The following is a 72,089-nucleotide window of genomic DNA, read 5'->3' on the forward strand; positions in this document are numbered from 1 at the left end:
AAGACTTTGCTTTTCTCCAAAACCATTTTTACTATGATTTGCTTGGTCTATTGCATACAAATTCCACACCACTTTGTCCGGATATGACTGCATGAAACCGGAAATATCCGGTTTTCTTTTGGCTAACTCAATCCCAGATTGCCACAGCCTCTGTGTTTGTGTTTTCTGGATATTACCAATGGTCATTATTGTTTTGAATGTTTTTTTTTTAATCAGTGAGCATTTAATTTTGCACAGGGAAAGAATCACTGGTTCCACATGCAGAAACCAGTTCTTCCTATTCGTGTATTCTAGGGAGAAAACTAGAGGAACTGCGGCAAACAAACATGATATCTCTGTTTGTATACATGACATTTATGCACTTGCCTAAAGAAAGGTGTTTGCTTTTCTCCAAAACCATTTTTACTATGATTTGCTTGGTCTATTGCATACAAATTCCACACCACTTTGTCCGGATATGACTGCATGAAACTGGAATAATCCGGTTTTGTTTTGGCTAACTCAATCGCAGATTGCCACAGCCTCTGTGTTTGTGTTTTCTGGATATTATCAATGGTCATTATTGTTTTGAATTTTTTTTAATCAGGGAGCATTTAATTTTGTACAGGGAAACAATCACTGGTTCCACATGCAGAAACCAGTTCTTCCTATTCGTGTATTCTAGGGAGAAAACTAGAGGAACTGCGGCAAACAAACATGATATCTCTGTTTGTATACACGAATTTTTATGCACTTGCCTAAAGAAAGGACTTTGCTTTTCTCCAAAACCATTTTACTATGATTTGCTTGGTCTATTGCATACAAATTCCACACAAATTTGTCCGGATATGACTGGATGAAAGGGGAAATATCCGCTTTTGTTTTGGCTAACTCAATCACAGATATTGCGACAGCCTCTGTGTTTTTGTTTTCTGGATATTATCAAAGGGCTTTATTGTTTTGAATGTTTTTTATCAGGGAACATTTAATTTTGTACTGGGAAACTCTAATTGGTTCCACATGGAGACACCAACTCTACACATTCGTATTTTCTAGGAGAAAGCTAGAAGAACTGCGGCAAACAAACATGATATTTCTGTTTGTATACATGACATTTTATGCACTTGTCTAACGAAAAGTCTTTGCTTTTCTCCAAAACCATTTTTACTCTGATTTGCTTGGTCTATTGCATACAAATTCCACACCACTTTGTCCGGATATGACTGCATGAAACCGGAAATATCCGGTTTTGTTTTGGCTAACTCAATCCCAGCTCTTGCCACAGCCCCTGTGTTTGTGTTTTCTGGATATTATCAAAGGACTTTATTGTTTTGAAACATTTTTTTATCAGGGAACATTTAATTTTGTACTGGGAAACACTCAGTGGTTCCACTTGGAGAAACCAGCTCTGAACATTTGTAAATTATACGGAGAATGCTAGAGGAACTGCAGCAAACAAACATGATAAATCTGTTTGTATACATGGCATTTTATGCACCTGCCTAATGAAATGACTTTGCTTTTCTCCAAAACCATTTTTACTATGATTTGCTTGGCCTATTGCATACAAATTCCACACCACTTTGTCCGGATATGACTGGATGAAAGGGGAAATATCCGCTTTTGTTTTGGCTAACTCAATCCCAGATATTGCGACAGCCTCTGTGTTTGTGTTTTCTGGATATTATCAAAGGACTTTATTGTTTTGAATGTTTTTTATCAGGGAACATTTAATTTTGTACTGGGAAACACTCAGTAGTTCCACATGGAGACACCAGCTCTACACATTCGTATTTTCTAGGAGAAAGCTAGAAGAACTGCGGCAAAAAAACATGATATTTCTGTTTGTATACATGACATTTTATGCATTTGTCCAACGAAAAGACTTTGCTTTTCTCCAAAACCATTTTTACTATGATTTGCTTGGTCTATTGCATACAAATTCCACACCACTTTGTCCGGATATGACTGCATGAAACCGGAAATATCCGGTTTTCTTTTGGCTAACTCAATCCCAGATTGCCACAGCCTCTGTGTTTGTGTTTTCTGGATATTACCAATGGTCATTATTGTTTTGAATGTTTTTTTTTTAATCAGTGAGCATTTAATTTTGCACAGGGAAAGAATCACTGGTTCCACATGCAGAAACCAGTTCTTCCTATTCGTGTATTCTAGGGAAAAAACTAGAGGAACTGCGGCAAACAAACATGATATTTCTGTTTGTATACATGACATTTTATGCACTTGCCTAAAGAAAGGTGTTTGCTTTTCTCCAAAACCATTTTTACTATGATTTGCTTGGTCTATTGCATACAAATTCCACACCACTTTGTCCGGATATGACTGCATGAAACTGGAATAATCCGGTTTTGTTTTGGCTAACTCAATCCCAGATTGCCACAGCCTCTGTGTTTGTGTTTTCTGGATATTATCAATGGTCATTATTGTTTTGAATTTTTTTTAATCAGGGAGCATTTAATTTTGTACAGGGAAACAATCACTGGTTCCACATGCAGAAACCAGTTCTTCCTATTCGTGTATTCTAGGGAGAAAACTAGAGGAACTGCGGCAAACAAACATGATAAATCTGTTTGTATACATGACATTTTATGCACTTGCCAAAGAAAGGACTTTGCTTTTCTCCAAAACCATTTTACTATGATTTGCTTGGTCTATTGCATACAAATTCCACACCACTTTGTCCGGATATGACTAGATGAAAGGGGAAATATCCGCTTTTGTTTTGGCTAACTCAATCCCAGATTGCCACAGCCTCTGTGTTTGTGTTTTCTGGATATTATCAAAGCACTTTATTGTTTTCAAACATTTTTTAATCAGGGAACATTTAATTTTGTACTGGGAAACTCTAATTGGTTCCACATGGAGACACCAGCTCTACACATTCGTATTTTCTAGGAGAAAGCTAGAAGAACTGCGGCAAACAAACATGATATTTCTGTATGTATACATGACATTTTATGCACTTGCCTAAAGAAAGGAGTTTGCTTTTCTCCAAAACCATTTTTACTATGATTTGCTTGGTCTATTGCATAGAAATTCCACACCACTTTGTCCGGATATGACTGCATGAAACCGGAAATATGCGGTTTTGTTTTGGTTAACTCAATCCCAGATATTGCCACAGCCTCTGTGTTTGTGTTTTCTGGATAATACCAATGGTCATTACTGTTTTGAACGTTTTTTTTTTTAATCAGGGAGCATTTAATTTTGTACAGGGAAACAATCACTGGTTCCACATGCAGAAACCAGTTCATCCTATTCGTGTATTCTAGGAAGAAAACTAGAGGAACTGCGGCAAGCAAACATGATATTTCTGTTTGTATACATGACATTTTATGCACTTGCCTAAAGAAAGGAGTTTGCTTTTCTCCAAAACCATTTTTACTATGATTTGCTTGGTCTATTGCATACAAATTCCACACCACTTTGTCCGGATATGACTGCATGAAACCGGAAATATCCGGTTTTCTTTTGGCTAACTCAATCCCAGATATTGCCACAGCCCTGTGTTTGTGTTTTCTGGATATTATCAATGGTCATTATTGTTTGGAACGTTTTTTTTAATCAGGGAGCATTTAATTTTATACAGGGAAACAATCACTGGTTCCACATGCAGAAACCAGTTCTTCCTATTCGTGTATTCTTGGGAGAAAACTAGAGGAACTGCGGCAAGCAAACATGATATTTCTGTTTGTATACATGAGATTTTATGCACTTGCCTAAAGAAAGGACTTTGCTTTTCTCCAAAACCATTTTTACTATGATTTGCTTGGTCTATTGCATACAAATTCCAGACCACTTTGTCCAGATATGACTGCATGAAACCGGAAATATCCGGTTTTGTTTTGGCTAACTCAATCCCAGCTCTTGCCACAGCCCCTGTGTTTGTGTTTTCTGGATATTATCAAAGGACTTTATTGTTTTCAAACATTTTTTTATCAGGGAACATTTAATTTTGTACTGGGAAACACTCAGTGGTTCCACATGGAGAAACCAGCTCTGAACATTTGTAAATTATACGGAGAATGCTAGAGGAACTGCAGCAAACAAACATGATAAATCTGTTTGTATACATGACATTTTATGCACCTGCCTAATGAAATGACTTTGCTTTTCTCCAAAACCATTTTTACTATGATTTGCTTGGCCTATTGCATACAAATTCCACACCACTTTGTCCGGATATGACTGGATGAAAGGGGAAATATCCGCTTTTGTTTTGGCTAACTCAATCCCAGATATTGCGACAGCCTCTGTGTTTGTGTTTTCTGGATATTATCAAAGGACTTTATTGTTTTGAATGTTTTTTATCAGGGAACATTTAATTTTGTACTGGGAAACACTCAGTGGTTCCACATGGAGACACCAGCTCTACACATTCGTATTTTCTAGGAGAAAGCTAGAAGAACTGCGGCAAAAAAACATGATATTTCTGTTTGTATACATGACATTTTATGCATTTGTCCAACGAAAAGACTTTGCTTTTCTCCAAAACCATTTTTACTATGATTTGCTTGGTCTATTGCATACAAATTCCACACCACTTTGTCCGGATATGACTGCATGAAACCGGAAATATCCGGTTTTCTTTTGGCTAACTCAATCCCAGATTGCCACAGCCTCTGTGTTTGTGTTTTCTGGATATTACCAATGGTCATTATTGTTTTGAATGTTTTTTTTTTAATCAGTGAGCATTTAATTTTGCACAGGGAAAGAATCACTGGTTCCACATGCAGAAACCAGTTCTTCCTATTCGTGTATTCTAGGGAGAAAACTAGAGGAACTGCGGCAAACAAACATGATATCTCTGTTTGTATACATGACATTTATGCACTTGCCTAAAGAAAGGTGTTTGCTTTTCTCCAAAACCATTTTTACTATGATTTGCTTGGTCTATTGCATACAAATTCCACACCACTTTGTCCGGATATGACTGCATGAAACTGGAATAATCCGGTTTTGTTTTGGCTAACTCAATCGCAGATTGCCACAGCCTCTGTGTTTGTGTTTTCTGGATATTATCAATGGTCATTATTGTTTTGAATTTTTTTTAATCAGGGAGCATTTAATTTTGTACAGGGAAACAATCACTGGTTCCACATGCAGAAACCAGTTCTTCCTATTCGTGTATTCTAGGGAGAAAACTAGAGGAACTGCGGCAAACAAACATGATATCTCTGTTTGTATACACGAATTTTTATGCACTTGCCTAAAGAAAGGACTTTGCTTTTCTCCAAAACCATTTTACTATGATTTGCTTGGTCTATTGCATACAAATTCCACACAAATTTGTCCGGATATGACTGGATGAAAGGGGAAATATCCGCTTTTGTTTTGGCTAACTCAATCACAGATATTGCGACAGCCTCTGTGTTTTTGTTTTCTGGATATTATCAAAGGGCTTTATTGTTTTGAATGTTTTTTATCAGGGAACATTTAATTTTGTACTGGGAAACTCTAATTGGTTCCACATGGAGACACCAACTCTACACATTCGTATTTTCTAGGAGAAAGCTAGAAGAACTGCGGCAAACAAACATGATATTTCTGTTTGTATACATGACATTTTATGCACTTGTCTAACGAAAAGTCTTTGCTTTTCTCCAAAACCATTTTTACTCTGATTTGCTTGGTCTATTGCATACAAATTCCACACCACTTTGTCCGGATATGACTGCATGAAACCGGAAATATCCGGTTTTGTTTTGGCTAACTCAATCCCAGCTCTTGCCACAGCCCCTGTGTTTGTGTTTTCTGGATATTATCAAAGGACTTTATTGTTTTGAAACATTTTTTTATCAGGGAACATTTAATTTTGTACTGGGAAACACTCAGTGGTTCCACTTGGAGAAACCAGCTCTGAACATTTGTAAATTATACGGAGAATGCTAGAGGAACTGCAGCAAACAAACATGATAAATCTGTTTGTATACATGGCATTTTATGCACCTGCCTAATGAAATGACTTTGCTTTTCTCCAAAACCATTTTTACTATGATTTGCTTGGCCTATTGCATACAAATTCCACACCACTTTGTCCGGATATGACTGGATGAAAGGGGAAATATCCGCTTTTGTTTTGGCTAACTCAATCCCAGATATTGCGACAGCCTCTGTGTTTGTGTTTTCTGGATATTATCAAAGGACTTTATTGTTTTGAATGTTTTTTATCAGGGAACATTTAATTTTGTACTGGGAAACACTCAGTAGTTCCACATGGAGACACCAGCTCTACACATTCGTATTTTCTAGGAGAAAGCTAGAAGAACTGCGGCAAAAAAACATGATATTTCTGTTTGTATACATGACATTTTATGCATTTGTCCAACGAAAAGACTTTGCTTTTCTCCAAAACCATTTTTACTATGATTTGCTTGGTCTATTGCATACAAATTCCACACCACTTTGTCCGGATATGACTGCATGAAACCGGAAATATCCGGTTTTCTTTTGGCTAACTCAATCCCAGATTGCCACAGCCTCTGTGTTTGTGTTTTCTGGATATTACCAATGGTCATTATTGTTTTGAATGTTTTTTTTTTAATCAGTGAGCATTTAATTTTGCACAGGGAAAGAATCACTGGTTCCACATGCAGAAACCAGTTCTTCCTATTCGTGTATTCTAGGGAAAAAACTAGAGGAACTGCGGCAAACAAACATGATATTTCTGTTTGTATACATGACATTTTATGCACTTGCCTAAAGAAAGGTGTTTGCTTTTCTCCAAAACCATTTTTACTATGATTTGCTTGGTCTATTGCATACAAATTCCACACCACTTTGTCCGGATATGACTGCATGAAACTGGAATAATCCGGTTTTGTTTTGGCTAACTCAATCCCAGATTGCCACAGCCTCTGTGTTTGTGTTTTCTGGATATTATCAATGGTCATTATTGTTTTGAATTTTTTTTAATCAGGGAGCATTTAATTTTGTACAGGGAAACAATCACTGGTTCCACATGCAGAAACCAGTTCTTCCTATTCGTGTATTCTAGGGAGAAAACTAGAGGAACTGCGGCAAACAAACATGATAAATCTGTTTGTATACATGACATTTTATGCACTTGCCAAAGAAAGGACTTTGCTTTTCTCCAAAACCATTTTACTATGATTTGCTTGGTCTATTGCATACAAATTCCACACCACTTTGTCCGGATATGACTAGATGAAAGGGGAAATATCCGCTTTTGTTTTGGCTAACTCAATCCCAGATTGCCACAGCCTCTGTGTTTGTGTTTTCTGGATATTATCAAAGCACTTTATTGTTTTCAAACATTTTTTAATCAGGGAACATTTAATTTTGTACTGGGAAACTCTAATTGGTTCCACATGGAGACACCAGCTCTACACATTCGTATTTTCTAGGAGAAAGCTAGAAGAACTGCGGCAAACAAACATGATATTTCTGTATGTATACATGACATTTTATGCACTTGCCTAAAGAAAGGAGTTTGCTTTTCTCCAAAACCATTTTTACTATGATTTGCTTGGTCTATTGCATAGAAATTCCACACCACTTTGTCCGGATATGACTGCATGAAACCGGAAATATGCGGTTTTGTTTTGGTTAACTCAATCCCAGATATTGCCACAGCCTCTGTGTTTGTGTTTTCTGGATAATACCAATGGTCATTACTGTTTTGAACGTTTTTTTTTTTAATCAGGGAGCATTTAATTTTGTACAGGGAAACAATCACTGGTTCCACATGCAGAAACCAGTTCATCCTATTCGTGTATTCTAGGAAGAAAACTAGAGGAACTGCGGCAAGCAAACATGATATTTCTGTTTGTATACATGACATTTTATGCACTTGCCTAAAGAAAGGAGTTTGCTTTTCTCCAAAACCATTTTTACTATGATTTGCTTGGTCTATTGCATACAAATTCCACACCACTTTGTCCGGATATGACTGCATGAAACCGGAAATATCCGGTTTTCTTTTGGCTAACTCAATCCCAGATATTGCCACAGCCCTGTGTTTGTGTTTTCTGGATATTATCAATGGTCATTATTGTTTGGAACGTTTTTTTTAATCAGGGAGCATTTAATTTTATACAGGGAAACAATCACTGGTTCCACATGCAGAAACCAGTTCTTCCTATTCGTGTATTCTTGGGAGAAAACTAGAGGAACTGCGGCAAGCAAACATGATATTTCTGTTTGTATACATGAGATTTTATGCACTTGCCTAAAGAAAGGACTTTGCTTTTCTCCAAAACCATTTTTACTATGATTTGCTTGGTCTATTGCATACAAATTCCAGACCACTTTGTCCAGATATGACTGCATGAAACCGGAAATATCCGGTTTTGTTTTGGCTAACTCAATCCCAGCTCTTGCCACAGCCCCTGTGTTTGTGTTTTCTGGATATTATCAAAGGACTTTATTGTTTTCAAACATTTTTTTATCAGGGAACATTTAATTTTGTACTGGGAAACACTCAGTGGTTCCACATGGAGAAACCAGCTCTGAACATTTGTAAATTATACGGAGAATGCTAGAGGAACTGCAGCAAACAAACATGATAAATCTGTTTGTATACATGACATTTTATGCACCTGCCTAATGAAATGACTTTGCTTTTCTCCAAAACCATTTTTACTATGATTTGCTTGGCCTATTGCATACAAATTCCACACCACTTTGTCCGGATATGACTGGATGAAAGGGGAAATATCCGCTTTTGTTTTGGCTAACTCAATCACAGATATTGCGACAGCCTCTGTGTTTGTGTTTTCTGGATATTATCAAAGGACTTTATTGTTTTGAATGTTTTTTATCAGGGAACATTTAATTTTGTACTGGGAAACACTCAGTGGTTCCACATGGAGACACCAGCTCTACACATTCGTATTTTCTAGGAGAAAGCTAGAAGAACTGCGGCAAAAAAACATGATATTTCTGTTTGTATACATGACATTTTATGCATTTGTCCAACGAAAAGACTTTGCTTTTCTCCAAAACCATTTTTACTATGATTTGCTTGGTCTATTGCATACAAATTCCACACCACTTTGTCCGGATATGACTGCATGAAACCGGAAATATCCGGTTTTCTTTTGGCTAACTCAATCCCAGATTGCCACAGCCTCTGTGTTTGTGTTTTCTGGATATTACCAATGGTCATTATTGTTTTGAATGTTTTTTTTTAATCAGTGAGCATTTAATTTTGCACAGGGAAAGAATCACTGGTTCCACATGCAGAAACCAGTTCTTCCTATTCGTGTATTCTAGGGAAAAACTAGAGGAACTGCGGCAAACAAACATGATATTTCTGTTTGTATACATGACATTTATGCACTTGCCTAAAGAAAGGTGTTTGCTTTTCTCCAAAACCATTTTTACTATGATTTGCTTGGTCTATTGCATACAAATTCCACACCACTTTGTCCGGATATGACTGCATGAAACTGGAATAATCCGGTTTTGTTTTGGCTAACTCAATCCCAGATTGCCACAGCCTCTGTGTTTGTGTTTTCTGGATATTATCAATGGTCATTATTGTTTTGAATTTTTTTTAATCAGGGAGCATTTAATTTTGTACAGGGAAACAATCACTGGTTCCACATGCAGAAACCAGTTCTTCCTATTCGTGTATTCTAGGGAGAAAACTAGAGGAACTGCGGCAAACAAACATGATATCTCTGTTTGTATACACGAATTTTTATGCACTTGCCTAAAGAAAGGACTTTGCTTTTCTCCAAAACCATTTTACTATGATTTGCTTGGTCTATTGCATACAAATTCCACACCACTTTGTCCGGATATGACTGGATGAAAGGGGAAATATCCGCTTTTGTTTTGGCTAACTCAATCACAGATATTGCGACAGCCTCTGTGTTTTTGTTTTCTGGATATTATCAAAGGGCTTTATTGTTTTGAATGTTTTTTATCAGGGAACATTTAATTTTGTACTGGGAAACTCTAATTGGTTCCACATGGAGACACCAACTCTACACATTCGTATTTTCTAGGAGAAAGCTAGAAGAACTGCGGCAAACAAACATGATATTTCTGTTTGTATACATGACATTTTATGCTCTTGTCTAACGAAAAGTCTTTGCTTTTCTCCAAAACCATTTTTACTCTGATTTGCTTGGTCTATTGCATACAAATTCCACACCACTTTGTCCGGATATGACTGCATGAAACTGGAAATATCCGGTTTTTTTTTGGCTAACTCAATCCCAGATTGCCACAGCCTCTGTGTTTGTGTTTTCTGGATATTACCAATGGTCATTATTGTTTTGAATGTTTTTTTTAATCAGTGACCATTTAATTTTGTGCAGGGAAACAATCACTAGTTCCACATGCAGAAACCAGTTCTTCCTATTCGTGTATTCTAGGGAGAAAACTAGAGGAACTGCGGCAAACAAACATGATTTTTCTGTTTGTATACATGACATTTTATGCACTTGCCTAAAGAAAGGAGTTTGCTTTTCTCCAAAACCATTTTTACTATGATTTGCTTGGTCTATTGCATAAAAATTCCACACCACTTTGCCCGGATATGACTGCATGAAACCAGAAATATCCGGTTTTGTTTTGGCTAACTCAATCACAGATATTGCCACAGCCTCTGTGTTTGTGTTTTCTGGATATTATCAAAGATCATTATTATTTTGAATGTTTTTTTTTTCAGGGAACTTTTAATTTTGTACTGGGAAACACTCAGTGGTTCCACGTGGAGACACCAGCTCTACGCATTCGTATTTTCTAAGCGAGAAACTAGAGGAACTTCGGCAAACAAACATGATATTTCTGTTTGTTTACATGACATTTTATGCACTTGCCTAAAGAAAGGACTTTGCTTTTCTCCAAAACCATTTTTACTATGATTTGCTTGGTCTATTGCATACAAATTCCACACCACTTTGCCCGGATATGACTGCATGAAGCCGGAAATATCCGGTTTTGTTTTGGCTAACTCAATCCCAGATATTGCCATAGCCCCTGTGTTTGTGTTTTCTGGATATTATCAAAGGACTTTATTGTTTTGAAACATTTTTTTTTATCAGGGAACATTTAATTTTGTACTGGGAAACCCTCAGTTGTTCCACATGGAGAAACCAGCTCTAAACATTTGTAAATTATACGGAGAATGCTAGAGGAACTGCAGCACACAAACATGATAATTCTGTTTGTATACATGACATTTTATGCACCTGCCTAATGAAATGACTTTGCTTTTCTCCAAAACCATTTTTACTATGATTTGCTTGGTCTATTGCATACAAATTCCACACCACTTTGTCCGGATATGACTGGATGAAAGGGGAAATATCCGCTTTTGTTTTGGCTAACTCAATCACAGATATTGCGACAGCCTCTGTGTTTGTGTTTTCTGGATATTATCAAAGGACTTTATTGTTTTGAATGTTTTTTATCAGGGAACATTTAATTTTGTACTGGGAAACTAAAATTGGTTCCACATGGAGACACCAGCTCTACACATTCGTATTTTCTAGGAGAAACCTAGAAGAACTGCGGCAAAAAAACATGATATTTCTGTTTGTATACATGACATTTTATGCAATTGTCCAAAGAAAAGACTTTGCTTTTCTCCAAAACCATTTTTACTCTGATTTGCTTGGTCTATTGCATACAAATTCCACACCACTTTGTCCGGATATGACTGCATGAAACTGGAAATATCCGGTTTTTTTTTGGCTAACTCAATCCCAGATTGCCACAGCCTCTGTGTTTGTGTTTTCTGGATATTACCAATGGTCATTATTGTTTTGAATGTTTTTTTTAATCAGTGACCATTTAATTTTGTGCAGGGAAACAATCACTAGTTCCACATGCAGAAACCAGTTCTTCCTATTCGTGTATTCTAGGGAGAAAACTAGAGGAACTGCGGCAAACAAACATGATTTTTCTGTTTGTATACATGACATTTTATGCACTTGCCTAAAGAAAGGAGTTTGCTTTTCTCCAAAACCATTTTTACTATGATTTGCTTGGTCTATTGCATAAAAATTCCACACCACTTTGCCCGGATATGACTGCATGAAACCAGAAATATCCGGTTTTGTTTTGGCTAACTCAATCACAGATATTGCCACAGCCTCTGTGTTTGTGTTTTCTGGATATTATCAAAGATCATTATTATTTTGAATGTTTTTTTTTTCAGGGAACTTTTAATTTTGTACTGGGAAACACTCAGTGGTTCCACGTGGAGACACCAGCTCTACGCATTCGTATTTTCTAAGCGAGAAACTAGAGGAACTTCGGCAAACAAACATGATATTTCTGTTTGTATACATGACATTTTATGCACTTGCCTAAAGAAAGGACTTTGCTTTTCTCCAAAACCATTTTTACTATGATTTGCTTGGTCTATTGCATACAAATTCCACACCACTTTGCCCGGATATGACTGCATGAAGCCGGAAATATCCGGTTTTGTTTTGGCTAACTCAATCCCAGATATTGCCATAGCCCCTGTGTTTGTGTTTTCTGGATATTATCAAAGGACTTTATTGTTTTGAAACATTTTTTTTTTATCAGGGAACATTTAATTTTGTACTGGGAAACCCTCAGTTGTTCCACATGGAGAAACCAGCTCTAAACATTTGTAAATTATACGGAGAATGCTAGAGGAACTGCAGCACACAAACATGATAATTCTGTTTGTATACATGACATTTTATGCACCTGCCTAATGAAATGACTTTGCTTTTCTCCAAAACCATTTTTACTATGATTTGCTTGGTCTATTGCATACAAATTCCACACCACTTTGTCCGGATATGACTGGATGAAAGGGGAAATATCCGCTTTTGTTTGGGCTAACTCAATCCCAGATATTGCGACAGCCTCTGTGTTTGTGTTTTCTGGATATTATCAAAGGACTTTATTGTTTTGAATGTTTTTTATCAGGGAACATTTAATTTTGTACTGGGAAACTAAAATTGGTTCCACATGGAGACACCAGCTCTACACATTCGTATTTTCTAGGAGAAACCTAGAAGAACTGCGGCAAAAAAACATGATATTTCTGTTTGTATACATGACATTTTATGCAATTGTCCAAAGAAAAGACTTTGCTTTTCTCCAAAACCATTTTTACTCTGATTTGCTTGGTCTATTGCATACAAATTCCACACCACTTTGTCCGGATAAGACTGCATGAAACCGGAAATATCCGGTTTTGTTTTGGTTAACTCAATCCCAGATATTGCCACAGCCTCTGTGTTTGTGTTTTCTGGATATTACCAATGGTCATTATTGTTTTGAACGTTTTTTTTTAATCAGGGAGCATTTAATTTTGTACAGGGAAACAATCACTGGTTCCACATGCAGAAACCAGTTCTTCCTATTCGTGTATTCTAGGGAGAAAACTAGAGGAACTGCGGCAAGCAAACATGATATTTCTGTTTGTATACATGACATTTTATGCACTTGCCTAAAGAAAGGACTTTGCTTTTCTCCAAAACCATATTTACTGTGATTTTCTCGGTTCATTGCAGAGGAATTCCAGAACACTTTGTCCGGATATGACTGCATGAAACCGGAAATATCCGGTTTTGTTTTGGCTAACTCAATCCCAGATATTGCCACAGCCCCTGTGTTTGGGTTTTCTGGATATTATCAATGGTCATTATTGTTTTGAACCTTTTTTTTTTATCAGGGAGCATTTAATTTTATACTGGGAAACAATCACTGGTTCCACATGCAGAAACCAGTTCTTCCTATTCGTATTTTCTAGGAGAAAGCTAGAAGAACTGCGGCAAACAAACATGATATTTCTGTTTGTATACATGACATTTTATGCACTTGTCTAACGAAAAGACTTTGCTTTTCTCCAAAACCATTTTTACTATGATTTGCTTGGTCTATTGCATACAAATTCCACACCACTTTGTCCGGATATGACTGCATGAAACTGGAAATATCCGGTTTTTTTTTGGCTAACTCAATCCCAGATTGCCACAGCCTCTGTGTTTGTGTTTTCTGGATATTACCAATGGTCATTATTGTTTTGAATGTTTTTTTTTAATCAGTGAGCATTTAATTTTGTGCAGGGAAACAATCACTAGTTCCACATGCAGAAACCAGTTCTTCCTATTCGTGTATTCTAGGGAGAAAACTAGAGGAACTGCGGCAAACAAACATGATATTTCTGTTTGTATACATGACATTTTATGCACTTGCCTAAAGAAAGGAGTTTGCTTTTCTCCAAAACCATTTTTACTATGATTTGCTTGGTCTATTGCATACAAATTCCACACCACTTTGCCCGGATATGACTGCATGAAACCGGAAATATCCGGTTTTGTTTTGGCTAACTCAATCACAGATATTGTCACAGCCTCTGTGTTTGTGTTTTCTGGATATTATCAAAGGACTTTATTGTTTTGAATGTTTTTTATCAGGGAACATTTAATTTTGTACTGGGAAACTCTAATTGGTTCCACATGGAGACACCAGCTCTACACATTCGTATTTTCTAGGAGAAAGCTAGAAGAACTGCGGCAAACAAACATGATATTTCTGTTTGTATACATGACATTTTATGCACTTGCCTAAAGAAAGGACTTTTCATTTCTCCAAAACCATTTTTACTATGATTTGCTTGGTCTATTGCATACAAATTCCACACCACTTTGTCCGGATATGACTGCATGAAACCAGAAATATCAGGTTTTGTTTTGGCTAACTCAATCCCAGATTGCCACAGCCTCTGTGTTTGTGTTTTCTGGATATTACCAATGGTCATTATTGTTTTGAATGTTTTTTTTAATCAGTGTGCATTTAATTTTGCACAGGGAAAGAATCACTGGTTCCACATGCAGAAACCAGTTCTTTCTATTCGTGTATTCTAGGGAAAAAACTAGAGGAACTGCGGCAAACAAACATGATATTTCTGTTTGTATACATGACATTTTATGCACTTGCCTAAAGAAAGGAGTTTGCTTTTCTCCAAAACCATTTTTACTATGATTTGCTTGGTCTATTGCATACAAATTCCACACCACTTTGTCCGGATATGACTGCATGAAACCGGAAATATCCGGTTTTGTTTTGGCTAACTCAATCCCAGATTGCCACAGCCCCTGTGTTTGTGTTTTCTGGATATTATCAAAGGTCATTATTGTTTTGAATTTTTTTTTAATCAGGGAGCATTTAATTTTGTACTGGGAAATAATCACTGGTTCCACATGCAGAAACCAGTTCTTCCTATTCGTGTATTCTAGGGAGAAAACTAGAGGAACTGCGGCAAACAAACATGATATCTCTGTTTGTATACATGACATTTTATGCACTTGCCTAAAGAAAGGACTTTGCTTTTCTCCAAAACCATTTTACTATGATTTGCTTGGTCTATTGCATACAAATTCCACACCACTTTGTCCGGATATGACTGGATGAAAGGGGACATATCCGCTTTTGTTTTAGCTAACTCAATCACAGATATTGCGACAGCCTCTGTGTTTTTGTTTTCTGGATATTATCAAAGGACTTTATTGTTTTGAATGTTTTTTATCAGGGAACATTTAATTTTGTACTGGGAAACTCTAATTGGTTCCACATGGAGACACCAACTCTACACATTCGTATTTTCTAGGAGAAAGCTAGAAGAACTGCGGCAAACAAACATGATATTTCTGTTTGTATACATGACATTTTATGCACTTGTCTAACGAAAAGACTTTGCTTTTCTCCAAAACCATTTTTACTATGATTTGCTTGGTCTATTGCATACAAATTCCACACCACTTTGTCCGGATATGACTGCATGAAACCGGAAATATCCGGTTTTTTTTTGGCTAACTCAATCCCAGATTGCCACAGCCTCTGTGTTTGTGTTTTCTGGATATTACCAATGGTCATTATTGTTTTGAATGTTTTTTTTAATCAGTGAGCATTTAATTTTGTGCAGGGAAACAATCACTAGTTCCACATGCAGAAACCAGTTCTTCCTATTCGTGTATTCTAGGGAGAAAACTAGAGGAACTGCGGCAAACAAACATGATATTTCTGTTTGTATACATGACATTTTATGCACTTGCCTAAAGAAAGGACTTTGCTTTTCTCCAAAACCATTTTTACTATGATTTGCTTGGTCTATTGCATACAAATTCCACACCACTTTACCCGGATATGACTGCATGAAACCGTAAATATCCGGTTTTGTTTTGGCTAACTCAATCAAAGATATTGCCACAGCCTCTGTGTTTGTGTTTTCTGGATATTATCAATGATCATTATTATTTTGAAAGTTTTTTTTTTCAGGGAACATTTAATGTTGTACTGGGAAACACTCAGTGGTTCCACGTGGAGACACCAGCTCTACGCATTCGTATTTTCCAAGCGAGAAATTAGAGGAACTTCGGCAAACAAACATGATATTTCTGTTTGTATACATGACATTTTATGCACTTGCCTAAAGAAAGCACTTTGCTTTTCTCCAAAACCATTTTTACTATGATTTGCTTGGTCTATTGCATACAAATTCCACACCACTTTGCCCGGATATGACTGCATGAAACCGGAAATATCCGGTTTTGTTTTGGCTAACTCAATCCCAGATATTGCCACAGACCCTGTGTTTGTGTTTTCTGGATATTATCAAAGGACTTTATTGTTTTGAAACATTCTTTTTATCAGTGAACATTTAATTTTGTACTGGGAAACCCTCAGTGGTTCCACATGGAGAAACCAGCTCTAAACATTTGTAAATTATACGGAGAATGCAAGAGGAACTGCAGCAAAAAAACATGATATTTCTGTATGTATACATGACATTTTATGCACCTGCCTAATGAAATGACTTTGCTTTTCTCCAAAACCATTTTACTATGATTTGCTTGGTCTATTGCATACAAATTCCACACCACTTTGTCCGGATATGACTGCATGAAACCGGAAATATCCGGTTTTGTTTTGGCTAACTCAATCACAGATATTGCGACAGCATCTGTGTTTGTGTTTTCTGGATATTATCAAAGGACTTTATTGTTTTGAATGTTTTTTATCAGAGAACATTTCATTTTGTACTGGGAAACTAAAATTGTTTCCACATGGAGACACCAGCTCTACACATTTGTATTTTCTAGGAGAAACCTAGAAGAACTGCGGCAAACAAACATGATATTTCTGTTTGTATACATGACATTTTATGCACTTGTCCAAAGAAAAGACTTTGCTTTTCTCCAAAACCATTTTTACTATGATTTGCTTGGTCTATTGCATACAAATTCCACACCACTTTGTCCGGATATGACTGCATGAAACCGGAAATATCCGGTTTTGTTTTGGTTAACTCAATCCCAGATATTGCCACAGCCTCTGTGTTTGTGTTTTCTGGATATTACCAATGGTCATTATTGTTTTGAACGTTTTTTTTTAATCAGGGAGCATTTAATTTTGTACAGGGAAACAATCACTGGTTCCACATGCAGAAACCAGTTCTTCCTATTCGGGTATTCTAGGGAGAAAACTAGAGGAACTGCGGCAAGCAAACATGATATCTCTGTTTGTATACATGACATTTTATGCACTTGCCTAAAGAAAGGACTTTGCTTTTCTCCAAAACCATATTTACTGTGATTTTCTCGGTTCATTGCATAGGAATTCCAGAACAGTTTGTCCGGATATGACTGCATGAAACCGTAAATATCCGGTTTTGTTTTGGCTAACTCAATCCCAGATATTGCCACAGCCCCTGTGTTTGGGTTTTCTGGATATTATCAATGGTGATTATTGTTTTGAACGTTTTTTTTTAATCAGGAGCATTTAATTTTGTACTGGGAAACAATCACTGGTTCCACATGCAGAAACCAGTTCTTCCTATTCGTGTATTCTAGGGAGAAAACTAGAGGAACTGCGGCAAACAAACATGATATTTCTGTTTGTATACATGACATTTTATGCACCTGCCTAATGAAATGACTTTGCTTTTCTCCAAAACCATTTTTACTATGATTTGCTTGGTCTATTGCATACAAATTCCACACCACTTTGTCCGGATATGACTGGATGAAAGGGGAAATATCCGCTTTTGTTTTGGCTAACTCAATCACAGATATTGCGACAGCCTCTGTGTTTGTGTTTTCTGGATATTATCAAAGGACTTTATTGTTTTGAATGTTTTTTATCAGGGAACATTTAATTTTGTACTGGGAAACTCTAATTGGTTCCACATGGAGACACCAGCTCTAGACATTCGTATTTTCTAGGAGAAAGCTAGAAGAACTGCGGCAAACAAACATGATATTTCTGTTTGTATACATGACATTTTATGCACTTGCCTAAAGAAAGGACTTTTCTTTTCTCCAAAACCATTTTTACTATGATTTGCTTGGTCTATTGCATACAAATTCCACACCACTTTGTCCGGATATGACTGCATGAAACCAGAAATATCAGGTTTTGTTTTGGCTAACTCAATCCCAGATTGCCACAGCCTCTGTGTTTGTGTTTTCTGGATATTACCAATGGTCATTATTGTTTTGAATGTTTTTTTTAATCAGTGTGCATTTAATTTTGCACAGGGAAAGAATCACTGGTTCCACATGCAGAAACCAGTTCTTTCTATTCGTGTTTTCTAGGGAAAAAACTAGAGGAACTGCGGCAAACAAACATGATATTTCTGTTTGTATACATGACATTTTATGCACTTGCCTAAAGAAAGGAGTTTGCTTTTCTCCAAAACCATTTTTACTATGATTTGCTTGGTCTATTGCATACAAATTCCACACCACTTTGTCCGGATATGACTGCATGAAACCGGAAATATCCGGTTTTGTTTTGGCTAACTCAATCCCAGATTGCCACAGCCCCTGTGTTTGTGTTTTCTGGATATTATCAATGGTCATTATTGTTTTGAATGTTTTTTTTTTAATCAGTGAGCATTTAATTTTGTACAGGGAAACAATCACTGGTTCCACATGCAGAAACCAGTTCTTCCTATTCGTGTATTCTAGGGAGAAAACTAGAGGAACTGCGGCAAAGAAACATGATATCTCTGTTTGTATACATGACATTTTATGCACTTGCCTAAAGAAAGGACTTTGCTTTTCTCCAAAACCATTTTACTATGATTTGCTTGGTCTATTGCATACAAATTCCACACCACTTTGTCCGGATATGACTGGATGAAAGGGGAAATATCCGCTTTTGTTTTGGCTAACTCAATCCCAGATTGCCACAGCCTCTGTGTTTGTGTTTTCTGGATATTATCAAAGCACTTTATTGTTTTCAAACATTTTTTAATCAGGGAACATTTAATTTTGTACTGGGAAACCCTCAGTGGTTCCACATGGAGAAACCAGCTCTAAACATTTGTAAATTATACGGAGAATGCTAGAGGAACTGCAGCAAACAAACATCATAATTCTGTTTGTATACATGACATTTTATGCACTTGCCTAATGAAATGACTTTGCGTTTCTCCACAACCATTTTTACTATGATTTGCTTGGTCTATTGCATACAAATTCCACACCACTTTGTCCGGATATGACTGGATGAAAGGGGAAATATCCGCTTTTGTTTTGGCTAACTCAATCACAGATATTGCGACAGCCTCTGTGTTTGTGTGTTCTGGATATTATCAAAGGACTTTATTGTTTTGAATGTTTTTTATCAGGGAACATTTAATTTTGTACTGGGAAACTCTATTTGGTTCCACATGGAGACACCAGCTCTACACATTCGTATTTTCTAGGAGAATGCTAGAAGAACTGCGGCAAACAAACATGATATTTCTGTTTGTATACAAGACATTTTATGCAATTGTCCAACGAAAAGACTTTGCTTTTCTCCAAAACCATTTTACTATGATTTGCTTGGTCTATTGCATACAAATTCCACACCACTTTGTCCGGATATGACTGCATGAAACCGGAGATATCCGGTTTTGTTTTGGCTAACTCAATCCCAGATATTGCCACAGCCTCTGTGTTTGTGTTTTCTGGATATTACCAATGGTCATGATTGTTTTGAAAGTTTTTTTTTTCATCAGGGAACATTTAATTTTGTACTGGGAAACACTCAGTGGTTCCACATGGAGACACCAGCTCTACACATTCGTATTTTCTAAGCGAGAAACTAGAGGAACTGCGGCAAACAAACATGATATTTCTGTTTGTATACATGACATTTTATGCACTTGCCTAAAGAAAGGAGTTTGCTTTTCTCCAAAACCATTTTACTATGATTTGCTTGGTCTATTGCATACAAATTCCACACCACTTTGTCCGGATATGACTGCATGAAACCGGAAATATCCGGTTTTGTTTTGGCTAACTCAATCCCAGATTGCCACAGCCCCTGTGTTTGTGTTTTCTGGATATTATCAATGGTCATTATTGTTTTGAATTTTTTTTTAATCAGGGAGCATTTAATTTTGTACTGGGAAATAATCACTGGTTCCACATGCAGAAACCAGTTCTTCCTATTCGTGTATTCTAGGGAGAAAACTAGAGGAACTGCGGCAAACAAACATGATATCTCTGTTTGTATACATGACATTTTATGCACTTGCCTAAAGAAAGGACTTTGCTTTTCTCCAAAACCATTTTACTATGATTTGCTTGGTCTATTGCATACAAATTCCACACCACTTTGTCCGGATATGACTGGATGAAAGGGGACATATCCGCTTTTGTTTTAGCTAACTCAATCACAGATATTGCGACAGCCTCTGTGTTTTTGTTTTCTGGATATTATCAAAGGACTTTATTGTTTTGAATGTTTTTTATCAGAGAACATTTCATTTTGTACTGGGAAACTAAAATTGTTTCCACATGGAGACACCAGCTCTACACATTCGTATTTTCTAGGAGAAACCTAGAAGAACTGCGGCAAACAAACATGATATTTCTGTTTGTATACATGACATTTTATGCACTTGTCCAAAGAAAAGACTTTGCTTTTCTCCAAAACCATTTTTACTATGATTTGCTTGGTCTATTGCTTACAAATTCCACACCACTTTGTCCGGATATGACTGCATGAAACCGGAAATATCCGGTTTTGTTTTGGTTAACTCAATCCCAGATATTGCCACAGCCTCTGTGTTTGTGTTTTCTGGATATTACCAATGGTCATGATTGTTTTGAAGTTTTTTAATCAGGGAGCATTTAATTTTGTACAGGGAAACAATCACTGGTTCCACATGCAGAAACCAGTTCTTCCTATTCGTGTATTCTAGGGAGAAAACTAGAGGAACTGCGGCAAACAAACATGATATCTCTGTTTGTATACATGACATTTTATGCACTTGCCTAAAGAAAGGACTTTGCTTTTCTCCAAAACCATTTTACTATGATTTGCTTGGTCTATTGCATACAGATTCCACACCACTTTGTCCGGATATGACTGCATGAAACCGGAAATATCCGGTTTTGTTTTGGCTAACTCAATCAAAGATATTGCCACAGCCTCTGTGTTTGTGTTTTCTGGATATTACCAATGGTCATGATTGTTTTGAAGTTTTTTTTTTTTTTTTTCATCAGGGAACATTTAATTTTGTACTGGGAAACACTCAGTGGTTCCACATGGAGACCCCAGCTCTACACATTCGTATTTTCTAAGCGAGAAACTAGAGGAACTGTGGCAAACAAACATGATATTTCTGTTTGTATACATGACATTTTATGCACTTGTCCAACGAAAAGACTTTGCTTTGCTCCAAAACCATTTTTACTATGATTTGCTTGGTCTATTGCATACAAATTCCACACCACTTTGTCCGGATATGACTGCATGAAACCGGAAATATCCGGTTTTGTTTTGGCTAACTCAATCCCAGATATTGCAACAGCCTCTGTGTTTGTGTTTTCTGGATATTATCAATGATCATTATTGTTTGGAACGTTTTTTTTAAATCAGGGAGCACTTAATTTTCTACTGGGAAACAATCACTGGTTCCACATGCAGAAACCAGTTCTTCCTATTCGTGTATTCTAGGGAGAAAACTAGAGGAACTGCGGCAAACAAACATGATATTTCTGTTTGTATACATGACATTTTATGCACTTGCCTAAAGAAAGGACTTTGCTTTTCTCCAAAACCATTTTACTATGATTTGCTTGGTCTATTGCATACAAATTCCACACCACTTTGTCCGGATATGACTGGATGAAAGGGGAAATATCCGCTTTTGTTTTGGCTAACTCAATCCCAGATTGCCACAGCCTCTGTGTTTGTGTTTTCTGGATATTATCAAAGGACTTTATTGTTTTGAATGTTTTTTATCAGGGAACATTTAATTTTGTACTGGGAAACTCTAATTGGTTCCACATGGAGACACAAGCTCTACACATTCGTATTTTCTAGGAGAAAGCTAGAAGAACTGCGGCAAACAAACATGATATTTCTGTTTGTATACATGACATTTTATGCACTTGTCCAACGAAAAGACTTTGCTTTTCTCCAAAACCATTTTTACTATGATTTGCTTGGTCTATTGCATACAAATTCCACACCACTTTTCCCGGATATGACTGCATGAAACCAGAAATATCAGGTTTTGTTTTGGCTAACTCAATCCCAGATTGCCACAGCCTCTGTGTTTGTGTTTTCTGGATATTACCAATGGTCATTATTGTTTTGAATGTTTTTTTTAATCAGTGTGCATTTAATTTTGCACAGGGAAAGAATCACTGGTTCCACATGCAGAAACCAGTTCTTTCTATTCGTGTATTCTAGGGAAAAAACTAGAGGAACTGTGGCAAACAAACATGATATTTCTGTTTGTATACATGACATTTTATGCACTTGCCTAAAGAAAGGAGTTTGCTTTTCTCCAAAACCATTTTTACTATGATTTGCTTCGTCTATTGCATACAAATTCCACACCACTTTGTCCGGATATGACTGCATGAAACCGGAAATATCCGGTTTTGTTTTGGCTAACTCAATCCCAGATTGCCACAGCCCCTGTGTTTCTGTTTTCTGGATATTATCAATGGTCATTATTGTTTTGAATTTTTTTAATCAGGGAGCATTTAATTTTGTACAGGGAAACAATCACTGGTTCCACATGCAGAAACCAGTTCTTCCTATTCGTGTATTCTAGGGAGAAAACTAGAGGAACTGCGGCAAACAACATGATATCTCTGTTTGTATACATGACATTTTATGCACTTACCTAAAGAAAGGACTTTGCTTTTCTCCAAAACCATTTTACTATGATTTGCTTGGTCTATTGCATACAAATTCCACACCACTTTGTCCGGATATGACTGCATGAAACCGGAAATATCCGGTTTTCTTTTGGCTAACTCAATCCCAGATATTGCAACTGCCCTGTGTTTGTGTTTTCTGGATATTATCAAAGGACTTTATTGTTTTGAAACATTTTTTTTTTATCAGGGAACATTTAATTTTGTACTGGGAAACCCTCAGTGGTTCCACATGGAGAAACCAGCTCTAAACATTTGTAATTTATACGGAGAATGCTAGAGGAACTGCAGCAAACAAACATGATAATTCTGTTTGTATACATGACATTTTATGCACTTGCCTAATGAAATGACTTTGCTTTTCTCCAAAACCATTTTTACTATGATTTGCTTGGTCTATTGCATACAAATTCCACACCACTTTGTCTGGATATGACTGGATGAAAGGGGAAATATCCGCTTTTGTTTTGGTTAACTCAATCCCAGATATTGCGACAGCCTCTGTGTTTCTGTTTTCTGGATATTATCAAAGGACTTCATTGTTTTGAATGTTTTTTATCAGGGAACATTTAATTTTGTACTGGGAAACTCTAATTGGTTCCACATGGAGACACCAGCCCTACACATTCGTATTTTCTAGGAGAAAGCTAGAAGAACTGCGGCAAACAAACATGATATTTCTGTTTGTATACATGACATTTTATGCACTTGCCTAAAGAAAGGAGTTTGCTTTTCTCCAAAACCATTTTTACTATGATTTGCTTGGTCTATTGCATACAAATTCCACACCACTTTGTCCGGATATGACTGCATGAAACCGGAAATATCCGGTTTTGTTTTGGCTAACTCAATCCCAGATATTGCTACAGCCCCTGTGTTTGTGTTTTCTGGATATTATCAATGGTCTTTATTGTTTGGAACGTTTTTTTTTAATCAGGGAGCATTTAATTTTGTACAGGGAAGCAATCACTGGATCCACATGCAGAAACCAGTTCTTCCTATTCGGGTATGCTAGGGAGAAATCTAGAGGAACAGCGGCAAACAAACATGATATTTCTGTTTGTATACATGACATTTTATGCACTTGCCTAAAGAAAGGACTTTGCTTTTCTCCAAAACCATTTTTACTATGATTTGTTGGTCTATTGCATACAAATTCCACACCACTTTGTCCGGATATGACTGCATGAAACCGGAAATATCCGGTTTTGTTTTCGCTAACTCAATCCCAGATATTGCCACAGCCCCTGTGTTTCTGTTTTCTGGATATTATCAATGGTCATTATTGTTTTGAACGTTTTTTTTTAATCAGGGAGCATTTAATTTTGTACAGGGAAACAATCACTGGTTCAACATGCAGAAACCAGTTCTTCCTATTCGTGTATTCTAGGGAGAAAACTAGAGGAACTGCGGCAAACAAACATGATATTTCTGTTTGTATACATGACATTTTATGCACTTGCCTAAAGAAAGGACTTTGCTTTTCTCCAAAACCATTTTTACTATGATTTGCTTGGTCTATTGCATACAAATTCCACACCACTTTGTCCGGATATGACTGGATGAAAGGGGAAATATCCGCTTTTGTTTAGGCTAACTCAAACACAGATATTGCGACAGCCTCTGTGTTTTTGTTTTCTGGATATTATCAAAGGACTTTATTGTTTTGAATGTTTTTTATCAGGGAACATTTAATTTTGTACTGGGAAACTCTAATAGGTTCCACATGGAGACACCAACTCTACACATTCGTATTTTCTAGGAGAAAGCTAGAAGAACTGCGGCAAACAAACATGATATTTCTGTTTGTATACATGACATTTTATGCACTTGTCTAACGAAAAGACTTTGCTTTTCTCCAAAACCATTTTTACTATGATTTGCTTGGTCTATTGCATACAAATTCCACACCACTTTGTCCGGATATGACTGCATGAAACTGGAAATATCCGGTTTTGTTTTGGCTAACTCAATCCCAGATTGCCACAGCCTCTGTGTTTGTGTTTTCTGGATATTACCAATGGTCATTATTGTTTTGAATGTTTTTTTTTAATCAGTGATCATTTAATTTTGTGCAGGGAAACAATCACTAGTTCCAAATGCAGAAACCAGTTCTTCCTGTTCGTGTATTCTAGGGAGAAAACTAGAGGAACTGCGGCAAACAAACATGACATTTCTGTTTGTATACATGACATTTTATGCACTTGCCTAAAGAAAGGAGTTTGCTTTTCTCCAAAACCATTTTTACTATGATTTGCTTGGTCTATTGCATACAAATTCCACACCACTTTGCCCGGATATGACTGCATGAAACCGGAAATATCCGGTTTTGTTTTGGCTAACTCAATCACAGATATTGCCACAGCCTCTGTGTTTGTGTTTTCTGGATATTATCAATGATCATTATTATTTTGAAAGTTTTTTTTTTCAGGGAACATTTAATTTTGTACTGGGAAACACTCAGTGGTTGCACGTGGAGACACCAGCTCTACGCATTCGTATTTTCTAAGCGAGAAACTAGAGGAACTTCGGCAAACAAACATGATATTTCTGTTTGTATACATGACATTTTATGCACTTGCCTAAAGAAAGGACTTTGCTTTTCTCCAAAACCATTTTACTATGATTTGCTTGGTCTATTGCATACAAATTCCACACCACTTTGTCCGGATATGACTGCATGAAACCGGAAATATCCGCTTTTGTTTTGGCTAACTCAATCACAGATATTGCGACAGCATCTGTGTTTGTGTTTTCTGGATATTATCAAAGGACTTTATTGTTTTGAATGTTTTTTATCAGAGAACATTTAATTTTGTACTGGGAAACTAAAATTGTTTCCACATGGAGACACCAGCTCTACACATTCGTATTTTCTAGGAGAAACCTAGAAGAACTGCGGCAAACAAACATGATATTTCTGTTTGTATACATGACATTTTATGCACCTGCCTAATGAAATGACTTTGCTTTTCTCCAAAACCATTTTTACTATGATTTGCTTGGTCTATTGCATACAAATTCCACACCACTTTGTGCGGATATGACTGGATGAAAGGGGAAATATCCGCTTTTGTTTTGGCTAACTAAATCACAGATATTGCGAAAGCCTCTGTGTTTCTGTTTTCTGGATATTATCAAAGGACTTTATTGTTTTGAATGTTTTTTATCAGGGAACATTTAATTTTGTACTGGGAAACTCTAATTGGTTCCACATGGAGACACCAGCTCTACACATTCGTATTTTCTAGGAGAAAGCTAGAAGAACTGCGGCAAACAAACATGATATTTCTGTTTGTATACATGACATTTTATGCACTTGCCTAAAGAAAGTAGTTTGCTTTTCACAAAACCATTTTTACTATGATTTGCTTGGTCTATTGCATACAAATTCCACACCACTTTGTCCGGATATGACTGCATGAAACCGGAAATATCCGGTTTTGTTTTGGCTAACTCAATCCCAGATTGCCACAGCCTCTGTGTTTGTGTTTTCTGGATATTACCAATGGTCATTATTCTTTTGAATGTTTTTTTTTTAATCAGTGTGCATTTAATTTTGCACAGGGAAACAATCACTGGTTCCAAATGCAGAAACCAGTTCTTTCTATTTGTGTATTATAGGGAAAAAACTAGAGGAACTGCGGCAAACAAACATGATATTTCTGTTTGTATACATGACATTTTATGCACTTCCCTAAAGAAAGGAGTTTGCTTTTCTCCAAAACCATTTTTACTATGATTTGCTTGGTCTATTGCATACAAATTCCACACCACTTTGTCCGCATATGACTGCATGAAACTGGAAATATCCGGTTTTGTTTTGGCTAACTCACTGCCAGATTGCCACAGCCTCTGTGTTTGTGTTTTCTGGATATTATCAATGATCATTAAAGTTTTGAAAGTTTTTTTTTTATCAGGGAACATTTAATTTTGTACTGGGAAACACTCAGTGGTTCCACATGGAGACACCAGCTCTACACATTCGTATTTTCTAAGCGAGAAACTAGAGGAACTGCGGCAAACAAACATGATATTCCTGTTTGTATACATGTCATTTTATGCACTTGTCTAAAGAAAGGAGTTTGCTTTTCTCCAAAACCATTTTTACTATGATTTGCTTGGTCTATTGCATACAAATTCCACACCACTTTGCCCGGATATGACTGCATGAAACTGGAAATATCCGGTTTTGTTTTGGCTAACTCAATCCCAGATATTGCCACAGACCCTGTGTTTGTGTTTTCTGGATATTATCAAAGGACTTTATTGTTTTCAAACATTTTTTAATCAGGGAACATTTAATTTTGTACTGGGAAACCCTCAGTGGTTCCACATGGAGAAACCAGCTCTAAATTTTGTAAATTATACGGAGAATGCTAGAGGGACTGCAGCAAACAAACATATTAATTCTGTATGTATACATGACATTATATGCACCTGCCTAATGAAATGACTTTGCTTTTCTCCAAAACCATTTTACTATGATTTGCTTGGTCTATTGCATACAAATTCCACACCACTTTGTCCGGATATGACTGCATGAAACCGGAAATATCCGCTTTTGTTTTGGCTAACTCAATCACAGATATTGCGACAGCATCTGTGTTTGTGTTTTCTGGATATTATCAAAGGACTTTATTGTTTTGAATGTTTTTTATCAGAGAACATTTAATTTTGTACTGGGAAACTAAAATTGTTTCCACATGGAGACACCAGCTCTACACATTCGTATTTTCTAGGAGAAACCTAGAAGAACTGCGGCAAACAAACATGATATTTCTATTTGTATACATGACATTTTATGCACCTGCCTAATGAAATGACTTTGCTTTTCTCCAAAACCATTTTTACTATGATATTCTTGGTCTATTGCATACAAATTCCACACCACTTTGTCCGGATATGACTGGATGAAAGGGGAAATATCCGCTTTTGTTTTGGCTAACTCAATCACAGATATTTCGAAAGCCTCTGTGTTTCTGTTTTCTGGATATTATCAAAGGACTTTATTGTTTTGAATGTTTTTTATCAGGGAACATTTAATTTTGTACTGGGAAACTCTAATTGGTTCCACATGGAGACACCAGCTCTACACATTCGTATTTTCTAGGAGAAAGCTAGAAGAACTGCGGCAAACAAACATGATATTTCTGTTTGTATACATGACATTTTATGCACTTGCCTAAAGAAAGTAGTTTGCTTTTCACAAAACCATTTTTACTATGATTTGCTTGGTCTATTGCATACAAATTCCACACCACTTTGTCCGGATATGACTGCATGAAACCGGAAATATCCGGTTTTGTTTTGGCTAACTCAATCCCAGATTGCCACAGCCTCTGTGTTTGTGTTTTCTGGATATTACCAATGGTCATTATTGTTTTGAATGTTTTTTTTTAATCAGTGTGCATTTAATTTTGCACAGGGAAAGAATCACTGGTTCCACATGCAGAAACCAGTTCTTTCTATTCGTGTATTCTAGGGAAAAAACTAGAGGAACTGCGGCAAACAAACATGATATTTCTGTTTGTATACATGACATTTTATGCACTTGCCTAAAGAAAGGAGTTTGCTTTTCTCCAAAACCATTTTTACTATGATTTGCTTGGTCTATTGCATACAAATTCCACACCACTTTGCCCGGATATGACTGCATGAAACTGGAAATATCCGGTTTTGTTTTGGCTAACTCAATCCCAGATTGCCACAGCTTCTGTGTTTGTGTTTTCTGGATATTACCAATGGTCATTATTGTTTTGAATTTTTTTTAATCAGGGAGAATTTAATTTTGAACAGGGAAACAATCACTGGTTCCACATGCAGAAACCAGTTCTTCCTATTCGTGTGTTCTAGGGAAAAAACTAGAGGAAATGCGGCAAACAAACATGATATTTCTGTTTGTATACATGACAATTTATGCACTTGCCTAAAGAAAGGAGTTTGCTTTTCTCCAAAACCATTTTTACTATGATTTGCTTGGTCTATTGCATACAAATTCCACACCACTTTGTCCGGATATGACTGCATGAAACCGGAAATATCCGGTTTTCTTTTGGCTAACTCAATCCCAGATATTGCCACAGCCCTGTGTTTGTGTTTTCTGGATATTATCAATGGTCATTATTGTTTGGAACGTTTTTTTTTAATCAGGGAGCATTTAATTTTGTACAGGGAAACAATCATTGGTTCCACATGCAGAAACCAGTTCTTCCTATTCGTGTATTCTTGGGAGAAAACTAGAGGAACTGCGGCAAGCAAACATGATATTTCTGTTTGTATACATGACATTTTATGCACTTGCCTAAAGAAAAGAGTTTGCTTTTCTCCAAAACCATTTTTACTATGATTTGCTTGGTCTATTGCATACAAATTCCAGACCACTTTGTCCGGATATGACTGCATGAAACAGGATATATACGGTTTTGTTTTGGCTAACTCAATCCCAGATATTGCCACAGCCCCTGTGTTTGTGTTTTCTGGATATTATCAATGATCATTAAAGTTTTGAAACATTTTTTTTATCAGGGAACATTTAATTTTGTACTGGGAAACACTCAGTGGTTCCACATGGAGACACCAGCTCTACACATTCGTATTTTCTAAGCGAGAAACTAGAGGAACTGCGGCAAACAAACATGATATTTCTGTTTCTATACATGACATTTTATGCACTTGTCTAAAGAAAGGAGTTTGCTTTTCTCCAAAACCATTTTTACTATGATTTGCTTGGTCTATTGCATACAAATTCCACACCACTTTGCCCGGATATGACTGCATGAAACTGGAAATATTCGGTTTTATTTTGGCTAACTCAATCCCAGATATTGCCACAGACCCTGTGTTTGTGTTTTCTGGATATTATCAAAGGACTTTATTGTTTTCAAACATTTTTTAATCAGGGAACATTTAATTTTGTACTGGGAAACCCTCAGTGGTTCCACATGGAGAAACCAGCTCTAAACTTTTGTAAATTATACGGAGAATGCTAGAGGGACTGCAGCAAACAAACATCATATATCTGTTTGTATACATGACATTTTATGCACCTGCCTAATGAAATGACTTTGCTTTTCTCCAAAACCATTTTTACTATGATTTGCTTGGTCTATTGCATACAAATTCCACACCACTTTGTCCGGATATGACTGCATGAAACCGGAAATATCCGCTTTTGTTCTGGCTAACTCAATCACAGATATTGCGACAGCCTCTGTGTTTGTGTTTTCTGGATATTATCAAAGGACTTTATTGTTTTGAATGTTCTTTATCAGGGAACATTTAATTTTGTACTGGGAAACTCTAATTGGTTCCACATGGAGACACCAGTTCTACACATTCGTATTTTCTAGGAGAATGCTAGAAGAACTGCGGCAAACAAACATGATATTTCTGTTTGTATACATGACATTTTATGCACTTGTCCAACGAAAAGACTTTGCTTTTCTCCAAAACCATTTTTACTATGATTTGCTTGGTCTATTGCATACAAATTCCACACCACTTTGTCCGGTTATGACTGCATGAAACCGGAAATATCCGGTTTTGTTTTGGCTAGCTCAATCACAGATATTGCCACAGCCTCTGTGTTTGTGTTTTCTGGATATTATCAATGGTCATTATTGTTTTGAATTGTTTTTTATCAGGGAACATTTAATTTTATACTGGGAACACTCAGTGGTTCCACATGGAGACACCAGCTCTACACATTCGTATTTTCTAAGCGAGAAACTAGAGGAACTGCGGCAAAGAAACATGATATTTCTGTTTGTATACATGACATTTTATGCACTTGCCTAAAGAAAGGACTTTGCTTTTCTCCAAAACCATTTTTACTATGATTTGCTTGGTCTATTGCATAGAAATTCCACACCACTTTGTCTGGATATGACTGCATGAAACCGGAAATATCCGGTTTTGTTTTGGCTAACTCAATCCCAGATATTGCCACAGCCCCTGTGTTTGTGTTTTCTGGATATTATCAATGGTCATTATTGTTTTGAACGTTTTTTTTTAATCAGGGAGCATTTAATTTTGTACAGGGAAACAATCACTGGTTCCACATGCAGAAACCAGTTCTTCCTATTCGTGTATTCTAGGGAGAAATCTAGAGGAACTGCGGCAAACAAACATGATATCTCTGTTTGTATACATGACATTATATGCACTTGCCTAAAGAAAGGACTTTGCTTTTCTCCAAAACCATTTTACTATGATTTGCTTGGTCTATTGCATACAAATTCCACACCACTTTGTCCGGATATGACTGGATGAAAGGGGAAATATCCGCTTTTGTTTTGGCTAACTCAATCACAGATATTGCGACAATCTCTGTGTTTGTGTTTTCTGGATATTATCAAAGGACTTTATTGTTTTGAATGTTTTTTATCAGGAAACATTTAATTTTGTACTGGGAAACTCTAATTGGTTCCACATGGAGACACCAGCTCTACACATTCGTATTTTCTAGGAGAAAGCTAGAAGAACTGCGGCAAACAAACATGATATTTCTATTTGTATACATGACATTTTATGCACTTGTCCAACGAAAAGACTTTGCTTTTCTCCAAAACCATTTTTACTATGATTTGCTTGGTCTATTGCATAGAAATTCCACACCACTTTGTCCGGATATGACTGCATGAAACCGGAAATATCCGGTTTTGTTTTGGCTAACTCAATCCCAGATTGCCACAGCCTCTGTGTTTGTGTTTTCTGGATATTACCAATGGTCATGATTTTTTGAAAGTTTTTTTTTTTTCATGAGGGAACATTTAATTTTGTACTGGGAAACACTCAGTGGTTCCACATGGAGACCCCAGCTCTACACATTCGTATTTTCTAAGCGAGAAACTAGAGGAACTGTGGCAAACAAACATGATATTTCTGTTTGTATGCATGACATTTTATGCACTTGTCCAACGAAAAGACTTTGCTTTGCTCCAAAACCATTTTTACTATGATTTGCTTGGTCTATTGCATACAAATTCCACACCACTTTGTCCGGATATGACTGCATGAAACCGGAAATATCCGGTTTTGTTTTGGCTAACTCAATCCCAGATATTGCCACAGCCTCTGTGTTTGTGTTTTCTGGATATTATCAATGGTCATTATTGTTTGGAACGTTTTTTTTAATCAGGGAGCACTTAATTTTCTACTGGGAAACAATCACTGGTTCCAAATGCAGAAACCAGTTCTTCCTATTCGTGTATTCTAGGGAGAAAACTAGAGGAACTGCGGCAAACAAACATGATATCTCTGTTTGTATACATGACATTTTATGCACTTGCCTAAAGAAAGGACTTTGCTTTTCTCCAAAACCATTTTACTATGATTTGCTTGGTCTATTGCATACAAATTCCACACCACTTTGTCCGGATATGACTGGATGAAAGGGGAAATATCCGCTTTTGTTTTGGCTAACTCAATCCCAGATTGCCACAGCCTCTGTGTTTGTGTTTTCTGGATATTATCAAAGGACTTTATTGTTTTGAATGTTTTTTATCAGGGAACATTTAATTTTGTACTGGGAAACTCTAATTGGTTCCACATGGAGACACAAGCTCTACACATTCGTATTTTCTAGGAGAAAGCTAGAAGAACTGCGGCAAACAAACATGATATTTCTGTTTGTATACATGACATTTTATGCACTTGTCCAACGAAAAGACTTTGCTTTTCTCCAAAACCATTTTTACTATGATTTGCTTGGTCTATTGCATACAAATTCCACACCACTTTGTCCGGATATGACTGCATGAAACTGGAAATATCCGGTTTTGTTTTGGCTAACTCAATCCCAGATATTGACACAGACTCTGTGTTTGTGTTTTCTGGATATTACCAATGGTCATTATTGTTTTGAATGTTTTTTTTAATCAGTGAGCATTTAATTTTGCACAGGGAAAGAATCACTGGTTCCACATGCAGAAACCAGTTCTTCCTATTCGTGTATTCTAGGGAAAAAACTAGAGGAACTGCGGCAAACAAACATGATATTTCTGTTTGTATACATGACATTTTATGCACTTGCCTAAAGAAAGGAGTTTGCTTTTCACAAAACCATTTTTACTATGATTTGCTTGGTCTATTGCATACAAATTCCACACCACTTTGTCCGGATATGACTGCATGAAACCAGAAATATCCGGTTTTGTTTTGGCTAACTCAATCCCAGATTGCCACAGCCTCTGTGTTTGTGTTTTCTGGATATTACCAATGGTCATTATTGTTTTGAATTTTTTTTAATCAGGGAGCATTTAATTTTGTTCAGGGAAACAATCACTGGTTCCACATGTGGAAACCAGTTCTTCCTATTCGTGTATTCTAGGGAAAAAAACTAGAGGAACTGCGGCAAACAAACATGATATTTCTGTTTGTATACATGACATTTTATGCACTTGCCTAAAGGAAGGAGTTTGCTTTTCTCCAAAACCATTTTTACTATGATTTGCTTGGTCTATTGCATACAAATTCCACACCACTTTGTACGGATATGACTGCATGAAACCGGAAATATCCGGTTTTCTTTTGGCTAACTCAATCCCAGATATTGCCACAGCCCTGTGTTTGTGTTTTCTGGATATTATCAATGGTCATTATTGTTTGGAACGTTTTTTTTTTAATCAGGGAGCATTTAATTTTGTACAGGGAAACAATCACTGGTTCCACATGCAGAAACCAGTTCTTCCTATTCGTGTATTCTTGGGAGAAAACTAGAGGTACTGCGGCAAGCAAACATGATATTTCTGTTTGTATACATGACATTTTATGCACTTGCCTAAAGAAAGGACTTTGCTTTTCTCCAAAACCATTTTTACTATGATTTGCTTGGTCTATTGCATACAAATTCCAGACCACTTTGTCCGGATATGACTGCATGAAACAGGAAATATCCGGTTTTGTTTTGGCTAGCTCAATCCCAGATATTGCCACAGCCCCTGTGTTTGTGTTTTCTGGATATTATCAAAGGACTTTATTGTTTTGAAACATTTTTTTTTTATCAGGGAACATTTAATTTTGTACTGGGAAACACTCAGTGGTTCCACATGGAGAAACCAGCTCTAAACATTTGTAAATTATACGGAGAATGCTAGAGGAACTGCAGCAAACAAACATGATAATTCTGTTTGTATACATGACATTTTATGCACCTGCCTAATGAAATGACTTTGCTTTTCTCCAAAACCATTTTACAATGATTTGCTTGGTCTATTGCATACAAATTCCACACCACTTTGTCCGGATATGACTGGATGAAAGGGGAAATATCCGCTTTTGTTTTGGCTAACTCAATCACAGATATTGCGACAGCCTCTGTGTTTGTGTTTTCTGGATATTATCAAAGGACTTTATTGTTTTGAATGCTTGTTATCAGGGAACATTTAATTTTGTACTGGGAAACTCTAATTGGTTCCACATGGAGACACCAGCTCTACACATTCGTATTTTCTAGGAGAAAGCTAGAAGAACTGCGGCAAACAAACATGATATTTCTGTTTGTATACATGACATTTTATGCACTTGCCTAAAGAAAGGAGTTTGCTTTTCTCCAAAACCATTTTTACTATGATTTGCTTGGTCTATTGCATACAAATTCCACACCACTTTGTCCGGATATGACTGCATGAAACCGGAAATATCCGGTTTTCTTTTGGCTAACTCAATCCCAGATATTGCAACAGCCCCTGTGTTTGTGTTTTCTGGATATTATCAAAGGACTTTATTGTTTTGAAACATTTTTTTTATCAGGGAACATTTAATTTTGTACTGGGAAACCCTCAGTGGTTCCACATGGAGAAACCAGCTCTAAACATTTGTAATTTATACGGAGAATGCTAGAGGAACTGCAGCAAACAAACATGATAATTCTGTTTGTATACATGACATTTTATGCACTTGCCTAATGAAATGACTTTGCTTTTCTCCAAAACCATTTTTACTATGATTTGCTTGGTCTATTGCATACAAATTCCACACCACTTTGTCTGGATATGACTGGATGAAAGGGGAAATATCCGCTTTTGTTTTGGTTAACTCAATCCCAGATATTGCGACAGCCTCTGTGTTTCTGTTTTCTGGATATTATCAAAGGACTTCATTGTTTTGAATGTTTTTTATCAGGGAACATTTAATTTTGTACTGGGAAACTCTAATTGGTTCCACATGGAGACACCAGCCCTACACATTCGTATTTTCTAGGAGAAAGCTAGAAGAACTGCGGCAAACAAACATGATATTTCTGTTTGTATACATGACATTTTATGCACTTGCCTAAAGAAAGGACTTTGCTTTTCTCCAAAACCATTTTTACTATGATTTGCTTGGTCTATTGCATACAAATTCCACACCACTTTGTCCGGATATGACTGCATGAAACCGGAAATATCCGGTTTTGTTTTGGCTAACTCAATCCCAGATATTGCTACAGCCCCTGTGTTTGTGTTTTCTGGATATTATCAATGGTCTTTATTGTTTGGAACGTTTTTTTTTTTTAATCAGGGAGCATTTAATTTTGTACAGGGAAGCAATCACTGGATCCACATGCAGAAACCAGTTCTTCCTATTCGGGTATGCTAGGGAGAAATCTAGAGGAACGGCGGCAAACAAACATGATATTTCTGTTTGTATACATGACATTTTATGCACTTGCCTAAAGAAAGGACTTTGCTTTTCTCCAAAACCATTTTTACTATGATTTGCTTGGTCTATTGCATACAAATTCCACACCACTTTGTCCGGATATGACTGCATGAAACCGGAAATATCCGGTTTTGTTTTCGCTAACTCAATCCCAGATATTGCCACAGCCCCTGTGTTTGTGTTTTCTGGATATTATCAATGGTCATTATTGTTTTGAACGTTTTTTTTTAATCAGGGAGCATTTAATTTTGTGCAGGGAAACAATCACTAGTTCCAAATGCAGAAACCAGTTCTTCCTGTTCGTGTATTCTAGGGAGAAAACTAGAGGAACTGCGGCAAACAAACATGATATTTCTGTTTGTATACATGACATTTTATGCACTTGCCTAAAGAAAGGAGTTTGCTTTTCTCCAAAACCATTTTTACTATGATTTGCTTGGTCTATTGCATACAAATTCCACACCACTTTGCCCGGATATGACTGCATGAAACCGGAAATATCCGGTTTTGTTTTGGCTAACTCAATCACAGATATTGCCACAGCCTCTGTGTTTGTGTTTTCTGGATATTATCAATGATCATTATTATTTTGAAAGTTTTTTTTTTTCAGGGAACATTTAATTTTGTACTGGGAAACACTCAGTGGTTGCACGTGGAGACACCAGCTCTACGCATTCGTATTTTCTAAGCGAGAAACTAGAGGAACTTCGGCAAACAAACATGATATTTCTGTTTGTATACATGACATTTTATGCACTTGCCTAAAGAAAGGACTTTGCTTTTCTCCAAAACCATTTTACTATGATTTGCTTGGTCTATTGCATACAAATTCCACACCACTTTGTCCGGATATGACTGCATGAAACCGGAAATATCCGCTTTTGTTTTGGCTAACTCAATCACAGATATTGCGACAGCATCTGTGTTTGTGTTTTCTGGATATTATCAAAGGACTTTATTGTTTTGAATGTTTTTTATCAGAGAACATTTAATTTTGTACTGGGAAACTCTAATTGGTTCCACATGGAGACACCAGCTCTACACATTCGTATTTTCTTGGAGAAAGCTAGAAGAACTGCGGCAAACAAACATGATATTTCTGTTTGTATACATGACATTTTATGCACTTGCCTAAAGAAAGTAGTTTGCTTTTCACAAAACCATTTTTACTATGATTTGCTTGGTCTATTGCATACAAATTCCAGACCACTTTGTCCGGATATGACTGCATGAAACCGGAAATATCCGGTTTTGTTTTGGCTAACTCAATCCCAGATTGCCACAGCCTCTGTGTTTGTGTTTTCTGGATATTACCAATGGTCATTATTCTTTTGAATGTTTTTTTTTAATCAGTGTGCATTTAATTTTGCACAGGGAAACAATCACTGGTTCCAAATGCAGAAACCAGTTCTTTCTATTTGTGTATTATAGGGAAAAAACTAGAGGAACTGCGGCAAACAAACATGATATTTCTGTTTGTATACATGACATTTTATGCACTTCCCTAAAGAAAGGAGTTTGCTTTTCTCCAAAACCATTTTTACTATGATTTGCTTGGTCTATTGCATACAAATTCCACACCACTTTGTCCGGATATGACTGCATGAAACTGGAAATATCCGGTTTTGTTTTGGCTAACTCACTGCCAGATTGCCACAGCCTCTGTGTTTGTGTTTTCTGGATATTATCAATGATCATTAAAGTTTTGAAAGTTTTTTTTTTATCAGGGAACATTTAATTTTGTACTGGGAAACACTCAGTGGTTCCACATGGAGACACCAGCTCTACACATTCGTATTTTCTAAGCGAGAAACTAGAGGAACTGCGGCAAACAAACATGATATTTCTGTTTGTATACATGTCATTTTATGCACTTGTCTAAAGAAAGGAGTTTGCTTTTCTCCAAAACCATTTTTACTATGATTTGCTTGGTCTATTGCATACAAATTCCACACCACTTTGCCCGGATATGACTGCATGAAACTGGAAATATCCGGTTTTGTTTTGGCTAACTCAATCCCAGATATTGCCACAGACCCTGTGTTTGTGTTTTCTGGATATTATCAAAGGACTTTATTGTTTTCAAACATTTTTTAATCAGGGAACATTTAATTTTGTACTGGGAAACCCTCAGTGGTTCCACATGGAGAAACCAGCTCTAAACTTTTGTAAATTATACGGAGAATGCTAGAGGGACTGCAGCAAACAAACATCTTAATTCTGTTTGTATACATGACATTTTATGCACCTGCCTAATGAAATGACTTTGCTTTTCTCCAAAACCATTTTTACTATGATTTGCTTGGTCTATTGCATACAAATTCCACACCACTTTGTCCGGATATGACTGGATGAAAGGGGAAATATCCGCTTTTGTTTTGGCTAACTCAATCACAGATATTGCGAAAGCCTCTGTGTTTCTGTTTTCTGGATATTATCAAAGGACTTTATTGTTTTGAATGTTTTTTATCAGGGAACATTTAATTTTGTACTGGGAAACTCTAATTGGTTCCACATGGAGACACCAGCTCTACACATTCGTATTTTCTTGGAGAAAGCTAGAAGAACTGCGGCAAACAAACATGATATTTCTGTTTGTATACATGACATTTTATGCACTTGCCTAAAGAAAGTAGTTTGCTTTTCACAAAACCATTTTTACTATGATTTGCTTGGTCTATTGCATACAAATTCCAGACCACTTTGTACGGATATGACTGCATGAAACCGGAAATATCCGGTTTTGTTTTGGCTAACTCAATCCCAGATTGCCACAGCCTCTGTGTTTGTGTTTTCTGGATATTACCAATGGTCATTATTCTTTTGAATGTTTTTTTTTAATCAGTGTGCATTTAATTTTGCACAGGGAAACAATCACTGGTTCCAAATGCAGAAACCAGTTCTTTCTATTTGTGTATTATAGGGAAAAAACTAGAGGAACTGCGGCAAACAAACATGATATTTCTGTTTGTATACATGACATTTTATGCACTTCCCTAAAGAAAGGAGTTTGCTTTTCTCCAAAACCATTTTTACTATGATTTGCTTGGTCTATTGCATACAAATTCCACACCACTTTGTCCGGATATGACTGCATGAAACTGGAAATATCCGGTTTTGTTTTGGCTAACTCACTGCCAGATTGCCACAGCCTCTGTGTTTGTGTTTTCTGGATATTATCAATGATCATTAAAGTTTTGAAAGTTTTTTTTTTATCAGGGAACATTTAATTTTGTACTGGGAAACACTCAGTGGTTCCACATGGAGACACCAGCTCTACACATTCGTATTTTCTAAGCGAGAAACTAGAGGAACTGCGGCAAACAAACATGATATTTCTGTTTGTATACATGTCATTTTATGCACTTGTCTAAAGAAAGGAGTTTGCTTTTCTCCAAAACCATTTTTACTATGATTTGCTTGGTCTATTGCATACAAATTCCACACCACTTTGCCCGGATATGACTGCATGAAACTGGAAATATCCGGTTTTCTTTTGGCTAACTCAATCCCAGATATTGCCACAGACCCTGTGTTTGTGTTTTCTGGATATTATCAAAGGACTTTATTGTTTTCAAACATTTTTTAATCAGGGAACATTTAATTTTGTACTGGGAAACCCTCAGTGGTTCCACATGGAGAAACCAGCTCTAAACTTTTGTAAATTATACGGAGAATGCTAGAGGGACTGCAGCAAACAAACATCTTAATTCTGTTTGTATACATGACATTTTATGCACCTGCCTAATGAAATGACTTTGCTTTTCTCCAAAACCATTTTTACTATGATTTGCTTGGTCTATTGCACACAAATTCCACACCACTTTGTCCGGATATGACTGGATGAAAGGGGAAATATCCGCTTTTGTTCTGGCTAACTCAATCACAGATATTGCGACAGCCTCTGTGTTTGTGTTTTCTGGATATTATCAAACGACTTTATTGTTTTGAATGTTCTTTATCAGGGAACATTTAATTTTGTACTGGGAAATCTAATTGGTTCCACATGGAGACACCAGCTCTACACATTCGTATTTTCTAGGAGAATGCTAGAAGAACTGCGGCAAACAAACATGATATTTCTGTTTGTATACATGACATTTTATGCACTTGTCCAACGAAAAGACTTTGCTTTTCTCCAAAACCATTTTTACTATGATTTGCTTGGTCTATTGCATACAAATTCCACACCACTTTGTCCGGATATGACTGCATGAAACTGGAAATATCCGGTTTTGTTTTGGCTAACTCAATCCCAGATTGCCACAGCCTCTGTGTTTGTGTTTTCTGGATATTACCAATGGTCATAATTGTTTTGAATGTTTTTTTTTTAATCAGTGACCATTTAATTTTGTGCAGGGAAACAATCACTAGTTCCACATGCAGAAACCAGTTCTTCCTATTCGTGTATTCTAGGGAGAAAACTAGAGGAACTGCGGCAAACAAACATGATATTTCTGTTTGTATACATGACATTTTATGCACTTGCCTAAAGAAAGGAGTTTGCTTTTCTCCAAAACCATTTTTACTATGATTTGCTTGGTCTATTGCATACAAATTCCACACCACTTTGCCCGGATATGACTGCATGAAACCGGAAATATCCGGTTTTGTTTTGGCTAACTCAATCACAGATATTGCCACAGCCTCTGTGTTTGTGTTTTCTGGATATTATCAATGATCATTATTATTTTGAAAGTTTTTTTTTTTTTCAGGGAACATTTAATTTTGTACTGGGAAACACTCAGTGGTTCCACGTGGAGACACCAGCTCTACGCATTCGTATTTTCTAAGCGAGAAACTAGAGGAACTTCGGCAAACAAACATGATATTTCTGTTTGTATACATGACATTTTATGCACTTGCCTAAAGAAAGGAGTTTGCTTTTCTCCAAAACCATTTTTACTATGATTTGCTTGGTCTATTGCATACAAATTCCACACCACTTTACCCGGATATGACTGCATGAAACCGGAAATATCCGGTTTTGTTTTGGCTAACTCTATCCCAGATATTGCCATAGCCCCTGTGTTTGTTTTTTCTGGATATTATCAAAGGACTTTATTGTTTTGAAACATTTTTTTTTATCAGTGAACATTTAATTTTGTACTGGGAAACCCTCAGTGGTTCCACATGGAGAAACCAGCTCTAAACATTTGTAAATTATACGGAGAATGCTAGAGGAACTGCAGCAAAAAAACATGATATTTCTGTATGTATACATGACATTATATGCACCTGCCTAATGAAATGACTTTGCTTTTCTCCAAAACCATTTTACTATGATTTGCTTGGTCTATTGCATACAAATTCCACACCACTTTGTCCGGATATGACTGCATGAAACCGGAAATATCCGCTTTTGTTTTGGCTAACTCAATCACAGATATTGCCACAGCCCCTGTGTTTGTGTTTTCTGGATATTATCAAAGGACTTTATTGTTTTGAATGTTTTTTATCAGGGAACATTTAATTTTGTACTGGGAAACTCTAATTGGTTCCACATGGAGACACCAGCTCTACACATTCGTATTTTCTAGGAGAAAGCTAGAAGAACTGCGGCAAACAAACATGATATTTCTGTTTGTATACATGACATTTTATGCACCTGCCTAATGAAATGACTTTGCTTTTCTCCAAAACCATTTTTACTATGATATTCTTGGTCTATTGCATACAAATTCCACACCACTTTGTCCGGATATGACTGGATGAAAGGGGAAATATCCGCTTTTGTTTTGGCTAACTCAATCACAGATATTGCGAAAGGCTCTGTGTTTCTGTTTTCTGGATATTATCAAAGGACTTTATTGTTTTGAATGTTTTTTATCAGGGAACATTTAATTTTGTACTGGGAAACTCTAATTGGTTCCACATGGAGACACCAGCTCTACACATTCGTATTTTCTAGGAGAAAGCTAGAAGAACTGCGGCAAACAAACATGATATTTCTGTTTGTATACATGACATTTTATGCACTTGCCTAAAGAAAGTAGTTTGCTTTTCACAAAACCATTTTTACTATGATTTGCTTGGTCTATTGCATACAAATTCCACACCACTTTGTCCGGATATGACTGCATGAAACCGGAAATATCCGGTTTTGTTTTGGCTAACTCAATCCCAGATTGCCACAGCCTCTGTGTTTGTGTTTTCTGGATATTACCAATGGTCATTATTGTTTTGAATGTTTTTTTCTAATCAGTGTGCATTTAATTTTGCACAGGGAAAGAATCACTGGTTCCACATGCAGAAACCAGTTCTTTCTATTCGTGTATTATAGGGAAAAAACTAGAGGAACTGCGGCAAACAAACATGATATTTCTCTTTGTATACATGACATTTTATGCACTTGCCTAAAGAAAGGATTTTGCTTTTCTCCAAAACCATTTTTACTATGATTTGCTTGGTCTATTGCATACAAATTCCACACCACTTTGCCCGGATATGACTGCATGAAACTGGAAATATCCGGTTTTGTTTTGGCTAACTCAATCCCAGATTGCCACAGCTTTTGTGTTTGTGTTTTCTGGATATTACCAATGGTCATTATTGTTTTGAATTTTTTTTAATCAGGGAGAATTTAATTTTGAACAGGGAAACAATCACTGGTTCCACATGCAGAAACCAGTTCTTCCTATTCGTGTATTCTAGGGAAAAAACTAGAGGAACTGCGGCAAACAAACATGATATTTCTGTTTGTATACATGACATTTTATGCACTTGCCTAAAGAAAGGAGTTTGCTTTTCTCCAAAACCATTTTTACTATGATTTGCTTGGTCTATTGCATACAAATTCCACACCACTTTGTCCGGATATGACTGCATGAAACCGGAAATATCCGGTTTTCTTTTGGCTAACTCAATCCCAGATATTGCCACAGCCCTGTGTTTGTGTTTTCTGGATATTATCAATGGTCATTATTGTTTGGAACGTTTTTTTTTAATCAGGGAGCATTTAATTTTGTACAGGGAAACAATCACTGGTTCCACATGCAGAAACCAGTTCTTCCTATTCGTGTATTCTTGGGAGAAAACTAGAGGAACTGCGGCAAGCAAACATGATATTTCTGTTTGTATACATGACATTTTATGCACTTGCCTAAAGAAAGGAGTTTGCTTTTCTCCAAAACCATTTTTACTATGATTTGCTTGGTCTATTGCATACAAATTCCAGACCACTTTGTCCGGATATGACTGCATGAAACAGGAAATATCCGGATTTGTTTTGGCTAACTCAATCCCAGATATTGCCACAGCCCCTGTGTTTGTGTTTTCTGGATATTATCAATGATCATTAAAGTTTTGAAACATTTTTTTTTTATCAGGGAACATTTAATTTTGTACTGGGAAACACTCAGTGGTTCCACATGGAGACACCAGCTCTACACATTCGTATTTTCTAAGCGAGAAACTAGAGGAACTGCGGCAAACAAACATGATATTTCTGTTTCTATACATGACATTTTATGCACTTGCCTAAAGAAAGGAGTTTGCTTTTCTCCAAAACCATTTTTACTATGATTTGCTTGGTCTATTGCATACAAATTCCACACTACTTTGCCCGGATATGACTGCATGAAACTGGAAATATCCGGTTTTATTTTGGCTAACTCAATCCCAGATATTGCCACAGACCCTGTGTTTGTGTTTTCTGGATATTATCAAAGGACTTTATTGTTTTCAAACATTTTTTAATCAGGGAACATTTAATTTTGTACTGGGAAACCCTCAGTGGTTCCACATGGAGAAACCAGCTCTAAACTTTTGTAAATTATACGGAGAATGCTAGAGGGACTGCAGCAAACAAACATCATATATCTGTTTGTATACATGACATTTTATGCACCTGCCTAATGAAATGACTTTGCTTTTCTCCAAAACCATTTTACTATGATTTGCTTGGTCTATTGCATACAAATTCCACACCACTTTGTCCGGATATGACTGGATGAAAGGGGAAATATCCGCTTTTGTTCTGGCTAACTCAATCACAGATATTGCGACAGCCTCTGTGTTTGTGTTTTCTGGATATTATCAAAGGACTTTATTGTTTTGAATGTTCTCTAACAGGGAACATTTAATTTTGTACTGGGAAACTCTAATTGGTTCCACATGGAGACACCAGCTCTACACATTCGTATTTTCTAGGAGAATGCTAGAAGAACTGCGGCAAACAAACATGATATTTCTGTTTGTATACATGACATTTTATGCACTTGTCCAACGAAAAGACTTTGCTTTTCTCCAAAACCATTTTTACTATGATTTGCTTGGTCTATTGCATACAAATTCCACACCACTTTGTCCGGATATGACTGCATGAAACTGGAAATATCCGGTTTTGTTTTGGCTAACTCAATCCCAGATTGCCACAGCTTCTGTGTTTGTGTTTTCTGGATATTACCAATGGTCATTATTGTTTTGAATGTTTTTTTTTTAATCAGTGACCATTTAATTTTGTGCAGGGAAACAATCACTAGTTCCACATGCAGAAACCAGTTCTTCCTATTCGTGTATTCTAGGGAGAAAACTAGAGGAACTGCGGCAAACAAACATGATATTTCTGTTTGTATACATGACATTTTATGCACTTGCCTAAAGAAAGGAGTTTGCTTTTCTCCAAAACCATTTTTACTATGATTTGCTTGGTCTATTGCATACAAATTCCACACCACTTTGCCCGGATATGACTGCATGAAACCGGAAATATCCGGTTTTGTTTTGGCTAACTCAATCACAGATATTGCCACAGCCTCTGTGTTTGTGTTTTCTGGATATTATCAATGATCATTATTATTTTGAAATTTTTTTTTCAGGGAACATTTAATTTTGTACTGGGAAACACTCAGTGGTTCCACGTGGAGACACCAGCTCTACGCATTCGTATTTTCTAAGCGAGAAACTAGAGGAACTTCGGCAAACAAACATGATATTTCTGTTTGTATACATGACATTTTATGCACTTGCCTAAAGAAAGGACTTTGCTTTTCTCCAAAACCATTTTTACTATGATTTGCTTGGTCTATTGCAGACAAATTCCACACCACTTTGCCCGGATATGACTGCATGAAACCGGAAATATCCGGTTTTGTTTTGGCTAACTCAATCCCAGATATTGCCATAGCCCCTGTGTTTGTTTTTTCTGGATATTATCATAGGACTTTATTGTTTTGCAACATTTTTTTTTATCAGTGAACATTTAATTTTCTACTGGGAAACCCTCAGTGGTTCCACATGGAGAAACCAGCTCTAAACATTTGTAAATTATACGGAGAATGCTAGAGGAACTGCAGCAAAAAACATGATATTTCTGTATGTATACATGACATTATATGCACCTGCCTAAGGAAATGACTTTGCTTTTCTCCAAAACCATTTTACTATGATTTGCTTGGTCTATTGCATACAAATTCCACACCACTTTGTCCAGATATGACTGCATGAAACCGGAAATATCCGCTTTTGTTTTGGCTAACTCAATCACAGATATTGCGACAGCATCTGTGTTTGTGTTTTCTGGATATTATCAAAGGACTTTATTGTTTTGAATGTTTTTTATCAGAGAACATTTAATTTTGTACTGGGAAACTAAAATTGTTTCCACATGGAGACACCAGCTCTACACATTCGTATTTTCTAGGAGAAACCTAGAAGAACTGCGGCAAACAAACATGATATTTCTGTTTGTATACATGACATTTTATGCACTTGCCTAAAGAAAGTAGTTTGCTTTTCACAAAACCATTTTTACTATGATTTGCTTGGTCTATTGCATACAAATTCCACAACACTTTGTCCGGATATGACTGCATGAAACCGGAAATATCCGGTTTTGTTTTGGCTAACTCAATCCCAGATTGCCACAGCCTCTGTGTTTGTGTTTTCTGGATATTACCAATGGTCATTATTGTTTTGAATGTTTTTTTTTTAATCAGTGTGCGTTTAATTTTGCACAGGGAAAGAATCACTGGTTCCACATGCAGAAATCAGTTCTTTCTATTCGTGTATTCTAGGGAAAAACTAGAGGAACTGCGGCAAACAAACATGATATTTCTGTTTGTATACATGACATTTTATGCACTTCCCTAAAGAAAGGAGTTTTCTTTTCTCCAAAACCATTTTTACTATGATTTGCTTGGTCTATTGCATACAAATTCCACACCACTTTGTCCGGATATGACTGCATGAAACTGGAAATATCCGGTTTTGTTTTGGCTAACTCACTCCCAGATTGCCACAGCCTCTGTGTTTGTGTTTTCTGTATATTATCAATGGTCATTATTGTTTTGAATGTTTTTTTTTTAATCAGTGAGCATTTAATTTTGCACAGGGAAAGAATCACTGGTTCCACATGCAGAAACCAGTTCTTCCTATTCGTGTATTCTAGGGAGAAAACTAGAGGAACTGCGGCAAACAAACATGATATTTCTGTTTGTATACATGACATTTTATGCACTTGCCTAAAGAAAGGAGTTTGCTTTTCTCCAAAACCATTTTTACTATGATTTGCTTGGTATATTGCATACAAATTCCACACCACTTTGCCCGGATATGACTGCATGAAACTGGAAATATCCGGTTTTGTTTTGGCTAACTCAATCCCAGATATTGCCACAGACCCTGTGTTTGTGTTTTCTGGATATTATCAAAGGACTTTATTGTTTTCAAACATTTTTTAATCAGGGAACATTTAATTTTGTACTGGGAAACCCTCAGTGGTTCCACATGGAGAAACCAGCTCTAAACTTTTGTAAATTATACGGAGAATGCTAGAGGGACGGCAGCAAACAAACATCATAATTCTGTATGTATACATGACATTTTATGCACCTGCCTAATGAAATGACTTTGCTTTTCTCCAAAACCATTTTTACTATGATTTGCTTGGTCTATTGCATACAAATTCCACACCACTTTGTCCGGATATGACTGGATGAAAGGGGAAATATCCGCTTTTGTTCTGGCTAACTCAATCACAGATATTGCCACAGCCCCTGTGTTTGTGTTTTCTGGATATTATCAAAGGACTTTATTGTTTTGAATGTTCTTTATCAGGGAACATTTAATTTTGTACTGGGAAACTCTAGTTGGTTCCACATGGAGACACCAGCTCTACACATTCGTATTTTCTAGGAGAATGCTAGAAGAACTGCGGCAAACAAACATGATATTTCTGTTTGTATACATGACATTTTATGCACTTGTCCAACGAAAAGACTTTGCTTTTCTCCAAAACCATTTTTACTATGATTTGCTTGGTCTATTGCATACAAATTCCACACCACTTTGTCCGGATATGACTGCATGAAACCGGAAATATCCGGTTTTGTTTTGGCTAACTCAATCCCAGATATTGCCACAGCCCCTGTGTTTGTGTTTTCTGGATATTATCAATGGTCATTATTGTTTGGAACTTTTTCTTTAAATTAGGGAGCATTTAATTTTCTACTGGGAAACAATCACTGGTTCCAAATGCAGAAACCAGTTCTTCCTATTCGTGTATTCTAGGGAGAAAACTAGAGGAACTGCGGCAAGCAAACATGATATTTCTGTTTGTATACATGCCATTTTATGCACTTTGCTAAAGAAAGGACTTTGCTTTTCTCCAAAACCATTTTTACTATGATTTGCTTGGTCTATTGCATACAAATTCCACACCACTTTGTCCGGATATGACTGCATGAAACCGGAAATATCCGGTTTTGTTTTGGCTAAGTCAATCCCAGATATTGCCACAGCCCCTGTGTTTGTGTTTTCTGGATATTATCAATGGTCATTATTGTTTTGAACGTTTTTTTTAAATCAGGGAGCATTTAATTTTGTACAGGGAAACAATCACTGGTTCCACATGCAGAAAGCAGTTCTTCCTATTCGTGTATTCTAGGGAGAAAACTAGAGGAACTGCGGCAAACAACATGATATCTCTGTTTGTATACATGACATTTTATGCACTTGCCTAAAGAAAGGACTTTGCTTTTCTCCAAAACCATTTTACTATGATTTGCTTGGTCTATTGCATACAAATTCCACACCACTTTGTCCGGATATGACTGGATGAAAGGGGAAATATCCGGTTTTGTTTTGGCTAACTCAATCCCAGATATTGCCACAGCCTCTGTGTTTGTGTTTTCTGGATATTACCAATGGTCATGATTGTTTTGAAAGTTTTTTTTTTTCATCAGAGAACATTTAATTTTGTACTGGGAAACACTCAGTGGTTCCACATGGAGACACCAGCTCTACACATTCGTATTTTCTAAGCGAGAAACTAGAGGAACTGTGGCAAACAAACATGATATTTCTGTTTGTATACATGACATTTTATGCACTTGCCTAAAGAAAGTAGTTTGCTTTTCACAAAACCATTTTTACTATGATTTGCTTGGTCTATTGCATACAAATTCCACACCACTTTGTCCGGATATGACTGCATGAAACCGGAAATATCCGGTTTTGTTTTGGCTAACTCAATCCCAGATTGCCACAGCCTCTGTGTTTGTGTTTTCTGGATATTACCAATGGTCATTATTGTTTTGAATGTTTTTTTTAATCAGTGTGCATTTAATTTTGCACAGGGAAAGAATCACTGGTTCCACATGCAGAAACCAGTTCTTTCTATTCGTGCATTCTAGGGAAAAAACTAGAGGAACTGCGGCAAACAAACATGATATTTCTGTTTGTATACATGACATTTTATGCACTTGCCTAAAGAAAGGAGTTTTCTTTTCTCCAAAACCATTTTTACTATGATTTGCTTGGTCTATTGCATACAAATTCCACACCACTTTGTCCGGATATGACTGCATGAAACTGGAAATATCCGGTTTTGTTTTGGCTAACTCAATCCCAGATATTGCCACAGACCCTGTGTTTGTGTTTTCTGGATATTATCAAAGGACTTTATTGTTTTCAAACATTTTTTAATCAGGGAACATTTAATTTTGTACTGGGAAACCCTCAGTGGTTCCACATGGAGAAACCAGCTCTAAACTTTTGTAAATTATACGGAGAATGCTAGAGGGACTGCAGCAAACAAACATCATAATTCTGTATGTATACATGACATTTTATGCACCTGCCTAATGAAATGACTTTGCTTTTCTCCAAAACCATTTTTACTATGATTTGCTTGGTCTATTGCATACAAATTCCACACCACTTTGTCCGCATATGACTGGATGAAAGGGGAAATATCCGCTTTTGTTCTGGCTAACTCAATCACAGATATTGCGACAGCCTCTGTGTTTGTGTTTTCTGGATATTATCAAACGACTTTATTGTTTTGAATGTTCTTTATCAGGGAACATTTAATTTTGTACTGGGAAACTCTAATTGGTTCCACATGGAGACACCAGCTCTACACATTCGTATTTTCTAGGTGAATGCTAGAAGAACTGCGGCAAAAAAACATGATATTTCTGTTTGTATACATGACATTTTATGCACTTGTCCAACGAAAAGACTTTGCTTTTCTCCAAAACCATTTTTACTATGATTTGCTTGGTCTATTGCATACAAATTCCACACCACTTTGTCCGGATATGACTGCATGAAACCGGAAATATCCGGTTTTGTTTTGGCTAACTCTATCCCAGATATTGCCACAGCCACTGTGTTTGTGTTTTCTGGATATTATCAATGGTCATTATTGTTTGGAACTTTTTTTTTAAATCAGGGAGCATTTAATTTTCTACTGGGAAACAATCCCTGGTTCCAAATGCAGAAACCAGTTCTTCCTATTCGTGTATTCTAGGGAGAAAACTAGAGGAACTGCGGCAAGCAAACATGATATTTCTGTTTGTATACATGCCATTTTATGCACTTTGCTAAAGAAAGGACTTTGCTTTTCTCCAAAACCATTTTTACTATGATTTGCTTGGTCTATTGCATACAAATTCCACACCACTTTGTCCGGATATGACTGTATGAAACCGGAAATATCCGGTTTTGTTTTGGCTAACTCAATCCCAGATATTGCCACAGCCCCTGTGTTTGTGTTTTCTGGATATTATCAATGGTCATTATTGTTTTGAACGTTTTTTTTAAATCAGGGAGCATTTAATTTTGTACAGGGAAACAATCACTGGTTCCACATGCAGAAACCAGTTCTTCCTATTCGTGTATTCTAGGGAGAAAACTAGAGGAACTGCGGCAAACAAACATGATATCTCTGTTTGTATACATGACATTTTATGCACTTACCTAAAGAAAGGACTTTGCTTTTCTCCAAAACCATTTTACTATGATTTGCTTGGTCTATTGCATACAAATTCCACACCACTTTGTCCGGATATGACTGCATGAAACCGGAAATATCCGGTTTTGTTTTGGCTAACTCAATCCCAGATATTGCCACAGCCTCTGTGTTTGTGTTTTCTGGATATTACCAATGGTCATGATTGTTTTGAAAGTTTTTTTTTTCATCAGGGAACATTTAATTTTGTACTGGGAAACACTCAGTGGTTCCACATGGAGACACCAGCTCTACACATTCGTATTTTCTAAGCGAGAAACTAGAGGAACTGTGGCAAACAAACATGATATTTCTGTTTGTATACATGACATTTTATGCACTTGTCCAACGAAAAGACTTTGCTTTTCTCCAAAACCATTTTTACTATGATTTCCTTGGTCTATTGCGTACAAATCCACACCACTTTGTACGGATATGACTGCATGAAACCGGAAATATCCGGTTTTCTTTTGGCTAACTCAATCCCAGATATTGCCACAGCCTCTGTGTTTGTGTTTTCTGGATATTATCAATGGTCATTATTGTTTGGAACGTTTTTTTTAAATCAGGGAGCACTTAATTTTCTACTGGGAAACAATCACTGGTTCCTCATGCAGAAACCAGTTCTTCCTATTCGTGTATTCTTGGGAGAAAACTAGAGGAACTGCGGCAAGCAAACATGATATCTCTGTTTGTATACATGACATTTTATGCACTTGCCTAAAGAAAGGACTTTGCTTTTCTCCAAAACCATTTTACTATGATTTGCTTGGTCTATTGCATACAAATTCCACACCACTTTGTCCAGTATGACTGGATGAAAGGGGAAATATCCGCTTTTGTTTTGGCTAACTCAATCACAGATATTGCGACAGCCTCTGTGTTTGTGTTTTCTGGATATTATCAAAGGACTTTATTGTTTTGAATGTTTTTTATCAGGGAACATTTAATTTTGTACTGGGAAACTCTAATTGGTTCCACATGGAGACACCAGCTCTACACATTCGTATTTTCTAGGAGAAAGCTAGAAGAACTGCGGCAAACAAACATGATATTTATGTTTGTATACATGACATTTTATGCACTTGTCCAACGAAAAGACTTTGCTTTTCTCCAAAACCATTTTTACTATGATTTGCTTGGTCTATTGCATACAAATTCCACACCACTTTGTCCGGATATGACTGCATGAAACCGGAAATATCCGGTTTTGTTTTGGCTAACTCAATCCCAGATTGCCACAGCCTCTGTGTTTGTGTTTTCTGGATATTACCAATGGTCATTATTGTTTTGAATGTTTTTTTTAATCAGTGTGCATTTAATTTTGCACAGGGAAAGAATCACTGGTTCCACATGCAGAAACCAGTTCTTTCTATTCGTGCATTCTAGGGAAAAAACTAGAGGAACTGCGGCAAACAAACATGATATTTCTGTTTGTATACATGACATTTTATGCACTTGCCTAAAGAAAGGAGTTTTCTTTTCTCCAAAACCATTTTTACTATGATTTGCTTGGTCTATTGCATACAAATTCCACACCACTTTGTCCGGATATGACTGCATGAAACTGGAAATATCCGGTTTTGTTTTGGCTAACTCAATCCCAGATATTGCCACAGACCCTGTGTTTGTGTTTTCTGGATATTATCAAAGGACTTTATTGTTTTCAAACATTTTTTAATCAGGGAACATTTAATTTTGTACTGGGAAACCCTCAGTGGTTCCACATGGAGAAACCAGCTCTAAACTTTTGTAAATTATACGGAGAATGCTAGAGGGACTGCAGCAAACAAACATCATAATTCTGTATGTATACATGACATTTTATGCACCTGCCTAATGAAATGACTTTGCTTTTCTCCAAAACCATTTTTACTATGATTTGCTTGGTCTATTGCATACAAATTCCACACCACTTTGTCCGCATATGACTGGATGAAAGGGGAAATATCCGCTTTTGTTCTGGCTAACTCAATCACAGATATTGCGACAGCCTCTGTGTTTGTGTTTTCTGGATATTATCAAACGACTTTATTGTTTTGAATGTTCTTTATCAGGGAACATTTAATTTTGTACTGGGAAACTCTAATTGGTTCCACATGGAGACACCAGCTCTACACATTCGTATTTTCTAGGTGAATGCTAGAAGAACTGCGGCAAACAAACATGATATTTCTGTTTGTATACATGACATTTTATGCACTTGTCCAACGAAAAGACTTTGCTTTTCTCCAAAACCATTTTTACTATGATTTGCTTGGTCTATTGCATACAAATTCCACACCACTTTGTCCGGATATGACTGCATGAAACCGGAAATATCCGGTTTTGTTTTGGCTAACTCTATCCCAGATATTGCCACAGCCACTGTGTTTGTGTTTTCTGGATATTATCAATGGTCATTATTGTTTGGAACTTTTTTTTTAAATCAGGGAGCATTTAATTTTCTACTGGGAAACAATCCCTGGTTCCAAATGCAGAAACCAGTTCTTCCTATTCGTGTATTCTAGGGAGAAAACTAGAGGAACTGCGGCAAGCAAACATGATATTTCTGTTTGTATACATGCCATTTTATGCACTTTGCTAAAGAAAGGACTTTGCTTTTCTCCAAAACCATTTTTACTATGATTTGCTTGGTCTATTGCATACAAATTCCACACCACTTTGTCCGGATATGACTGTATGAAACCGGAAATATCCGGTTTTGTTTTGGCTAACTCAATCCCAGATATTGCCACAGCCCCTGTGTTTGTGTTTTCTGGATATTATCAATGGTCATTATTGTTTTGAACGTTTTTTTTAAATCAGGGAGCATTTAATTTTGTACAGGGAAACAATCACTGGTTCCACATGCAGAAACCAGTTCTTCCTATTCGTGTATTCTAGGGAGAAAACTAGAGGAACTGCGGCAAACAAACATGATATCTCTGTTTGTATACATGACATTTTATGCACTTACCTAAAGAAAGGACTTTGCTTTTCTCCAAAACCATTTTACTATGATTTGCTTGGTCTATTGCATACAAATTCCACACCACTTTGTCCGGATATGACTGCATGAAACCGGAAATATCCGGTTTTGTTTTGGCTAACTCAATCCCAGATATTGCCACAGCCTCTGTGTTTGTGTTTTCTGGATATTACCAATGGTCATGATTGTTTTGAAAGTTTTTTTTTTCATCAGGGAACATTTAATTTTGTACTGGGAAACACTCAGTGGTTCCACATGGAGACACCAGCTCTACACATTCGTATTTTCTAAGCGAGAAACTAGAGGAACTGTGGCAAACAAACATGATATTTCTGTTTGTATACATGACATTTTATGCACTTGTCCAACGAAAAGACTTTGCTTTTCTCCAAAACCATTTTTACTATGATTTCCTTGGTCTATTGCGTACAAATCCACACCACTTTGTACGGATATGACTGCATGAAACCGGAAATATCCGGTTTTCTTTTGGCTAACTCAATCCCAGATATTGCCACAGCCTCTGTGTTTGTGTTTTCTGGATATTATCAATGGTCATTATTGTTTGGAACGTTTTTTTTAAATCAGGGAGCACTTAATTTTCTACTGGGAAACAATCACTGGTTCCTCATGCAGAAACCAGTTCTTCCTATTCGTGTATTCTTGGGAGAAAACTAGAGGAACTGCGGCAAGCAAACATGATATCTCTGTTTGTATACATGACATTTTATGCACTTGCCTAAAGAAAGGACTTTGCTTTTCTCCAAAACCATTTTACTATGATTTGCTTGGTCTATTGCATACAAATTCCACACCACTTTGTCCAGTATGACTGGATGAAAGGGGAAATATCCGCTTTTGTTTTGGCTAACTCAATCACAGATATTGCGACAGCCTCTGTGTTTGTGTTTTCTGGATATTATCAAAGGACTTTATTGTTTTGAATGTTTTTTATCAGGGAACATTTAATTTTGTACTGGGAAACTCTAATTGGTTCCACATGGAGACACCAGCTCTACACATTCGTATTTTCTAGGAGAAAGCTAGAAGAACTGCGGCAAACAAACATGATATTTATGTTTGTATACATGACATTTTATGCACTTGTCCAACGAAAAGACTTTGCTTTTCTCCAAAACCATTTTTACTATGATTTGCTTGGTCTATTGCATACAAATTCCACACCACTTTGTCCGGATATGACTGCATGAAACCGGAAATATCCGGTTTTGTTTTGGCTAACTCAATCCCAGATATTGCCACAGCCCCTGTGTTTGTGTTTTCTGGATATTATCAATGGTCATTATTGTTTGGAACGTTTTTTTTAAATCAGGGAGCATTTAATTTTCTACTGGGAAACAATCACTGGTTCCAAATGCAGAAAGCAGTTCTTCCTATTCGTGTATTCTAGGGAGAAAACTAGAGGAACTGCGGCAAGCAAACATGATATTTCTGTTTGTATACATGACATTTTATGCACTTTGCTAAAGAAATGACTTTGCTTTTCTCCAAAACCAATTTTACTATGATTTGCTTGGTCTATTGCATACAAATTCCACACCACTTTGTCCGGATATGACTGCATGAAACCGGAAATATCCGGTTTTGTTTTGGCTAACTCAATCCCAGATTGCCATAGCCTCTGTGTTTGTGTTTTCTGGATATTATCAATGATCATTATTGTTTTGAAAGTTTTTTTTTTTATCAGGGAACATTTAATTTTCTACTGGGAAACACTCAGTGGTTCCACATGGAGACACCAGCTCTACACATTCGTATTTTCTAAGCGAGAAACTAGAGGAACTGCGGCAAACAAACATGATATTTCTGTTTGTATACATGTCATTTTATGCACTTGTCTAAAGAAAGGAGTTTGCTTTTCTCCAAAACCATTTTTACTATGATTTGCTTGGTCTATTGCATACAAATTCCACACCACTTTGCCCGGATATGACTGCATGAAACCGGAAATATCCGGTTTTGTTTTGGCTAACTCAATCCCCGATATTGCCACAGCCCCTGTGTTTGTGTTTTCTGGATATTATCAAAGGACTTTATGGTTTTCAAACATTTTTTAATCAGGGAACATTTAATTTTGTACTGGGAAACCCTCAGTGGTTCCACATGGAGAAACCAGCTCTAAACTTTTGTAAATTATACGGAGAATGCTAGAGGAACTGCAGCAAACAAACATCATAATTCTGTTTGTATACATGACATTTTATGCACCTGCCTAATGAAATGACTTTGCTTTTCTCCAAAACCATTTTTACTATGATTTGCTTGGTCTATTGCATACAAATTCCACACCACTTTGTCCGGATATGACTGGATGAAAGGGGAAATATCCGCTTTTGTTTTGGCTAACTCAATCACAGATATTGCGACAGCCTCTGTGTTTGTGTTTTCTGGATATTATCAAAGGACTTTATTGTTTTGAATGTTCTTTATCAGGGAACATTTAATTTTGTACTGGGAAACTCTAATTGGTTCCACATGGAGACACCAGCGCTACACATTCGTATTTTCTAGGAGAATGCTAGAAGAACTGCGGCAAACAAACATGATATTTCTGTTTGTATACATGACATTTTATGCACTTGTCCAACGAAAAGACTTTGCTTTTCCAAAAAACCATTTTTACTATGATTTGCTTGGTCTATTGCATACAAATTCCACACCACTTTGTCCGGATATGACTGCATGAAACCGGAAATATCCGGTTTTGTTTTGGCTAACTCAATCCCAGATATTGCCACAGCCTCTGTGTTTGTGTTTTCTGGATATTACCAATGGTCATGATTGTTTTGAAAGTTTTTTTTTCATCAGGGAACATTTAATTTTGTACTGGGAAACACTCAGTGGTTCCACATGGAGACACCAGCTCTACACATTCGTATTTTCTAAGCGAGAAACTAGAGGAACTGTGGCAAACAAACATGATATTTCTGTTTGTATACATGACATTTTATGCACTTGTCCAACGAAAAGACTTTGCTTTTCTCCAAAACCATTTTTACTATGATTTGCTTGGTCTATTGCATACAAATTCCACACCACTTTGTCCGGATATGACTGCATGAAACCGGAAATATCCGGTTTTGTTTTCGCTAACTCAATCCCAGATATTGCCACAGCCTCTGTGTTTGTGTTTTCTGGATATTATCAATGGTCATTATTGTTTTGAACGTTTTTTTTAAATCAGGGAGCACTTAATTTTCTACTGGGAAACAATCACTGGTTCCAAATGCAGAAACCAGTTCTTCCTATTCGTGTATTCTAGGGAGAAAACTAGAGGAAGTGCGGCAAGCAAACATGATATTTCTGTTTGTATACATGACATTTTATGCACTTTGCTAAATAAATGACTTTGCTTTTCTCCAAAACCATTTTTACTATGATTTGCTTGGTCTATTGCATACAAATTCCACAACACTTTGTCCGGATATGACTGCATGAAACCGGAAATATCCGGTTTTGTTTTGGCTAACTCAATCCCAGATATTGCCACAGCCTCTGTGTTTGTGTTTTCTGGATATTACCAATGGTCATGATTGTTTTGAAAGTTTTTTTTTTCATCAGGGAACATTTAATTTTGTACTGGGAAACACTCAGTGGTTCCACATGGAGACACCAGCTCTACACATTCGTATTTTCTAAGCGAGAAACTAGAGGAACTGCGGCAAACAAACATGATATTTCTGTTTGTATACATGACATTTTATGCACTTGCCTAAAGAAAGGAGTTTGCTTTTCTCCAAAACCATTTTTAGTATGAATTGCTTGGTATATTGCATACAAATTCCACAACACTTTGTCCGGATATGACTGCATGAAACCGGAAATATCCGGTTTTGTTTTGGCTAACTCAATCCCAGATTGCCACAGCATCTGTGTTTCTGTTTTCTGGATATTACCAATGGTCATGATTGTTTTGAAAGTTTTTTTTTTTTCATCAGGGAACATTTAATTTTGTACTGGGAAACACTCATTGGTTCCACATGGAGACACCAGCTCTACACATTCGTATTTTCTAAGCGAGAAACTAGAGGAACTGTGGCAAACAAACATGATATTTCTGTTTGTATACATGACATTTTATGCACTTGTCCAACGAAAAGACTTTGCTTTTCTCCAAAACCATTTTTACTATGATTTGCTTGGTCTATTGCATACAAATTCCACACCACTTTGTCCGGATATGACTGCATGAAACTGGAAATATCCGGTTTTGTTTTGGCTAACTCAATCCCAGATATTGCCACAGCCTCTGTGTTTGTGTTTTCTGGAAATTATCAATGGTCATTATTGTTTGGAACGTTTTTTTTTAAATCAGGGAGCATTTAATTTTCTACTGGGAAACAATCACTGGTTCCAAATGCAGAAACCAGTTCTTCCTATTCGTGTATTCTAGGGAGAAAACTAGAGGAACTGCGGCAAGCAAACATGATATTTCTGTTTGTATACATGACATTTTATGCACTTGCCTAAAGAAAGGAGTTTGCTTTTCTCCAAAACCATTTTTACTATGATTTGCTTGGTCTATTGCATACAAATTCCACACCACTTTGTCCGGATATGACTGCATGAAACCGGAAATATCCGGTTTTCTTTTGGCTAACTCAATCCCAGATATTGCCACAGCCCTGTGTTTGTGTTTTCTGGATATTATAAAAGGACTTTATGGTTTTCAAACATTTTTTAATCAGGGAACATTTAATTTTGTACTGGGAAACCCTCAGAGGTTCCACATGGAGAAACCAGCTCTAAACTTTTGTAAATTATACGGAGAATGCTAGAGGAACTGCAGCAAACAAAGATCATAATTCTGTTTGTATACATGACATTTTATGCACCTGCCTAATGAAATGACTTTGCTTTTCTCCAAAACCATTTTTACTATGATTTGCTTGGTCTATTGCATACAAATTCCACACCACTTTGTCCGGATATGACTGGATGAAAGGGGAAATATCCGCTTTTGTTTTGGCTAACTCAATCACAGATATTGCGACAGCCTCTGTGTTTGTGTTTTCTGGATATTATCAAAGAACTTTATTGTTTTGAATGTTCTTTATCAGGGAACATTTAATTTTGTACTGGGAAACTCTAATTGGTTCCACATGGAGACACCAGCGCTACACATTCGTATTTTCTAGGAGAATGCTAGAAGAACTGCGGCAAACAAACATGATATTTCTGTTTGTATACATGACATTTTATGCACTTGTCCAACGAAAAGACTTTGCTTTTCTAAAAAACCATTTTTACTATGATTTGCTTGGTCTATTGCATACAAATTCCACACCACTTTGCCCGGATATGACTGCATGAAACCGGAAATATCCGGTTTTGTTTTGGCTAACTCAATCCCAGATATTGCCACAGACCCTGTGTTTGTGTTTTCTGGATATTATCAAAGGACTTTATGGTTTTCAAACATTTTTTAATCAGGGAACATTTAATTTTGTACTGGGAAACCCTCAGTGGTTCCACATGGAGAAACCAGCTCTAAACTTTTGTAAATTATACGGAGAATGCTAGAGGAACTGCAGCAAACAAACATCATAATTCTGTTTGTATACATGACATTTTATGCACCTGCCTAATGAAATGACTTTGCTTTTCTCCAAAACCATTTTTACTATGATTTGCTTGGTCTATTGCATACAAATTCCACACCACTTTGTCCGGATATGACTGGATGAAAGGGGAAATATCCGCTTTTGTTTTGGCTAACTCAATCACAGATATTGCGACAGCCTCTGTGTTTGTGTTTTCTGGATATTATCAAAGGACTTTATTGTTTTGAATGTTCTTTATCAGGGAACATTTAATTTTGTACTGGGAAACTCTAATTGGTTCCACATGGAGACACCAGCGCTACACATTCGTATTTTCTAGGAGAATGCTAGAAGAACTGCGGCAAACAAACATGATATTTCTGTTTGTATACATGACATTTTATGCACTTGTCCAACGAAAAGACTTTGCTTTTCTAAAAAACCATTTTTACTATGATTTGCTTGGTCTATTGCATACAAATTCCACACCACTTTGTCCGGATATGACTGCATGAAACTGGAAATATCCGGTTTTGTTTTGGCTAACTCAATCCCAGATATTGCCACAGCCTCTGTGTTTGTGTTTTCTGGAAATTATCAATGGTCATTATTGTTTGGAACGTTTTTTTTAAATCAGGGAGCATTTAATTTTCTACTGGGAAACAATCACTGGTTCCAAATGCAGAAACCAGTTCTTCCTATTCGTGTATTCTAGGGAGAAAACTAGAGGAACTGCGGCAAGCAAACATGATATTTCTGTTTGTATACATGACATTTTATGCACTTGTCCAACGAAAGACTTTGCTTTTCTCCAAAACCATTTTTACTATGATTTGCTTGGTCTATTGCATACAAATTCCACACCACTTTGTCCGGATATGACTGCATGAAACCGGAAATATCCGGTTTTGTTTTGGCTAACTCAATCCCAGATATTGCCACAGACCCTGTGTTTGTGTTTTCTGGAGATTATCAATGGTCATTATTGTTTTGAATTTTTTTTAATCAGGGAGCATTTAATTTTGTACAGAGAAACAATCACTGGTTCCACATGCAGAAACCAGTTCTTCCTATTCGTGTATTCTAGGGAGAAAACTAGAGGAACTGCGGCAAACAAACATGATATCTCTGTTTGTATACATGACATTTTATGCACTTGCCTAAAGAAAGGTCTTTGCTTTTCTCCAAAACCATTTTACTATGATTTGCTTGGTCTATTGCATACAAATTCCACACCACTTTGTCCGGATATGACTGGATGAAAGGGGAAATATCCGCTTTTGTTTTGGCTAACTCAATCACAGATATTGCGACAGCCTCTGTGTTTGTGTTTTCTGGATATTATCAAATTATTGTTTTGAATGTTTTTTATCAGGGAACATTTAATTTTGTACTGGGAAACTAAAATTGGTTCCACATGGAGACACCAGCTCTACACATTCGTATTTTCAAGGAGAAAGCTAGAAGAACTGCGGCAAACAAACATGATATTTCTGTTTGTATACATGACATTTTATGCACTTGTCCAACGAAAAGACTTTGCTTTTCTCCAAAACCATTTTTACTATGATTTGCTTGGTCTATTGCATACAAATTCCACACCACTTTGTCCGGATATGACTGGATGAAAGGGGAAATATCCGGTTTTGTTTTGGCTAACTCAATCCCAGATTGCCAGAGCCTCTGTGTTTGTGTTTTCTGGATATTATCAATGATAATGATTGTTTTGAAAGTTTTTTTTTTATCAGGGAACATTTAATTTTGTACTGGGAAACACTCAGTGGTTCCACATGGAGACACCAGCTCTACACATTCGTATTTTCTAAGCGAGAAACTAGAGGAACTGCGGCAAACAAACATGATATTTCTGTTTGTATACATGACATTTTATGCATTTGCCTAAAGTAAGGAGTTTGCTTTTCTCCAAAACCATTTTTACTATGATTTGCTTGGTCTATTGCATACAAATTCCACACCACTTTGCCCGGATATGACTGCATGAAACCGGAAATATCCGCTTTTGTTTTGGCTAACTCAATCACAGATATTGCCACAGCCTCTGTGTTTGTGTTTTCTGGATATTATCAAAGGACTTTATTGTTTTGAAACATTTTTTTTCATCAGGGAACATTTAATTTAATACTGGGAAACCCTAGTGGTTCCACATGGAGAAACCAGCTCTAAACATTTGTAAATTATACGGAGAATGCTACAGGAACTGCAGCAAACCAACATGATATCTCTGTTTGTATACATGACATTTTATGCACCTGCCTAATGAAATGACTTTGCTTTTCTCCAAAACCATTTTTACTATGATTTGCTTGGTCTATTGCATACAAATTCCACACCACTTTGTCCGGATATGACTGGATGAAAGGGGAAATATCTGCTTCTGTTTTGGCTAACTCAATCACAGATATTGCGACAGCCTCTGTGTTTGTGTTTTCTGGATATTATCAAAGGACTTTATTGTTTTGAATGTTTTTTATCAGGGAACATTTAATTTTGTACTGGGAAACTCTAATTGGTTCCACATGGAGACACCAGCTCTACACATTCGTATTTTCTAGGAGAAAGCTAGAAGAACTGCGGCAAACAAACATGATATTTCTGTTTGTATACATGACATTTTATGCACTTGCATAAAGAAAGGAGTTTGCTTTTCTCCAAAACCATTTTTACTATGATTTGCTTGGTCTATTGCATACAAATTCCACACCACTTTGTCCGGATATGACTGCATGAAACTGGAAATATCCGGTTTTGTTTTGGCTAAATCAATCCCAGATATTGCAACAGCCCCTGTGTTTGTGTTTTCTGGATATTATCAATGGTCATTATTGTTTTGAATGTTTTTTTTAATCAGGGAGCATTTAATTTTGTACAGGGAAACAATCACTGGTTCCACATGCAGAAACCAGTTCTTCCTATTCGTGTATTCTAGGGAGAAATCTAGAGGAACGGCGGCAAACAAACATGATATTTCTGTTTGTATACATGACATTTTATGCACTTGCCTGAAGAAAGGAGTTTGCTTTTCTCCAAAACCATTTTTACTATGATTTGCTTGGTCTATTGCATACAAATTCCACACCACTTTGTCCGGATATGACTGCATGAAACCGGAAATATCCGGTTTTGTTTTGGCTAACTCAATCCCAGATTGCCACAGCCTCTGTGTTTGTGTTTTCTGGATATTACCAATGGTCATTATTGTTTTGAATTTTTTTTTATCAGGGAACATTTAATTTTGTACTGGGTAACACTCAGTGGTTCCACATGGAGACACCAGCTCTACACATTCGTATTTTCTAATCGAGAAACTAGAGGAACTGCGGCAAAAAAACATGATATTTCTGTTTGTATACATGATATTTTATGCACTAGCCTAAAGAAAGGAGTTTGCTTTTCTCCAAAACCATTTTACTATGATTTGCTTGGTCTATTGCATACAAATTCCACACCACTTTGCCCGGATATGACGGCATGAAACCGGAAATATCCGGTTTTGTTTTGGCTAACTCAATCCCAGATATTGCCACAGCCCCTGTGTTTGTGTTTTCTGGATATTATCAAAGGTCTTTATTGTTTTCAAACATTTTTTTAATCAGGGAACATTTAATTTTGTACTGGGAAACCCTCAGTGGTTCCACATGGAGAAACCAGCTCTAAACTTTTGTAAATTATACGGAGAATGCTAGAGGAACTGCAGCAAACAAACATGATAATTCTGTTTGTATACATGACATTTTATGCACTTGTCCAACGAAAAGACTTTGCTTTTCTCCAAAACCATTTTTACTATGATTTGCTTGGCCTATTGCATACAAATTCCACACCACTTTGTCCGGATATGACTGCATGAAACCGGACATATCCGGTTTTGTTTTGGCTAACTCAATCCCAGATATTGCCACAGCCTCTGTGTTTGTGTTTTCTGGATATTACCAATGGTCATGATTGTTTTGAAAGTTTTTTTTTTTTTCATCAGGGAACATTTAATTTTGTACTGGGAAACACTCAGTGGTTCCACATGGAGACACCAGCTCTACACATTCGTATTTTCTAAGCGAGAAACTAGAGGAACTGTGGCAAACAAACATGATATTTCTGTTTGTATACATGACATTTTATGCACTTGCCTAAAGAAAGGAGTTTGCTTTTCTCCAAAACCATTTTTACTATGATTTGCTTGGACTATTGCATACAAATTCCACACCACTTTGTCCGGATATGACTACATGAAACCGGTAATATCCGGTTTTCTTTTGGCTAACTCAATCCCAGATTGCCACAGCCTCTGTGTTTGTGTTTTCTGGAGATTATCAATGGTCATTATTGTTTTGAATTTTTTTTAATCAGGGAGCATTTAATTTTGTGCAGGGAAACAATCACTGGTTCCACATGCAGAAACCAGTTCTTCCTATTCGTGTATTCTAGGGAGAAAACTAGAGGAACTGCGGCAAACAAACATGATATCTCTGTTTGTATACATGACATTTTATGCACTTGCCTAAAGAAAGGACTTTGCTTTTCTCCAAAACCATTTTACTATGATTTGCTTGGTCTATTGCATACAAATTCCACACCACTTTGTCCGGATATCACTGGATGAAAGGGGAAATATCCGCTTTTGTTTTGGCTAACTCAATCACAGATATTGCGACAGCCTCTGTGTTTGTGTTTTCTGGATATTATCAAAGGACTTTATTGTTTTGAATGTTTTTTATCAGGGAACATTTACTTTTGTACTGGGAAACTCTAATTGGTTCCACATGGAGACACCAGCTCTACACATTCGTATTTTCTAGGAGAAAGCTAGAAGAACTGCGGCAAACAAACATGATATTTCTGTTTGTATACATGACATTTTATGCACTTGTCCAACGAAAAGACTTTGCTTTTCTCCAAAACCATTTTTACTATGATTTGCTTGGTCTATTGCATACAAATTCCACACCTCTTTGTCCGGATATGACTGCATGAAACCGGAAATATCCGGTTTTGTTTTGGCTAACTCAATCCCAGATTGCCACAGCCTCTGTGTTTGTGTTTTCTGGTTATTATCAATGGTCATTATTGTTTTGAATGTTTTTTTTAATCAGGGAGCATTTAATTTTGTACAGGGAAACAATCACTGGTTCCACATGCAGAAACCAGTTCTTCCTATTCGGGTATTCTAGGGAGAAATCTAGAAGAACGGCGGCAAACAAACATGATATTTCTGTTTGTATACATGACATTTTATGCACTTGTCTGAAGAAAGGAGTTTGCTTTTCTCCAAAACCATTTTTACTATGATTTGCTTGGTCTATTGCATACAAATTCCACACCACTTTGTCCGGATATGACTGCATGAAACCGGAAATATCTGGTTTTGTTTTGGCTAACTCAATCCCAGATTGCCACAGCCTCTGTGTTTGTGTTTTCTGGATATTATCAATGGTCATTATTTTTTTGAATTTTTTTTATCAGAGAACATTTAATTTTGTACTGGGTAACACTCAGTGGTTCCACATGGAGAAACCATCTCTACACATTCGTATTTTCTAAGCGAGAAACTAGAGGAACTGCGGCAAACAAACATGATATTTCTGTTTGTATACATGACATTTTATGCACTTGCCTAAAGAAAGGACTTTGCTTTTCTCCAAAACCATTTTTACTATGATTTGCTTGGTCTATTGCATACAAATTCCACACCACTTTGCCCGGATATGACTGCATGAAACCGGAAATATCCGGTTTTGTTTTGGCTAACTCAATCCCAGATATTGCCACAGCCCCTGTGTTAGTGTTTTCTGGATATTATCAAAGGACTTTATTGTTTTCAAACATTTTTTTAATCAGGGAACATTTAATTTTGTACTGGGAAACCCTCAGTGGTTCCACATGGAGAAACCAGCTCTAAACATTTGTAAATTATACGGAGAATGCTAGAGGAACTGCAGGAAACAAACATGATAATTCTGTTTGTATACATGACATTTTATGCACCTGCCTAATGAAATGACTTTGCTTTTCTCCAAAACCATTTTTACTATGATTTGCTTGGTCTATTGCATACAAATTCCACACCACTTTGTCCGGATATGACTGGATGAAAGGGGAAATATCCGCTTTTGTTTTGGCTAACTCAATCACAGATATTGCGACAGCCTCTGTGTTTGTGTTTTCTGGATATTATCAAAGGACTTTATTGTTTTCAAACATTTTTTTAATCAGGGAACATTTAATTTTGTACTGGGAAACCCTCAGTGGTTCCACATGGAGAAACCAGCTCTAAACATTTGTAATTTATACGGAGAATGCTAGAGGAACTGCAGCAAACAAACATGATAATTCTGTTTGTATACATGAGATTTTATGCACATGCCTAATGAAATGACTTTGCTTTTCTCCAAAACCATTTTACTATGATTTGCTTGGTCTATTGCATACAAATTCCACACCACTTTGTCCGGATATGACTGGATGAAAGGGGAAATATCCGCTTTTGTTTTACTAACTCAATCACAGATATTGCGACAGCCTCTGTGTTTGTGTTTTCTGGATATTATCAAAGGACTTTATTGTTTTGAATTTTTTTTATCAGGGAACATTTAATTTTGTACTGGGAATCTCTAATTGGTTCCACATGGAGACACCAGCTCTACACATTCGTATTTTCTAAGCGAGAAACTAGAGGAACTGCGGGAAACAAACATGATATTTCTGTTTGTATAGATGGCATTTTATGCACTTGTCCAACGAAAAGACTTTGCTTTTCTCCAAAACCAATTTTACTATGATTTGCTTGGTCTATTGCATACAAATTCCACACCACTTTGTCCGGACATGACTGCATGAAACCGGAAATATCCGGTTTTGTTTTGGCTAACTCAATCCCAGATTGCCACAGCCTCTGTGTTTGTGTTTTCTGGATATTATCAATGGCCATTATTGTTTTGAATTTTTTTATCAGGGAACATTTAATTTTGTACTGGGAAACTCTAATTGGTTCCACATGGAGACACCAGCTCTACACATTGGTATTTTCTAAGCGAGAAACTAGAGGAACTGCGGCAAACAAACATGATATTTCTGTTTGTATACATGACATTTTATGCACTTTGCTAAAGAAAGGAGTTTGCTTTTCTCCTAAACCATTTTTACTATGATTTGCTTGGTCTATTGCATACAAATTCCACAACACTTTGTCCGGATATGACTGCATGAAACCGGAAATATCCAGTTTTGTTTTGGCTAACTCAATCCCAGATATTGCCACAGCCCCTGTGTTTGTGTTTTCTGGATATTATCAATGGTCATTATTGTTTTGAACGTTTTTTTAATCAGGAGCATTTAATTTTGTACAGGGAAACAATCACTGGTTCCACATGCAGAAACCAGTTCTTCCTATTCGTGTATTCTAGGGAGAAAACTAGAGGAACTGCGGCACACAAACATGATATTTCTGTATACATGACATTTTATGCACTTGCCTAAAGAAAGGACTTTGCTTTTCTCCAAAACCATTTTTACTATGATTTTCTCGGTTCATTGCATAGGAATTCCACACCACTTTGTCCGGATATGACTGCATGAAACCGGAAATATCCGGTTTTGTTTTGGCTAACTCAATCCCAGATATTGCCACAGCCCCTGTGTTTGTGTTTTCTGGATATTATCAAAGGACTTTATTTTTTTGAAACATTTTTTTTATCAGGGAACATTTAATTTTGTACTGGGAAACCCTCAGTGGTTCCAGATGGAGAAACCAGTTCTAAACATTTGTAATTTATACGGATAATGCTAGAGGAACTGCAGCAAAAAAACATGATATTTCTGTTTGTATACATGGCATTTTATGCACCTGCCTAATGAAATGACTTTGCTTTTCTCCAAAACCGTTTTACTATGATTTGCTTGGTCTATTGCATACAAATTCCACACCACTTTGTCCGGATATGACTGCATGAAAGGGGAAATATCCCGTTTTGTTTTGGCTAACTCAATCCCAGATATTGTGACAGCCTCTGTGTTAGTGTTTTCTGGATATTATCAAAGGACTTTATTGTTTTGAATGTTTTTTATCAGGGAACATTTAATTTTGTACTGGGAAACTCTAATTGGTTCCACATGGAGACACCAGCTCTACACATTCGTATTTTCTAGGAGAAAGCTAGAAGAACTGCGGCAAACAAACATGATATTTCTGTTTGTATACATGATATTTTATGCACTTGCCTAAAGAAGGAGTTTGCTTTACTCCAAAACCATTTTTACTATGATTTGCTTGGTCTATTGCATACAAATTCCACACAACTTTCTCCGGATATGACTGCATGAAACCGGAAATATCCGGTTTTGTTTTGGCTAACTCAATCCCAGATTGCCACAGCCTCTGTGTTTGTGTTTTCTGGATATTATTAATGGTCATTATTGTTTTGATTTTTTTTTATCAGGGAACATTTAATTTTGTACTGGGAAACTCTAATTGGTTCCACATGGAGACAAAAGCTCTACGCATTCGTATTTTCTAAGCGAGAAACTAGAGGAACTGCGGCAAACAAACATGATATTTCTGTTTGTATACATGACATTTTATGCACTTGCCTAAAGAAAGGACTTTGCTTTTCTCCAAAACCATTTTTACTATGATTTGCTTGGTCTATTGCATACAAATTCCACACCACTTTGCCCGGGTATGACTGCATGAAACCGGAAATATCCGGTTTTGTTTTGGCTAACTCAATCCCAGATATTGCCACAGGCCCTGTGTTTGTATTTTCTGGATATTATCAAAGGACTTTATTGTTTTGAAACATTTTTTTATCAGGGAAATTTTAATTTTGTACTGGGAAACCCTCAGTGATTCCACATGGAGAAACCAGCTCTAAATATTTGTAAATTATACGGAGAATGCTAGAGGAACTGCAGCAAACATGATAATTCTGTTTGTATACATGACATTTTATGCACTTGCCTAAAGAAATGACTTTGCTTTTCTCCAAAACCATTATTACTATGATTTGCTTGGTCTATTGCATACAAATTCCACACCACTTTGTCCGGATATGACTGGATGAAAGGGGAAATATCCGCTTTTGTTTTGGCTAACTCAATCCCAGATATTGCCACAGCCCCTGTGTTTGTGTTTTCTGGAGATTATCAATGGTCAATATTGTTTTGAACGTTTTTTTTTAATCAGGGAGCATTTAATTTTGTACAGGGAAACAATAACTGGTTCCACATGCAGAAACCATTTCTTCCTATTCGGGTATTCTAGGGAGAAAACTAGAGGAACTGCGGCAAACAAACATGATATTTCTGTTTGTATACATGACATTTTATGCACTTTGCTAAAGAAAGGAGTTTGCTTTTCTCCAAAACCATTTTTACTATGATTTTCTCAGTTCATTGCATAGGAATTCCACACCACTTTGTCCGGATATGACTGCATGAAACCGGAAATATCTGGTTTAGTTTTGGCTAACTCTATCCCAGATATTGCCATAGCCATTGTGTTTGTGTTTTCTGGATATTATCAAAGGACTTTATTGTTTTGAAACATTTTTTTTATCAGGGAACATTTAATTTTGTACTGGGAAACCCTCAGTTGTTCCACATGGAGAAACCAGCTCTAAACATTTGTAATTTATACGGAGAATGGTTAGAGGGACTGCAGCAAAAAAAACATGATATTTCTGTTTGTATACATGGCATTTTATGCACCTGCCTAATGAAATGACTTTGCTTTTCTCCAAAACCATTTTACTATGATTTGCTTGGTCTATTGCATACAAATTCCACACCACTTTGTCCGGATATGACTGGATGAAAGGGGAAATATCCGATTTTGTTTTGGCTAACTCAATCACAGATATTGCCACAGCCTCTGTGTTTGTGTTTTCTGGATATTATCAAAGGACTTTATTGTTTTGAATGTTTTTTATCAGGGAACATTTAATTTTGTACTGGGAAACTCTAATTGGTTCTACATGGAGACACCAGCTCTACACATTCGTATTTTCTAGGAGAAAGCTAGAAGAACTGCGGCAAACAAACATGATATTTCTGTTTGTATACATGACATTTTATGCACTTGCCTAAAGAAAGGACTTTGCAAATCTGTAAAACCATTTTTACTATGATTTTCTCGGTTCATTGCATAGGAATTCCACACCACTTTGTCCGGATATGACTGCATGAAACCGGAAATATCCGGTTTTGTTTTGGCTAACTCAATCCCAGATATTGCCACAGCCCCTGTGTTTGTGTTTTCTGGATATTATCAAAGGACTTTATTCTTTTGAAACTTTTTTTTTATCAGGGAACATTAAATTTTGTACTGGGAAACCCTCAGTGGTTCCACATGGAGAAACCAGCTCTAAACATTTGTAATTTATACGGAGAATGCTAGAGGAACTGCAGCAAAAAAAACATGATATTTCTGTATGTATACATGACATTTTATGCACCTGCCTAATGAAATGACTTTGCTTTTCTCCAAAACCATTTTACTATGATTTGCTTGGTCTATTGCATACAAATTCCACACCACTTTGTCCGGATATGACTGCATGAAAGGGGAAATATCCCGTTTTGTTTTGGCTAACTCAATCCCAGATATTGTGACAGCCTCTGTGTTTGTGTTTTCTGGATATTATCAAAGGACTTTATTGTTTTGAATGTTTTTTATCAGGGAACATTTAATTTTGTACTGGGAAACTCTAATTGGTTCCACATGGAGACACCAGCTCTACACATTCGTATTTTCTAGGAGAAAGCTAGAAGAACTGCGGCAAACAAACATGATATTTCTGTTTGTATACATGATATTTTATGCACTTGCCTAAAGAAGGAGTTTTCTTTACTCCAAAACCATTTTTACTATGATTTGCTTGGTCTATTGCATACAAATTCCACAACACTTTCTCCGGATATGACTGCATGAAACCGGAAATATCCGGTTTTGTTTTGGCTAACTCAATCCCAGATTGCCACAGCCTCTGTGTTTGTGTTTTCTGGATATTATTAATGGTCATTATTGTTTTGATTTTTTTTTATCAGGGAACATTTAATTTTGTACTGGGAAACTCTAATTGGTTCCACATGGAGACAACAGCTCTACGCATTCGTATTTTCTAAGCGAGAAACTAGAGGAACTGCGGCAAACAAACATGATATTTCTATTTGTATACATGACATTTTATGCACTTGCCTAAAGAAAGGACTTTGCTTTTCTCCAAAACCATTTTTACTATGATTTGCTTGGTCTATTGCATACAAATTCCACACCACTTTGCCCGGGTATGACTGCATGAAACCGGAAATATCCTGTTTTGTTTTGGCTAACTCAATCCCAGATATTGCCACAGGCCCTGTGTTTGTATTTTCTGGATATTATCAAAGGACTTTATTGTTTTGAAACATTTTTTATCAGGGAAATTTTAATTTTGTACTGGGAAACCCTCAGTGATTCCACATGGAGAAACCAGCTCTAAATATTTGTAAATTATACGGAGAATGCTAGAGGAACTGCAGCAAACAAACATGATAATTCTGTTTGTATACATGACATTTTATGCACTTGCCTAAAGAAATGACTTTGCTTTTCTCCAAAACCATTTTTACTATGATTTGCTTGGTCTATTGCATACAAATTCCACACCACTTTGTCCGGACATGACTGGATGAAAGGGGAAATATCCGCTTTTGTTTTGGCTAACTCAATCCCAGATATTGCCACAGCCCCTGTGTTTGTGTTTTCTGGAGATTATCAATGGTCAATATTGTTTTGAACGTTTTTTTTTAATCAGGGAGCATTTAATTTTGTACAGGGAAACAATAACTGGTTCCACATGCAGAAACCATTTCTTCCTATTCGGGTATTCTAGGGAGAAAACTAGAGGAACTGCGGCAAACAAACATGATATTTCTGTTTGTATACATGACATTTTATGCACTTTGCTAAAGAAAGGAGTTTGCTTTTCTCCAAAACCATTTTTACTATGATTTTCTCAGTTCATTGCATAGGAATTCCACACCACTTTGTCCGGATATGACTGCATGAAACCGGAAATATCCGGTTTAGTTTTGGCTAACTCAATCCCAGATATTGCCATAGCCATTGTGTTTGTGTTTTCTGGATATTATCAAAGGACTTTATTGTTTTGAAACATTTTTTTTATCAGGGAACATTTAATTTTGTACTGGGAAACCCTCAGTGGTTCCACATGGAGAAACCAGCTCTAAACATTTGTAATTTATACGGAGAATGGTTAGAGGGACTGCAGCAAAAAAAAACATGATATTTCTGTTTGTATACATGGCATTTTATGCACCTGCCTAATGAAATGACTTTGCTTTTCTCCAAAACCATTTTACTATGATTTGCTTGGTCTATTGCATACAAATTCCACACCACTTTGTCCGGATATGACTGGATGAAAGGGGAAATATCCGATTTTGTTTTGGCTAACTCAATCACAGATATTGCCACAGCCTCTGTGTTTGTGTTTTCTGGATATGATCAAAGGACTTTATTGTTTTGAATGTTTTTTATCAGGGAACATTTAATTTTGTACTGGGAAACTCTAATTGGTTCCACATGGAGACACCAGCTCTACACATTCGTATTTTCTAGGAGAAAGCTAGAAGAACTGCGGCAAACAAACATGATATTTCTGTTTGTATACATGACATTTTATGCACTTGCCTAAAGAAAGGACTTTGCAATTCTGTAAAACCATTTTTACTATGATTTTCTCGGTTCATTGCATAGGAATTCCACACCACTTTTTCCGGATATGACTGCATGAAACCGGAAATATCCGGTTTTGTTTTGGCTAACTCTATCCCAGATATTGCCATAGCCCCTGTGTTTGTGTTTTCTGGATATTATCAAAGGACTTTATTGTTTTGAAACATTTTTTTATCAGGGAACATTTAATTTTGTACTGGGAAACCCTCAGTGGTTCCACATGGAGAAACCAGCTCTAAACATTTGTAATTTGTACGGAGAATGCTAGAGGAACTGCAGCAAAAAAACATGATATTTCTGTATGTATACATGACATTTTATGCACCTGCCTAATGAAATGACTTTGCTTTTCTCCAAAACCATTTTACTAAGATTTGCTTGGTCTATTGCATACAAATTCCACACCACTTTGTCCGGATATGACTGCATGAAACCGGAAATATCCGGTTTTGTTTTGGCTAACTCAATCACAGATATTGCGACAGCCACTGTGTTTGTGTTTTCTGGATATTACCAAAGGACTTCATTGTTTTGAATGTTTTTTATCAGGGAACATTTAATATTGTACTGGGAAACTCTAATTGGTTCCACATGGAGACACCAGCTCTACACATTCGTATTTTCTAAGCGAGAAACTAGAGGAATTGCGTCAAACAAACGTTATATTTCTGTTTGTATACATGACATTTTATGCACTTGCCTAAAGAAACACTTTGCTTTTCTCCAAAACCATTTTTATTATGATTTGCTTGGTCTATTGCATACAAATTCCACACCA

This window comes from Lepus europaeus, chromosome 21 (genome assembly GCF_033115175.1).
Source record: "Lepus europaeus isolate LE1 chromosome 21, mLepTim1.pri, whole genome shotgun sequence".
NCBI classification, from domain to species: Eukaryota; Metazoa; Chordata; class Mammalia; order Lagomorpha; family Leporidae; genus Lepus; species Lepus europaeus.